General features: G+C 37.8%; 1 protein-coding gene across 1 annotated transcript; it reads left to right on the top strand.

The window, feature by feature from the left end:
- Nucleotides 1–44,411: 44,411 nt before the first annotated feature.
- On the top strand, nucleotides 44,412–66,282 carry LOC113782418. The gene is made up of 7 exons (XM_027328311.1): nucleotides 44,412–44,628; nucleotides 48,711–48,810; nucleotides 48,922–49,157; nucleotides 60,791–61,704; nucleotides 61,793–62,191; nucleotides 62,274–63,994; nucleotides 64,047–66,282. The coding sequence occupies exons 1-7, from the start codon at nucleotides 44,412–44,414 to the stop codon at nucleotides 66,280–66,282; spliced, it is 5,823 nt and encodes a 1,940-aa protein (XP_027184112.1).
- Nucleotides 66,283–72,089: the final 5,807 nt, after the last annotated feature.

The raw sequence follows: 72,089 nt of genomic DNA, 5'->3' as shown, positions 1-72,089 counted from the left end.
AAGGACGGCCCAGAAAAAAAAATTCCAGCAAAGCCAAAGGACCAACTTCCTTGTCGGTTAGAGTCTTGAGCGTCATTCTTAATTTTTTGTAGCTTTTGTGTCAAGTCTTTTCCCGATTCTTATTCTTGAATATATTCTACCACTCCATTCTTAGTGTCCTAATTTTGTTTTCCAAGAAAATCTCTACTCTTACGAACCTCAAATTCTAGCGTGAACTTGGTTTTTAAGCTAAATTTGAGCACTTAAGGAATTCTAACTTCTTCACGGTTTTGCAAGGGGCTGTGTGAAAATTTTTTTGGTCAGCAAATTAGAGTGAAAACACGAGTGACGAGCACATACACGTGAGCTTGTGTGTTGTGAGGAATTTCTTTTCTTGGCTAACCAATTTTGTTGGTCACTTAACCATGCCTCGTGGAGTCGCATCTCATTCATATCATCAAGAATTCTCAGAGAACGAGCCTCTTAAGAGGAGGGGTTCCAAGCGAATTACTTCCAAGTACTCTAGTTCCACGCATTCAATCTCCGAGCATTCACAACATGATTTTCATTCACTTCGGGAGGAAATGGATCATTTTCGCGCTTTGTGTGTATATGAAAGACATAAGCATACTTGTAATGAGTATGAGGAGGAGCAAAGGAGTTTGCGTCGAGCATCGAAGCCGAGGTCTTCATCAAGCAAACGAGCTTCATCTAAGGAGTGTTGTGACAATCGAGTCATGGAGTCTAAGAATTCTCGAATTGAGTCAAAGCCTCGTGAATCAAAGGCTGATTTCCGAAGCCGGACTAAAGAATTGGTTGACTCTATGATGGGAGAAATTAGCCAAGTGCTGAAGTCATATTTTGAGCAACTTAATCATGTGTCAACCGATGGTAGTAAAAGAGATGTTCCTTCTAGTCCACCATTGATTGAAGAAGTATCTATGAATGTTAGTAACCTTGAAGTCCCACCTACACAAGTTAGTTGTCATGAGCAAGTTGAGAAGGAAGAAAAGGGAAAAAGTGTGCTGACCTTAGGCAAAAATGCGAGGACTTACTTTTCTAACGAACTTACCTTTGCTTTGTTTAGCTTTTCTTCTTTTATGCAGGTTAAGCAAGGAGAGATTGAGTTGATCATGGCATGTTCTATCCCTAAATCCATTGGTGAATATCAGAATTTTCATGGAGTTTGCATCTTAAGTGTAGTATCCCTTTACTATCCATTGATATTCAACTTCACCCATGAGTCTACTTTGCTTGTAGGGAGGAGTAATAAATTTCCAAAGGGAGTTCTTGCACTTGAATCTTATCCTATGCCTTGTTCCCATTTTGCAACAAATGTTCGAAGTGATGATCAATCTAATGAACTTGATCACGTTCAAAGTGCTCTTCATTTTGTCAGTTGCATTATAGAGGATCCAAGAAGATGTGACCTTGCTGCCAATGAACTATACATTTTACCTTGCATCATGGAACCAAAGCTATATGCGTTATCTTCGAGGAGTCATTGGAGTAAAGCCATGAGTTTTCCATGGCTAATTGTGAGCATTTTCAAGCTGACCGAGAGACATGTGCACCGAATTATAATAATCATGACGTATGCAAGTATCATTCATTCTAAGAGAGCCAATATGCGGAGATTTGAGGTTTCATACTGCCAACTCTTGTTAGTACCATTCATTTCCAACCACGATTTGAGGACAAATCTTTTTCAAGAGGAGGGGAATGATACGAAATATGGGCTGCTTATGGCCCATGTTTCGGGCTGCAAGAGAATGAATCTTTTAGTAATAGTTTAGTAGTTTATTTTTCAGATTTCTATTTTATTTGGTAGGAATAAGTTCGGTCCAAGGCCTCATGTTGAGTTGGATCCGATTTGTGGAGTCTAGGCTTACTATTACTTAAGTTGGTTCATTAGCTTTTATTGGGTTATGTTGGGCCAGCTTAAAGCCTTCATTGGGTCGATTATAAGCTGTCCATTAGTTAGAATTAAGTCATTAGTTTAGTTGTCAAGTCGAATAAGGAAACTTGCATTGTTTCCAACTTAGATTAGGTTTGCTTCTTTGTAAGGCTATAAATAGCCAGGTTTATGATAATTTGAGGAGAGACACTTTTATGATAAAAATATTGAGAGAGTTTTCTCCATAGCTTTCGAGCAAACCTTGAACAACTTAGAGTTATACTCTAGTGTTCTTGTTCGGCTTATCAATTCAAGAATCGCACTTGAATTGTGGCGCCTTCTACTCTTGCCTGAGGTTCACTAATTCGTTTGATTACGGGTTGAGATAGTATCAACAAGTTCGTAGTCACGGGGATTAGAGGGGTCGTAGGGTTTTCGCTGCCACTGTTTCTTGCATCCGACGTCAAATCCAACAAGCGATCTTGGGTCACGAATCTCCTCACCAACGAGATTCATATCAGATTGTTTTATTGGACTTGTGTTGTAACTGGATGATTGTGAAGCCTAATTGAAGGGCTATGTTGGTAACATTGCTTGTGAGTGTTTTGGGACTGAATTGAGAAAATAATGAAGCCATAAATGGCTGAAAAATAGGTAAACATAAAGGGCGTGTTGCCCAAATTTACACTCGAGGGTTAGGTAGAGATACTCGCGACTTGAGTAGGGATTTGAGAACGAGTCTCACTTGAATCATCTAGGGTATTCAAGTCTTCTTTCATAGAGGTATATAAGTTAAAATTCGGCCGAAACTTGTATCCTTGGAAAACATGAAAGTAACGACTAATAGAAATACATTTTTCTCGTCACTTCGATTCAAACGGAGATTTCAAAGTTTAATCACTTCAAAGTTTCAATGTTTTAAGAGCGAGCATGAGTTTACAAATATTCTCCAAATAAGTTTCAATTACGTGATTCTCGTTAAACGAAACGTTTAAGTTTTGGTCAATTTTCAAAGCTCTTGAACAATGTTTTATCGCAGATTTGGACTCCAAACCAGGAGTACAACCTGAGCGTGATCTGTAAACACACTACATCTTTGGTGAGTGCTTTCAAATACCTGATTGAACTTGACACTTGTGTTTAATACTTGACCAATGTGATTACATGATATATGAGTGGATTGATAGGGCAAGAGTGTACTTTATCGCACTTGCCATAATGTGATTTATTCTTGTTTATTGATTTCAATTGAATTGATATACATGCATATGAGTTGTATCTTGTCTGGAATTCCAAAAATCCCGTGGCTAGTTAATCGAGTCGAGCTGACAAGAGCTTGGTCGATTAGATAATGAACCCTGGGTAGTTAGTTTGTCGAGTAGAGTGTTATCTCCTCGACGAATCGGTATACTCGAGTATTACCACCAGTGTTTATTGAGGATTTTGGGCCCAGTAGAGGGTTTGGATGGTGGTCGAAGACTGTAGCTAAGCGGTGTTCTACTGAATTGGTTACTTTACTTGAAAGTTGACGGAGTGTCAACTACTACTTGAGCAAGCTCTGGTAAAGCAATGGGAACATGGCTCTTGAGAGCCACCTGTATCCTTATACGTTGATTGTTATTCATAGTGTTACTGTTTCTTTTAGAAAAGACTTTTACACTCGCTCATTTTGAGATTTGCTAATCGAAGTGTTAATGCTTTTTTTCTTGTTTTGTTATGCTCGCTATTTTCCTATTCTAATACTTTCATTTTTTAAATAATGGTCAACTTGCTATTTGGAACCTCACTGGGCTTTTAACTCATTCCACGCTATTTGTTTTCCTTACAGGGGGTACGAACGAGGCGTGAGTCTTGTACAGAGTAGTCTAGTTTTGAAATTTTGAATTGTACTCGCGCTAGCACCGGGTTAAGGTTGATTTTATTTGGCTTGTTATTTGGCCATGTATAAGTCTTGTAGCTGGATCTAAACATCAATGTATATATTAAGAGTGAATTTATTGTATTATTTATTTTCTATGGATATAAGTTATTGTCTTGAGTTACAAGTGAGTGAGTCCTGGTGAGAGCTGGGCAGGCAACTCACTAAACCCTAGGGTACGCTCTAGGGGGAGGTGGGGTCGTTATAGTTTTAGATATGGCCAACTTGGATATCAAGTGAGGAACTGCCCAAGACAAATGAATTTCGGGATGGTGAAGCTGCTATAATAGTTAAATTTAGCAATTAGTGAGGTTTGCCTGAAATAGTTGTAATTATTGTAAGGAAATTTTTTGTAATAAGTTGTATCCCTGTTAGAAACAGTGTACTTGGTAATTGATGTTTTAATGAATGATATTAAATATTAGTGGTTAGGCAGCATTGGATTGTCATTCATGAATCTATTACTATAATTTAGTCTTGAATTTAAGCGAGAATTCTTCATTTGTGGTTCGAAAGGAAGAAATTTTGATTAGGAAGGGTGATTCGGATCTAGCGGTACAATTGTAAAAATAAGAGATGCCGTATGTTGTAGATGATTTGTCAACGTACAATGTATAAGTTTAAGAATTAGCAACAGTAGTAACCAAGTTTCAACCCTTCTTTTCACCGAGTTTGAAGTTTGTGTCACTTTTCACCTTTTGATAACTTCATTGATCTTAGCATGTTAATTTAGCCATGCGTTGTTAAGATTTTCTCTCTGGGTAAGATTGTAGTAGCAACATAACTGAGGGGATGCCATTGAAAAGTGGAAGAAAACACTGTAGAATCGAGTTTTGTGAGCAAAGGAGAGAATTTCGAGGACGAAATTCTATTAAGAGGGTGAGGACCCGAAAATTATCTGTATTTTATTTGATTTCTTTGAGCACATTTTCTTTACTTTATTTTATTGCCTTAATTTCCTAGATATTTTTATAAGTGAGTTAAGTTTTTAAATCATTTTTCCTGTGTAAGTTGGTTCATGTTAAGTTCGCAGCACATTATGGACGTGGGACCCGTTAATGCGGTAAGTACGATAAATTTTTGAAGATTAGCAGGAGTTTTGCATAAAGGGATGTTAGTTTATAAGGTGCTAAGGAATAATTAGGAATTAGCTGCATAGATTAACCTTTGGAAGACAAAGGGATGAGAATAAACCCAAGAAAGCCAAGTGTCGCGAAATCCTTGGAAGTTGAACTTTGACCCAACCTTTCTTCACCTTTACTACAATCAAAATTTCCTCATTTCTTTACCTTGCTTGGCCGAACCATGGAGAGGGAAAAAGGGAGAGAAAATTTCATCTTCAACCTCAATTTCTTACTTGAATCTTGAGTTTTAACCAACCATCTTGCAAACTACTCCATAGAAAGTGCTAACTAAGGAAGATTAAGGGATTGAGTGGAGAAACTTTGGAGGGAGAAGCACTAAACTTCCATCTTTCTTGGAGGTACAAGGTAATTTGGTAAGAAACTTTCCTCTACTTCAAATATTTACAAACTAGTGGTTTAAGGTTGTAATTTTGGTAGTTTTATGAGAAATTTCATGGTTTGAAGTAATGATATGGAAAAATCCAGCTTTTATGGTGGAATTTCTGCCCTTAGTTGAAGCTTGAGCTTAGCCATGATTGAATTGCTTTGCCATGTCAAATATCTAGCTTTTATATGTTTGTTTGGCTTGCTTAAGTAAAATTCCAGCTTGTATGTAAAAATTTCAGCTTAGTGTTTCCAAAATTTAGCTTGATTGTGGTTGGCTTTTCAGTTATAAATTGGCGAGGAAAAGTAAAGAAAACAAGGGGAGGTGCTGCTGAAAATTTTCCGTAGGGAACCTTAAGCAGTCTTGGGAAATCAGTTATATCTTGGTGTAGAAAAGTCGGAATTGAGTTCCATTTACTGCGTTTGAAACTAGATTCAGAGTATTTTGTCCCATGAAATTTTTAAAATTTTTCTCAATTCCTATGAATATCTGTGATTTTCCAAAGTTGACTGAATTTTCATTCCTGTTCTGTCTTTCTACAGGATAAAGCAGCCGCTTGAGGTTGGAATTTGACTAACTTGTGGACAGAATCTTACAATGGTGTCTTCTGGAAAATTGTAACCCTTTGAGTCTATTTTCTAACTAAAGTTTATAAATTTTGGATTTAGGAAGCTTGAGTTATGATTTTTCAAATAACGCCGAGCAAAACTGGAAAAAATTCTGTTTTCCTAGAACTGTTCTTACTTTCATTTCCAACTCTAAGATTGGAGTTGGTAAACTATCTTGAGTTTGGTTTATGGGTGGAATTGAGGTTTAAATGAAAGGAAGTGAAGTTTTGGAACCTTAATTTCTTCATGTATTTTGGTTTGTATTGCTAGTCTTTTAATATAGTATGTGACCACAGGACTCAAGAGAATCCAAGAGGACAAACCAGGGTTAAAGTAAAGGGTTGCAATTGATTGGTGAGTGTTCTAAGTGCATGAAAATAGTTACATGGAATGTCTCCTTGTTTGAATGACATGCTTGCTTACTTAAAGTAATTACTTTTGAATTGATGACCTTTGGGATGAGAATGTACTTTATCATACTCGATCCTTTGTAGTTAACTTCTTGATATTGATATGAAATGAATTGCTTTACTTGCACTTGACTTGTTGGTCACTCGAGTGGTTATTCCACCGACTTTCTTGTGTGCTTGAGGCGCGTGTTACATGCTCACAGTTGCTAGAAATTGCTAGGTACTTGATTTATCGTCCTGTAGGCAATTGTGTACTTTATTGCACTTGATCTAGCTCGACTAAACTTTTGATATTTTTTTAAAATATGTAATGGCCATTTTGTTATAATAGAAATGTGGCCAGAATCCGGCCATTTTCTAGCCGGATTTCCGACCAGATTGTCGGCCGGATTTGAGGCAGTGAGCATCAAATATTTTTAAGTTCTCCCTGTCAACCCGGCCTTGAATCCGGCCAATGTCTGGCCAGATTTGCTGCCAAAATATCTGATTTCTGTAGTCCTCCTTCAGTTTTCTTGTTTGATCAGGTTTTCGCAACCACTTGATTTTCAACTGTTTGGATTTGAAATACTTGAAATGCTTGAAACGTGTTATGCTGAGCGTTAAGTGTCAACTAACGTCTCCAATTATTACTGCATGAGTGTTGGCTGTTAGCCAACGACTCCACTACTGAATACTGAATACTTGAGGCTATAAGCCAGATCCTGAATCACTGAATATCTGGGACTATAAGTCCAACCCAGGGCTAGTTGGTCGAATCAAGCCGGCAAGGGGTTGGTCGAGAAGATCAACGAACCTTGGATACTTCTTTGGTGTTCAAGCCCGGTAAGGAGTATGTTTGATGGACGAAAATTGGTGTAAAATGGTGATCCACAGATGTTATACTTTCGTGGTTGACGGAGAGTCAACGGACCTTGTTCAAGCTGCAGTGGAACTTGCTCCTGAGAGCAACCTATATCCCTTGCCATGAATGTGTTCTTTACTGTACACTTTTGTATGATCTATTTGGCTACTTGCTTAACTATATACTGGGTTATGATCTATTTGAATTTAACTTGTTTCTTGATGTCTGGTGTATGGTCTTGCCTGTTATATTACCTGCCTATTTTCTTGGAACCTCACTGGACTTTTAGCTCATTCCATGCAAATTTGTTTTCCTTATAGGGATGAGATCATGAGAGGTTGAATTGAGAAAGGCCTAGATTTCATCTAAGTTCATCAGTCGCTCACGCGAGCACTTCATAGATGTGTAGCCAGTTTGTTTGGTTTGAATTTTTTTCCAAGTTTGACTCCTTGGTTGTATTATAGATTGTGGGATATTGGAGGTCCATGAGTATATATATTGAAGGTTGTTCTTAATATCGTTTTTATTTTGAGATTATCATTTGTAAATTTCATGATGCGTGACTGAGTCCTGGCGAGAATTGGGCAGGCGGTCCACCAAACCCTTGGGTACGCCCTAGGGGAAGGTGGGGCTGTCACATACAACCTTTAATATATAACTGTGGACATCAAATATCCAAACAATCTCTTAATACACCCAAGGAGTCAAGGTTACAAAATGAAACCAAGCAAGCCCGCTAGAGAGCTAAAGAGTGCTCACGCGAGCCGCTAACAAAAACCTAGACAAAGTCTATGTCTTCTCCACTCCCACTCTCACATTCTCATTCCTGTAAGGAAAACAAATTACATGGAATGAGCTAGAAATCCAATGAGGTTCCAAGTAACCAGGCAGGTAAAATAGCAGGCAAGATACCATACAACGGATATCAAGAAACAAGTCAAACTCAAATAGATCATGACCTACTGTATAGTTAAGCAAGTAGCCAGATAGATCATGCAATAGTGTATGGTAAAGAACACATTCATGGCAAAGGATATAGGCTACTCTCAGGAGCATGTTCCACCGCAGCTTGTTCAAGGTCCATTGACTCTCCGTCAACCATGAAATTATAATGTTCGTAGATCATCACTAAACGTCAATCTCGGTCCACCGATCATCCCCCTACCGGACGCGAACATCAAAGAAGTTCTCAAGGTTCATCGATTTTTTCGACCAAGCCCTTGCCGACTTGATTCGACCAACTGTTCCTGGGTTGGGCTTATAGTCCCAGATATTCAGTTATTCATGATCTGGCTTAAAGCCTCAAGTTTTCAGGTATTCAAGAGTGGAGTCGTTGGCTGTCATCCAACGCTCACGCAGGTAATGATTGGAGACGTTAGTTGTCACTAAACGCTCCGTATTTAGAAATGTCAAAAGTTTAAAGTAGGAATTCCAGTCAGGAGTAAACAGGTTAGGCACTTCGTCCTTTACCCAAGGTTGCCTAGCTTACCCAACCGCTCTGAGGCTGGTCTCAAGCAAGAGGTCCAACGAGGGCTTAGTTCAGCTGTTACTGACCTACATTCAAGTATACGTATGAGTAACCCAAATTTCCACTTACCCGACATCTCGGATAAGGGTTCAATCGTTGGAAGAGGAATGCAACCGGTTTACAACCATGCACATAAACATGCAAGTCCGCACACAGGATCAATTATTTCAAGTTCATGGAGGTCGAGTGCGAATCAGGACACACTCGCCTAACCATGACCAAGTCACAAGTAATGCCCAACAAGTCATATTTTCAAGCATTTCAAGTATTTCAAGTCAATATACAGGTCACATGCAAATCAAGTTACTTGTACATGCATGAATGAGATATCAAGTGTTTAGTCAAGATAGGTCAAGTACGATAAAGTACACACTCGCCTATGAAATGTCAAATCAAGTGTCTAGCAAATATCTAGCAATAATGAGCATGGAACATGCAGTTGGAATACTCACCGCGATCAGAAAAATTAACTTTCCTCGGTGAAAGGATCCGAGGGTTTACTTTCAAAACCTGTGATCAAATATATAGGGAAGTGAACTAAAGAAGTTCACCATTTTAAAACATTTGAATAAAGCAGTCGAACCCCCAAGTGCAAGCTTTTAGTCAAAAGTATCACATATCCTTGCTCAAACCATAAGGAAAAACTTTTGACTCTAAAGTAAAAAATACAAATTTAAATGGGACAAAAATAAGGTTTCAAATGAGGCAAGGAATGTTTTAAGTCACTTGTATAAAACATTCAACAAGCGACTTGGAAAGAAAAGTCACTCGTTCTTTAAAACGCCCTAGTTTTAAGTGAAAACCCACGTATAAGTAGTGATCTAGGGGTTAACAAGGCGTAGTGGTCTAAAAGCCACAAATTTTCCATCCAAGTACCAAGTTATAGTTAGAATTCTTCTTCATAAGTCCTACCATCCTATTCTAAACCTTTAGCACCATCAAATAAGGATTTCATGCTATGCGCTATTCGAATAAAAACTAAGGGCTAGTAGGGAAACTCGACCTCGAACAATCAGCAATCACTATTCAACTCAAAGGCATTAAGTTGTGAGAAAACCTCAATTCCAATCATAAAACAAGCTCAAAATAGTTTAACAACTCCAACTTAAAGTTCGAAATGGAAGCAAGAACAACTTTAGAAAACAGAATTTTCTCCAATTTTATGCGACACTATTTGAAAAATCATATCGCAAGCTGCTTAAGTCCAAAATTTATAAAATTTTATACCATTGGAAAATAGACTCAAAGAGCTACAATTTTCCAGAATACACATTTGTCAGATTCTGTCCATCAATAAGTCAAATTCCAGTCTCAAGTTGTTGTTTCATCAAGTAGAAAAACAAAGCAGGTGTGAAAATTTAGGCAAATTTGGAAAATCATAGATATTCATAGGAATTGAGAAAAATTCTGAAATTTTCACGATAGAATGTACTCTGAATCTAGTTTCAAACACAACAAGCAGAACTCAATTTAGAGTTTTCTACACCAAGATATAATAGACTTCACAAGACTGCTCAGAGTCTCCTGCAGGAAAAATTTTTCAGCAACATTGCCCCTTATTTTCTAACTTTTCCATCCAAACTCAACCCAATATTCATCTCAATCCAACCTCAATCACAACCACAGTTTATAAGCTATAAAGTACACTTGTTTAAGGCCATAAAGCCACCCAAAATAGCCAATTATCTAGCTCCAGAACTACCATAATAAAGCTGGAAAATGGAAACCCTAGGCTGAAATTTTCCTCTACAAGCTGAAATTTTTTATAATCAAGCCAAAATAACATATAAAAGCTAGAAAATTCACATGGCAAAGCTACTAGATCATAGCCAAACTCAACTCATCATATCAAGGCTAAAATTTATTACTCCAAGTTGAAATTTTCCAACCACCACTTAACCCATGAAATTTTCCATGAAAACTACCAAAATCAAGCCCTAAATCTACTCATATGCAAGTAATAAAAGAGAAGATGATTTCTTGATATAGTTACCTTAATACCCTAAGAAGAAATGGAAACCAAGTGCTTCTTTCTCCCAAATCACTCCACCAAAGCCCTTAATCTTCCTTAGATATCACCTTTTATGGAGTAGTTTGTAAGATTAACGGTTAAAACTCAAGATTCAAGCAAGATTGGAAATTGGAAGTTGAAGTTTTTCTCTCTTTTCCACACTCAAAATTTCAGCCAAAGGAAGATGAAAGGTGATAGGATTTTTGGCCAATTTTTTTGTTAATTAAAGGGTTAAGAAAGTCTTATTCAAAGTCAAAGGACCATGACTTTTGTGACAAGTGATTTGCTATCATTAATTCTCATCTCTTTGTCTTCCAAAGGCTAAAATATCTAGCCAACCTCTAATTATCCTTTAACACCTTATAAAATAATCTCCGTTTGCACAAAACTCCTTTTAATCTTCAAAAATTTATTGCACACACCTCACTAGTGAGTCCTACTTCCATAATGCATTACAAGCTTAACATGTACTAACTTATACAAGGAAAACGATTTAAAAACTTGACTCACTTATAAAAATATCTAGGAAATTAAGGCAATAATTTAAAGTAAAGAAAACGCATTCAAAGAAATAAAATAAAATATAAAATATAAAATAATTTTTTTCCGGTCCTCACACCTTGTTCTTAGGGTTTAATGGTTTTGTTTCATTTAAAAGGCCAAGAGAGAGTCTTTAGGGTCAAGGGAGGGAGTTAGGAAAGCGACAACAACAACAAAAACCCAGAAAACAGAGAAAAAAGCTGGTGAACCAGCCTAGTTCGGTGGGGTTTTCTCCTTTGATATAGATCCGTTTCGAATGATTTTTCTTTCTACATTTTCGTGAGATAGAGGGAAATAATTTTCATGTTGAAGAGTTTTGCTGAAAACCATCAGAAATCTCTCAAATCGCAGCCTAAACTTTGCTTCTCGAAATTTTTTTCTGCAGAAATTTGACCCAGGGTTGATCGGATGGCCATCTTTGTTTGAGTTTTTTGACTCCATCTAAACTCCAATTGATGAGATCTTTGTTTCTTCACCATCTCTGGTTGTAGAGGAGCGAATCTCATGTTGAGAGATTTTAGAAATGACGGCTAGAAGACTTCCAAATTCAGGCTCAAAATTTCCTGTTTCACAACCCTTGACACAACTGTAACAAGTTGTTCTTTCTTCTTCACGAGGATTTGTATATTTTCCTAGAGATCTCCACTCTGTTTCAGCCTCAACAAGCATCAGAGGTAATCCATGTTCCTTTCTCTTTGGAGATTCGAAGTTTATATGCGATCTAAATAAGTTATATGAAAGGTCCAAATTTATGAACTTCAAGTCTCATTTTGCATGATTTATGATATTTGGAATCTTGTTTGGTGGTTTGGGTAATCCCTAATGAGGTATGGATCGTGTTCATGAAAATATTTGGCCTTAAAAGCTCTTGGAAAATTTTTCTGGCAAAATTTTGGCCATTTTTATACCCATTGGAAAATGTTTGATATTTTCTTTCTATTTCTTTTCTTATTATTTTGGTTTTCTTTGTTATGATTAGATCCATTTTGGGTTCTAAATGGTTAATGAAACCTATTTTTGGACTAAAGAGTGGGCCAAGAATTTATTTTTGTTTGGGTTTTTATATGGGTTTTGAAGCTTAAACCCAACGTTTTTGTTGGGTTTGGTTTAGCAAAAACAAGTGGGCTAATCCATTTTTTTAATAAAATTATTCATTTGTTTTGCTTGGGTCGAAAGGTTTATGGCCCAAGATATGATAGAGAATTGGCCCAAAGCTTGTTTTCTGGTTAAATCATAAACGAAATTTTATAATTAGGCCCCTCAGCTTTCGTATAATTTTAGTGTGGTTCTAAAATTTTGGATTTCTTTCAATTAGGTACTTAATTTAGTTATATTTTGGTCCCTAAACTTTATTTTTCTTTTGATTTTGACCCCTAATCTCTTTTAAAATTATAATTTGATCCCTAAAACTTTTCAATTTTTGCAATTGGATCACTAATAGTTTTGATTTCTTAATTATAATTGTTTAATTGTCAGCCATGCTTCCTTTTAATGCATTTAATTAGTAAATTTTAGGGATTTTATGTTTATTCATATTTTTTAAAATAATAAAGTGAATTTGCTAGACGTTTACAATTTCTTTTAAATTGTTAATTAAATTGGTGTCTTGACTATTTTGTTGATTTTGGAGTATAAATAGGGCAAACTCTACCTTATTTAACCACTACTTCAAGGGAGGTACCCTCTATTATTTTTAAGTTTCTTTTTATGTGCTCCTATATGTTTATATGTGTGATTGCATGTTTTAAATACTTTTTTCTTTTATTTATTCATTTTAAACTTTCATTTATTTAATTTTGATGTTTATTTGAAAGGCATTTAAATGCCACATTGTAATAGATAGGTCCTCCCCTTTTACTCAAGAAAATGTATTTAGATAGACAAATGTAATAGATAAATTTATTATTTCTAAAACTTCCCCTCTTAGATTGTAGTTAGGGCCCCTAATGTAATAGTTAATTTTTATTTCCTTGCATGCTTGTGTACTTGTGTGCCTATGCGTTTATTCGCTTTCTCTAGGATTTTGCATCTAGATATTATGCCTATGTGTTATGTGCTCTACATGCCCTATATGTTTTATGTGTTTATTTGCTTTAGTTATGTGTATATGTTTTATTTATTTATTTATAATAAATGCATAACGTCACCACACTAGTCCAAAGCTAGTTGTGATCTTTCTTTCCGATTTCTCATTAGTCCAACGCTAGTGAGAACTTGTAAAAATGGGTTAGTCCAATGTTAGATCGTTTAGGCCGTTTTTGTGCTAGATTCATACCTTGTGTGATATTTATTGTGTCTCATGCATTTTTTCCTATTTTTTGGTTATTTTTAATTACATGATATTTTCCCTACTATTATTCTGTTACCCTCTATATGTTTGAATCATATCATTTAAAATTACATCTCATTTTAGGAAACTAGAAGTAAGTTAGTTCATTTGCTTGCTTAGATTAAAGGAATCATCCTTCAAATATGGAAAATGAGCGAGTATGGCCTTTTAGTTTTAGCACGCTATTACCCCTCTATAAAAAGGAAAGTTGAGTCACGAAACTTAATCTCCCGTACCCATTATGTTGCATTCCCCTCTTTTAGGTCATGTATATTTACTATATATTATAATTTCATTTTTTTTTTAGTCTCATCTTTTGCATTTTTCACGACCTCTTCAAAAAATCATTCTTGAGCATTACAATTAATGTGATTGGCACTAATTAAACTTTGAAGAGATATTTTGAGCCTCCTGATATCTTTTAGGCCTAGATTTGCATCCAAAATGTGATAAGTTATATAGGTTAAAGTAGAAAAATTTTCGACTAAATCTCGCAACTAGTTTTGGCTAGATTAAAAGGGTGCTTTAGATCAAATCTTTGCCTTCCCTTTTTCAAACGTGACTTCAGAACTCTTTTCTCTTATTTTCAAAGACCTGGAGTTGTTTAAAAGAGTTTTATTTATTTTTATTTAAAATATATTTTAGGTGACTTGGTACATGTGAGGACCCGAAAAATTTTTTTATTTTATTTTATTTTATTTTTTCAAATATATTTTCTTTACTTTACTTTATTACTTTAATTTCCAAGATATTTTTATACGTGAGTCAAGTTTTTAAATCATTTTTCTTGTATAAATTAGTTCATGTTAAGTTCGTAACGCATTATGGAAGTGGGACCCGCTAATGCTGTAAGTACGATAAATTTTTGAAGACTAGATGGATTTTGTATAAAGGAATATTACTTTATAAGGTGCTAAGGCATAATTAGAGGTTAGTTAGATAGTTTAACCTTTGGAAGGCAAAGAGATGAGAATAAACATAGGAAGGCCAAGTGTCGCGAAACCTTTGGAAGTTGGATTTCGACCAAGACTTTCTTAACTATACTAAAACCAAAATTTGACCAAATTTCTTCCAGTTTTTCTTAGCCTTGGCTAAAATATTTGAGAGGAAAAACGGAAGGTGTGAGGACCCAAAAAATTTCTTATATTTATCGAATATTATTGGTTTATTTAAATATTTATTCACCTGTTTTCTCCAAATAATTTATTTCAACCATTTTAAGTCCATTCATATGGAACAATGTCTTCCTTATGTTTTTAAAACGTCCCGTTAGCAAATTTAATTTTCGTAAGTTCGTTTAAGTGAGAAATAATGAGTACATGTGTTTCGAGGTGATATTCTATTCGAGAATATAATTATCTTGGGAAAATTAAGAATGATCAATAGTAGATTAAGAAAAGTTAATTGAGAAATTAAAGGCGAATGAGTTCTAATTAAGTGCATACCGCTCGCGCGTCATTAGTTTTCCGAAAGACGCGTTGATACAAATTTATTGGAGATTTAAGGAAGTAATACTAGATTCATGTGAGGACCTGCAAATTTACTTATTTTAAACTCCTATTACTGGCTTATTTAAATATTTAATTGGCCGATTGCTCCGAATATTTTATTCCAACCTTTTTAGACCCAATTACATAAAACTATGGCTTACATGTATTTTTAAAATGACTTGTTACAAAAATTTATTTCTGGAAAGCTCGTTTAGTGAGAATAGTGAATTCGCGTTTGGAGGCAATATACGATTTAAGGGTACAATGAGCTTGGAAATTAAAGACTTATACATTAGTCTTAAAATAGGTATTTTTATGTTTAAGTACTCAAGTAATGGTTAGTTATACTATCGTTATAAGAATTCCTTAGAAATTTCGCCGTATCGCACGCGAATTGAAAGTTCGCGTATATCGAGCCAGAGCGGTTAATTGGAGATTTGAGGAATTTATTCTAGACTGTTAAGAGTGAATAATTATAATGTTTAAGAAAGTGGATTGGAGGTTTAGTGCACAAGTGAAACGAACCCGAGAGGAATCGGACACAAAACGCGCGCGAACGCGCACTATTCCTAGTTGACTTTTGGAGCAATTTTAGCCACACACTTAAGCTTCTCAAGGAAGGTTCATTTTCAGCAAAACACACTCTCTCTCACACCCTCAAGCAGCTGGCCACCCAAGTAGGAAGAAGAAACCAATACCTCTTCAACAACTCACTCATTTCTTGCTCAAATCACTCCAAAATTTCACTACACCTTGCAAATAACTTGGAGATCAATTTAAGCTAGAAAAGGAGCTTGTTTCTCACGATTTTCTTGAGCTTCAAAGGACCAAAAATTTCTGGTTTAATCATCTAAGGAGGTAACTAACGATCAAACCCTTGAATCTTAGTTTATGTAAGTTATATTGCACTTGTAAGCTTATAGATTCATGTGGATACCTCTATATTGTTGGAAATCTTATGAGTGGGCTCTATGAGATCCCACAATGGGCTTGATGAACTGATGTGATGTTATTGGGTGTTGTTTATGTTGAATTAAGTGGTTAAACAAGTGAGTATAAGTTGAAATGTGGAAAGAAAACTCAAAGGAAACAAAAGGGAGAAAAGTGCCGATTCTGCCCCTGCTTTGCCGCACCTGTTGGTGCAAGTTTTTGTGGTAAAATTGACTTGGTTTTTATGTATATATGTTGTATAGGTTGTGTGGAAAGTTTCCACCAAAAATCACTTGATTTGGATGGGTAAAAGTTTAGATTTCGAAATGGTTTCAAAACTGGAAATTGTGTCCCGAATTGCTCTGGCAGTGAATTTCAAATGACCATAACTCTTTACTCCGATATCAAAATTGAGTGCCGTTTGTGGCATTAGAAACTAGACACTTCCTTTTTTACAACGGTATAAGAAAGTACTCCTGATTCCACTTGAGTCAACAGTACCAGCCTTTCAAAGTCACCTACCCTGTTTCTTGACTGTATTGAAAAACCTGTTATGAGTTGCAACTCGTTGCTCGATTATGAGCTGGTTGGGGACAGAATCTCAAAATGATTTCTTCTGTAAAATTATAGTTTTATGAATGTAGTTTCCAACACCACCAACCATGCTCAATTCCAAGTTGAATTGAGTGAGTTATGGCCGCATTACGAAACTGCTTCAGTAATGAAAAACCCTCTTTTGGCTAGTTGAATGCCTTAATTTGAATTAAGACGTGTGATCTTGAAATTCTTGGTATTAATGACCTATCAAACATATTTTGGATGTTTCTTAGACATTGTCTTCATAAATGGACCGTGTTTGAAAAGATTTCATTGGCCAAATGTTTGAGAAAAGGAAAACAAAAATGCAAGGCAGATTTGCCTTAGAAATTCTTGGAAATTTAGTGGCTTTGTTAACTGACTTTCCGTATGAATTTTTTGATGAGATTTGACAGATGAATAGCCCTTATAAGATAGTGTAATACTGCCAAATATGGTGTCATTCCAAATTCATTTCAATGCTCAACCAAAGTCTCAAAGTTCACCTTTTAAATATGGAAAATCTTGTTTAGTAAGGAAATTTTAGTAACTTTGAGCCGCTATATTTTGGTGCTCAAAACTTCGATTCTTGTTCCGCTTATTGTGTTGAAAACTTCGATTGTAACTCTAATTGAATTTCAAATTTGAGAGGCTAGTTCCCATTGTGTGAATTTTGCCGAATTTTCAAAAACCAACCCAAATCTGTCCTGATAGCTCAAATCAACAACTTCAAGCCAAAATTTGAATGTCTTCCATTTGAAATCATGGAAAAGTGTCTTCTAGGAACTTTTAGTACTTTGGAAGTATTTTCCAATGGTACTAAGTTTTCCAATTTTGTATTTTCAGAGAGTGAGTTATGATTTTTCAAAGAATGCCCCTAAATTCGATAATTCTTGGCCATTTTGTAAAATTTTTGCGCGGGAACATTTTCAAAGAATCCGGAGGTATATCCGACTAGTTCTTAGCCAGATAGTTGGCTGGATTGGTGGTAGAAATTGAAAAAAATTTTGGATACCTCACTGCCTCGAATCCGGCCAGAAATCCGGTCGGATATCCGGCCAATTCTTGGTCGGATTGTGACGTGTAACACTTCAGTTCGTCTTCGATCGATCGTTTGGAAATTGATTTACATGATTTCATACTTACTTGTTTCCATCCAATGATTTTAATGATGAAGATTAGATTTTTCTTATGATTGTTGAACCCCACTTTTGAGCCTCGATTTACAAGAAAATTTAAGCTCGTCCTCGCGATATTTTCTAGATTGTACATGTGTGCAATCTTTCGTAATAATTGGGGTTTATAAGTGATAGTTCATTATTAATTGCTCAGGCACACAAGTGGACCTTCAAGAGGATCCTACGGCGGACGCTTAAACCCTCAAGAGGGCATTACTTCTTTGTTTACTTGGTGAGTGTCAAGTGTATGCGAACTTAATACATGTTTAACTGTTGTTAATGATTGGAGATTTTGAAAATGGAGTCGAGTGTGTGCTTTACCACACTCGTTCTCATTTGAATGAATCATGATTGAATTAATTGAAATGAAATGAATGATTGAATGAAGGAAATGTTATGCTATGGCTGCATACGTCGTTGGAGTGAATCTCCTCGACTCACAAATGTACATGGGGGACGCCCAATTCTCACTGGCCAACCTTGGACTCGAGTCGGCATGGGCTTGGTCGGGCTCCTTGGTGAACCATGAGAAAATATAAGCTTGACCTATTGAGAGGTCTTGCTTGGCATACTCGAGCAGTATCGCCACAAACAAATGACAGGCGGGCCCGGTGCAGGGGTATGTAATGGTGAACGGGGATATGATAAGTGAGGTTCTACGGACTATAACCTACCCGATTGACGGAGTGTCAACTCGTGGAGGTTCTTGATCGTGCAAGTGGAAAATAGCTCCTGAGAGCTCCTATATCCTTGAATTGTTTCCGTTTACTCTTCTTGCTCGAATTGTCATTTACTTGAATATTATTGTTTTACTCGTTAATTGGGATTGTTACTTGGACAATGTGCTTGCATGTGTGTTCTTGGCCTCACGAGCAATCGCTCACCCCGTAGATTTGTTTTCCTTAGCAGGAAAGGACCTGGAGTGAATCTCGGAGAAACCCTCTGGATGTATTTGTGTATTAGGGTTTCGAATACAATTGGCTAGATATTTTGGCTGTTGTACATTTTGGGATTTTATGTGTATTTTGGAAAATTCGATGTAAGATTTGGATAATCGCTGTCTTTTGAACTGGTGGTGTAAGACTTGGACAGTCGGTTATGGAAGCAACTTCTCTTTAGTTGGCTTGTATTAATTGTTATATATTGTTAAGTTTGAAAATTTCCGCACTTTCTTACTTTATCTTGTCGTGATAGCTAGTATGGTATTAAGATTGAATCGAATTGTCTTGATTCCTAGCGAGAGCTGGGCAGGCATTCCGCGGATACCCTTTCGTTCGCCTTAGGGAGAAGTAGGGGCGTCACAGTTGGTATCAGAGCTTAGGTTTCAGATCTTTGTAGTGTATCCTAAGTTTAAAAGTTTAGGATGCTGGACTGTGGAACTGGTTGGAAAGTTAAATGACCTCTTGTGGGAATAAAAATTAGAACCTAGGTTTGAATTAATGGACGATTGGGGTTCTCGATCCTGTAAGGGACATGTGGGATAGTATGAGATGATCAAATCCAGTTTATTTAGTATATTTGGTCCCATTTAAGCTTTTAATTTTAATTGTAAGTTACGGAAGGTAACGGTGGCATTGAACCGTCTCGGGGACACATTACGGTGACCATGGCCGTGAAGGGCCTAGGGGGGCTCGTTGGAGGTATAACCCAACTCGCCGAAGTAGGATTTTATGTGATTTTCAAAGGACTTACTCGTGCCTAAATAATGGGGTGTTAATAGTGGCCGATCATCGGAAATGGCAATCCGAGGAAACTAGGGTAGTTCAAGAGGATAATCGAGGACCGAGGGCAATTGTCGATGCCCAGACTATTAGAATTTCTGAAGTGGAGACTGAGGTACTTAAGGAGCGAGGAAGAGACAAAGGCTCCTAGTGAGCAGCTTCAAAAAGTTGAGAACCGACTTGCAAGGGTAGTATAGGGAATTAGAGACCGGACGGATAAGTCGATGGTTGGGTGTGTTATCTTGGTTGAACAAGTGGAGAATGACAAGATACTCGATAAGGAGCATGCGATTAAAACTCCTTGTGCTAGAAATGAAATTTATCCTACGGAGGTAGTAGAGACTTTTGGCTCTGCCAATCACTAAACTAGTGATTTAAACTACTTTAATAGTTTTGCCAAAGATAGAAGGGGTGGTGCTCGCCTAAAGGCCATTGCATTTTGTATTTTGTTTCACTATGTTTCCTACCCCTTTGAAGCAATTAAACGTTACTCATGAGATGCTTGACTTTATTGCTTTATGACTTTACACATCTGTGACTATTCCCATGTCTTCCTTTTTATTTTCATTTTGCATGATCAAAGTGTCGCTTTTCAAGTTTTGTTTATAAACACTCATTTTATGTCATGCCTTTGTGAATGTTAAATTCATGAGCGGCCGAACAAGTGAAAAAGGACTGAGGGCGAGGGGTTAAACAACCCCAAGCTCAAGGGGATGATTAGGGAGCGACTACTGGACCGAACCGAAACCCTAGAGATGAAGGAAAACAATTGCGCAGCTACTGCTATTGATCATACGATTGATGTCCTAGCACGGTTGGTTGAGCACCATAGCTCTAAACCAATCAACCAACCTAAGAACCAAGAAAGATGTGAGGAATTGAGCAATTCTTGAAGTTCGTCCATCTAAGCTCACGGAAAATCTAACCTCAAAATAGTGAGATTGATTTGAGAAGATACAATAAGGCACTAGTGAGAACAAGAGGTTATGATTTCTTCTCGAATGACCTTGTAGATAAGTATTGAAGAGTGAACTAAGACATGAAATTTTTATATTAAGGAATAAGGTCCCCTTACCTTGTTGCGTTTGTAATTACTGATAGTAATGTCGTGGAGACTTAAGATGTCGCCCATATTAAGTAGAGAATAGTTAAGATTTGTATTTCGAGGTAACCTATAAGCAAAAGAATGAAAGAGTATTATGGCTTGAGCTTCCATTATGAATAGCTACTTATTTGATCCTTTGATTTACTTGACAGGCTAGCATTTGACTTGAACCAACCGGTAAGATGACAAATTTGGGAGAGATGCGTAAGGAAGTGGACCTTCTTCGAAAAGAGGTAGAGTTTCAAAAGAAGTTGGCTGACTACTGGGAAGGACGGTGGAAACAAGAATATGCTGAGAAAATTGAGTTGCTGTATAAGAACGTAGAACTGGAAACAAAATACAAAGAAACTTCTCAAGCTGGTCAGGCCATGACTTCTCGTGTGACTTGTGGATACTGTGGTAAGCCCAACCACACAGAGAATGAATGTTTGAAGAAATCGGGAAAGTGCTTGTATTGTGGTAGCACCGAACATCAAATTTCAAATTGCCCCAGTGCCCCTAACAAAAGGAAGAAATACTCAGTAGTCAATTAGGTTCACTTCAAAACAATCGAATGCCATATGAGAGTAATTAATACTAATAGCTGTGAAGAGGACCCAAGTAGTGGAGGTTTCACAAGTCGAGATGGTTTGACTTCACTCGAGGGATAGAGGTTATAGTTTTACCCTAGACTAGACTGGCACTTCTGGAGACTCAATCTTTTACATAAGGGAAAGTCTTTTGTTATTTTGTATCTTGGCAACTTGGTACGTTTTGCTATAATCTTGTTGTTTCCCCTTTTTCTTTTGAAATGATTTGATAAATCTCTTCCAACTGGATGTAATTATTATGATCTTTATGACATATGAAAATTGATTTTATAACTTACATGTATATTTAAACCTTACCCCACACTTTTAGATTTATAATGAAACACGAACGATAGTAGACGTGATCGAGATCATACTTGAGAATATAAGCAACCCTGAGGCCTTGGAGGTGACCAGGGATCGGGACCAAAAATCGAGAACTTAGGGTTGAAGTTGGGATCCAATGTTTGATTGCCAATTTGATATATTAAAATTTTGAGATTTGGGTTAGTGAAAGGAAACATTTAATAGATTTAATGAGCCTAATGATTAAGGGACCGGATCTAATAATTGGGATGGGAGTTTGAGACTATACATAGACTATCGAGACTGGAACAATGTAACCATTAAGAACAACTATCTTTTGTTTTACATGGATATGAATTCGATCAACTGTAAGGAACCGAGATACTATCCAAGTTGGATTTAAAGTAGAGCTATTATTAGATGAGGATCCTAGAAACTGATGTGGTTAAGACTGCTTTCAATTTAAGACATGGACACTTTGAATTTTCAGTACGCCCTTCGGGTTGACTAATGCACTAGTAGCATTTGTGGACCTAATGCATTGGAGTTTAAACCGTATTTGGATTAATCTGTGATGGCATTTATTGATGATATATCGGTATACACTAATGTTTGAGAAGAGCATGAAATATACCTGATGATAGTTTTATAAATTTCGAGAGGGCGCCAGCTTTATTAAGTTCAATAACTGTGAGTTTGACTGGGAGAAATAGCCTTTCTAGGTTGTACAATATCTAAGGAAGGAATTGTTACTGACTCAGCTAAAATGGAAGCTGTTTAAGAGGAAATGACCAAAAAGTCCTACTGAAATTTGGAGTTCTTAAAGGTAGCCGAATATTACCGTTGGTTTGATCAAGGATTTTTCTAAGAATGCAAAACGTGGCAAGTTATTTGGGATTCTAAATGTGAGGAAGAATTTTGAAAGTGAAAAATGTTTAACCGATGCACCTGTGTTAGCCTTACCGAGCGGAGGAGGTAACTTTGTGATTTATATAGATGCTTCAAAGGATGGTTTAGAATGTATATTAATCAATACATTGATGAGGTGATTGTATATGGCCTCTAGGAAGTTAAAATACCTTGAGAGAAAGTAGCCACTCATTGATTGGGAGTTAGTGGCAACAATATTTGCATTAAAGAAGTGAAACATTACCTATATTGAGGTAGACATGAGGCCGATTTAAGTTACCCTATGACTCGAAAGTTAAAATGCCTATTGGAGAAAATCAAGGTTTGATTGCTAGTTGAATGAATAGAAATTGTGAAGTATAAGTTGGAAAACGTAAGTTAGTGATTGATCTGATAGGCTTAACCATGAAGGGATTGATCTGTAAGTGAATTTCGAAGGCAAAATTCTTTTTAAGGAGGGAAGGATGTGAGGACCCGAAAAATTTCTTATTTTTATCGAATATTATTGGTTTATTTAAATATTTATTCACTTGTTTTCTCCAAATAATTTATTTCAAACATTTTAAGTCTATTCATATGGAACAATGTCTTCCATATGATTTTTTAAAACGTCCCGTTAGCAAATTTAATTTTCAGAAGTTCATTTATGTAAGAAATAATGAGTACATGTATTTCGAGGTGATATTCTATTCGAGAGTGTAATTATCTTGGAAAATTAAGAATAATCAATAGTAGATTAAGAAAAAGTTAATTTAGGAAATTAAAGGCGAATGAGTTCTAATTAAGTGCATACCGCTCACGCGTCGTTAGTTTTCCCAAAGACGCGCTGATACAAATTTATTGGAGATTTGAGGAAGTAATACTGGACTCATGTGAGGACCCGCAAATTTACTTATTTTAAACTCCTATTACTGGTTTATTTAAATATTTAATTGGCTGTTTGCTCCGAATATTTTATTCCAACATTTTTAGACCCAATTACATAAAACTATGGCTTACATGTATTTTTAAAATGACTTGTTACAAAAATTTATTTTTGGAAACCTCATTTAGTGAGAATAGTGAATTCGCGTTTGGAGGCAATATACGATTTAAGGGTACAATGAGTTTGGAAATTGAAGACTTATACATTTGTTTTAAATTAGCTATTTTTATGTTTAAGTACTCGAGTAATGGTTAGTTATACTATCGTTACAAGAATTCCATAGAAATTTCGCCTAACTGTTGTTAATGATTGGAGATTTTGAAAATGGAGTCGAGTGTGTACTTTACCGTACTCGTTCTCATTCAAATGAATCATGATTGAATTAATTGAAATGAAATGAATGATATTGAATGATTGAATGAATGAAATGTTATGCTATGGCTGCATACGTCGTTGGAGTGAATCTCCTCGACTCACAAATATACATGGGGGACGTCCAATTCTCACTGGCCAACCTTGGACTCGAGCTGGCATGGGTTTGGTTGGGTTCCTTGGTGAACCATGTGAAAATATAAGTTTGACCTATTGAGAGGTCTTGCTTGGCATACTCGAGCAGTATCGCCTCAAACAAATGACAGACGGGCCCGGTGCAGGGGTATGTAATGGGGAACGGGAAAATGATAAGTGAGGTTCTACGGACTATAACCTACCCGATTGACGGAGTGTCAACTCGTGGAGGTTCTTAATCGCGCAAGTGGAAAATAGCCAGGTGAGTATAAGTTGAAATGTTGAAAGAAAACTCAAAGGAAACAAAAGGGAGAAAGTGCCGATTCTGCCCCTACTTGCCACACCTGTTGGTGCAAGTTTTTGTGGTTAAATTGACTTGGTTTTGATGTATATATGTTGTATAGGTTGTGTGGAAAGTTTCCACCAAAAATCACTTGATTTGGATGGGTAAAAGTTTAGATTTCGAAATGGTTTCGAAACTGGAAATTGTGTCCCGAATTGCTCTAGCAGTGAATTTCAAATGACCATAACTCTTTGCTCTGACGTCGAAATTGAGTGCCGTTTATGGCATTAGAAACTAGACACTTTCAGTTTTCCAACGGTATAAAATGCACCCCCTGATTCCACTTGAGTGAACCGTACCAGCCTTTCAAATTCACCTGCCCTGTTTCTTGACTGTATTGAAAACCCTGTTCTGAGTTGCAACTTTTTGCTCGATTATGAGCTGGTTGGGGATAGAATCTCAAAATGATTTCTGCTGTGAAATTATATTGTTATGAATGTAGTTTCCAACGCCATTAACCATGCTCAATTCCAAGTTGAATTGAGTGAGTTATGGCCGCATTACGAAACTGCTTCAGTAATGAAAAACCCTCTTTTGGCCAGTTGAATGCCTTAATTTGAACTGAGACTTGTGATCTTGAAATTCTTGGTATTAATCACCTATCAAACACATTTTAGATGTTTCTTAAACATTGTCTTCGTAAATGGACCATGTTTGAAAAGATTTCATTGCCAAATGTTTGAGAAAAGGAAAACAAAAGTGCAAGGCAGATTTGCCTAAGAAATTCTTGAAATTTTAGTGGCTTTGTTAACTGACTTCCCGTACGAATTTTTGGATGAGATTTGACACAGGAATAGCCCTTATAAGGTAGTGTAATACTACCAAATTTGGTGCCATTCCAATTCATTTCGATGCTCAACCAAAGTCTCAAAGTTCTCCTTTTAAATCTGGAAAATCTTGTTCAGTGGGGAAATTTTAGTAATTTTGAGCCGCTATATCTTGGTGCTCAAAACTTCGATTCTTGTTCCACTTATTGTGTTGAAAACTTCGATTGTAACTCTAATTGAATTTCAAATTTGAGAGGCTAGTTCCCATTGTGTGAATTTTGCCGAATTTTCAAAAACCAACCCAAATCTGTCCTGATAGCTCAAATCAACAACTTCAAGCCAAAATTTGAATGTCTTCCATTTGAAATCATGGAAAAGTGTCTTCTAGGAACTTTTAGTACTTTGGAATTATTTTCCAATGGTACTAAGTTTTCCAATTTTGGATTTTCAGAGAGTGAGTTATGATTTTTCAAAGAATGCCCCTAAATTCGATAATTCTTGGCCATTTTGTGAAATTTTTGCGCGGGAACATTTTCAAAGAATCCGGCGGTATATCCATCTAGTTCTTAGCCAGATAGTTGGCTGGATTGGTGGTAGAAATTGAAAAAAATTTTGGATTCCTCACTGCCTCGAATCCGGCCAGAAATCCGGTCGGATATCCGGCCAATTCTTGGCCGGATTGTGACGTGTAACACTTCAGTTCGTCTTCGATCGATCGTTTGGAAATTGATTTACATGATTTCATACTTACTTGTTTCCATCCAATGATTTTAACGATGAAGATTAGATTTTTCTTATGATTGTTGAACCCCACTTTTGACCCTCGATTTACAAGAAAATTTAAGCTCGTCCTCGCGATATTTTCTAGATTGTACATGTGTGCAATCTTTCGTAATAATTGGGGTTTATAAGTGATAGTTCATTATTAATTGCTCAGGCACACAAGAGGACCTTCAAGAGGATCCTACGGCGGACGCTTAAACCCTCAAGAGGGCATTACTTCTTTGTTTACTTGGTGAGTGTCAAGTGTATGCGAACTTAATACATGTTTAACTGTTGTTAATGATTGGAGATTTTGAAAATGGAGTCGAGTGTGTGCTTTACCACACTCGTTCTCATTTGAATGAATCATGATTGAATTAATTGAAATGAAATGAATGATTGAATGAATGAAATGTTATGCTATGGCTGCATACGTCGTTGGAGTGAATCTCCTCGATTCACAAATGTACATGGGGGACGCCCAATTCTCACTGGCCAACCTTGGACTCGAGTCGGCATGGGCTTGGTCGGGCTCCTTGGTGAACCATGAGAAAATATAAGCTTGACCTATTGAGAGGTCTTGCTTGGCATACTCGAGCAGTATCGCCACAAACAAATGACAGGCGGGCCCGGTGCAGGGGTATGTAATGGTGAACTGGGACATGATAAGTGAGGTTCTACGAACTATAACCTACCCGATTGACGGAGTGTCAACTCATGGAGGTTCTTGATCGTGCAATTGGAAAATAACTCCTGAGAGCTCCTATATCCTTGAATTGTTTCTGTTTACTCTTCTTGCTCGAATTGTCATTTACTTGAATATTATTATTTTACTCATTAATGGGGATTGTTACTTGGACAATGTACTTGTGTAATGATCGAAGACAACGTAAGAGGGAGGTGAATTAGGTGGTTTAAAAACTAGCCAAAATATGTGTCACTTTTTCTCGAACTTGCCCTCTTTTTCTAAAAGACCTCACAAAGAAACAATTAATGAATAAGCAGAAGTGATTGTAAGTAGAAGAAATAAGCAGTTTATATTGCAGGACAGTAAGTAAAGAGATGGAATAGCAAATCAAGTTTCAAACTCGACTTGAGTTTGAATATCACTTTATATAGCCAGCTTCTTCAAGTTGATCAATTTACAATCAATCTCTTGTGTACAAAGGAAGGATCACTTCCTCCTTGCCTCAAGTCTCACTTGATCAAGCAAGGAAGTTTTATAATCACTCGGATAACCCTCACAAAGCTACACTATTGAATAAATTGAAACACACTTGAAAAGCTTATAGAAAATTACACAACTAAGAGTACAAATCTTCTTTTTAGAGTATTCTCACACTAGAATCACTCAAGATCTGATGTAGTCTCAATGTGCAAAAGTGGTTCTGAAGTGGTTGACTATTTCTATTTATAAGAGACCAAAAAGTACTCCAATAAATGCTATCAACGGATAGAAGGCAGCTGAAAAGTCAACTAGCCGTTGGTGGTGTCGGACGTCCGGTAGACAGATTTTTCGCGTCCGATCGCAGGTAGTGAGTTGAAGAAGTTTTTCTTGAAATGTTTAGGACGTCCGGTGCTTCAATACTTTGCGTCTGAAGTATCGCATTGTTTATCGGACGTCCGGTACTCAGGTATTGTTCGTCCGAACGAAGTCAGTGAATTTAGAGAGTTAGGTTCATTTGCTTCGGACGTCCGAGAGCGAGTTCCTTATGTGTCCGAAGTTGCTCGAAGATTGTCGGACGGCCGATGTAGACTTTTTGTGCGTCCGACACATGCGTCAACATTTGTTAGCCAGTTTTGCTCCAAATCTGAAAATATCCATTTGTTTTGTCATCATCAAAAGATACGGACTGAGATGAACAATCTCTCCTTTTTTGATGATGACAAAACAATGGATGGAGCAAAAGAAATTTTAAGTATAACTCCCCCTTACACGTACTCCCCCTTACATAATGCATCTCCTTCTTTGCATCTCCCTTTAGCTCAGAAGAGGTTGACTCCCCCTCATATAGAGAGTTCATATTCAGTCCATTTCTCTCCCTTTTTGTCATCATTAAATCAAGCATGGCCATATTAAATCAACCATGCTCAGTATTCATGCAACAAATCATAGGAATACTAAATTCATTACGGACCAACAGACATTCATCCAAAAAATATAGGAATAACAAGTCACGAGTTCAAAGCACACAAAAATATCCAAATATTCTTACAGACCAGCAGTGAAAGAGAAAGTAGAAGTCTTAATACAAAACACATAAATTTTAAAACGCAAAGGATGTCAAGAACTAATTATGAACTACCATGAGGTGCATGTGCCTAGGAGTGCCTAAAATGTGTTCTTGGAGGATCCAGGCCTTCTTCTAGCCAGACAAAACTGAGCAGGGTCTTCTTTCTCAGTGTCCTCATCCTCATCATCGTCATCCTCTTCTTCAGTTTCTTCTTCAATTACTGGAGCTTTTCCCTTGTCTTGTGGTTGAGAGTTGGAGGCACGGTACTCTGGGGTGGCCTCAGTGGTTGACTCAGTTCTAGGCTCCTTTCGGTGAGCATTTTCATTTTCAGGAGGAATGGGAGGTACGAGCAGATTTCTTTTGGCAATAAGGGTAGCTTGTTGATCAGAAGTCATGGTCATCATCAAGCCATCTTCAAGAAGCAAGATATGTTGTTTGAGATCCTCAAGCAGAGTGATGACCTCAAGGTTGGATGAAGGAAATTTAGAGGCTAATTTTCTGGGATGAATGGTGAAGGGTGTCACATACATTGACTGGTCACGAGGAGTTCTAGGGGTGACAGGGGTTTCATGAAGATTTTTCCTCCTGGACTCAGAGACAGTTTCTTTGTAGCACCAGTGACCCTCAAAAATTTCAGATTCTTTCTCTCAAAATAAGGCTTTGAAAACACAGTTGATGCACTCTCTTTTGGGGATTTGCCAGAAAAAGGAATTTTAAAATGATTGAAAATAAGAGTCAAAAATTTTCCATAGGACAGTTTCCTATGGCTGTCAGAACTTATCTTGAGCAGAAACTTACACATTACAAAACCAAAATCGATTCGAATTTTTTCCAGAAAACAGTATGACAAGTAAAGTTTCATTTTATTTGCGTCAGTTCAGTGGCCATCAGTGAGCACCAACAAGTTTGAAACTATGGTGAAAATAATCAGATTATGAGGGCTCAGATCCTCCAATCTAGCCTCAGCAGGAGTATTAAAATGAGATTGAAAGTAGGTCATTAATTTTGCAACATGAAAGTGATGGTATGCAGAGGGAAATTCCTCGTATGAAAAAAAGTTTACAATTTTACCTTTAAAACCACTTTCAATTTTGATTTCCAAAACAGAATTAACAATGTCAGGATTCAGTTCAATGTTAACAGAGTTGACACGAGAAATGAGATCAGTATGTGATCTGCCTTTCCTAAGATTAGCAAAAAACTGATGGAGCATGTCAGGATAGTATGTGTTTGGAATGGTTAACAGATGGGTCCATTTTTGGAATTCAAACAGGTTGAGAACGGATTCAAGATCAAACTTACGGAATTCGTAGGGAATAATGGTCCTCTGGGTGATAAAGCCCTTCTGCGAAATCCATTCGAACCTGTCTCTGGCTTCATCGTCGATGAACTTGGGTAGAGGAGTGGGTTCAGTAGCAGTTTGAGTCTCAGGCTACTCAGGCCGCTTTCTTTTTTCACTGCACTGAGCAGATTTTGTAGCACTTTGGATACTAGACCTTGTCCTTGGTGATTTCCTGGTAGATGGTTCCTCATTTTGCTGATCCTCAGCAGTTTTTTTTGCATTCTGCTGATCCCCAAAAGAATCAACAGTTTGCTTTTCCTTGGGCTAAGTAATGTTCTTCCTTTTTACAGTCCTTTTACCCTTCCTAGGTGATTTGGTGACAGTTACATCTGTATTGGTGGGCTGCGCTAGTTCCTCCTCGTTGTCACTCACTGAATGCTCCTCAGATTGCTGTTCCTCCATCTGCTCAATAGATGGTTCAGCAGATGACTCTCTGGTCTGCACATTCTATTTTTTTCTTGCTGACTTTTTCGTTTTTCCACCGTGATTTCCAGTTTTCTTCTTGGGTGATTTGATGGAGGGTTCAATAACTTGAACATCTTCATCCTCTTCATCACGCAGCTTGAAAGAGCGTCTGGCAGTTACGGATCCCCCTCTGATCCTCACCATGATTGAAATGTAGTGGTGTTTGTGTTGTGTGATGTAATGCAAATGAGTATCAAATGGTGAAAGAGTTCAGTATTAACTATAGTGGATGCACAAATTGTCCACAGAAAGTGAGTTTTAGCGATTTAGGGTTTTGGGTAGAAATTGGGATTTATAGTGTAGTTGGCGGTTGGGGGGAAGATATGAAGTGCAATAAACACACAATAGGTGTGAGAAGGTGTCGGTCAGAGTAATTTGTTGGAACTTGTTCCAAAGAGAGACGAATTTTGAATTTTGAAATGAGAAAGAATGTGAAGAGTTGCGTCCGAGATGAATGGTAAGAATGAACTGAATGACACTGAGAATTTCTTTATAAGACTCAATTTTTGAGTGTCGAACGGCCAACGAAGTGAAGCGTCCGACACAATCGTCCGAATCAAAATTTTTCTGGAAAAGGAATGAAGAACACTGTCGGACGTCCGTTCTAACTCATTGGACGTCCGATAGAGAAAGACCAGAAAAAAGACTTAGAAACTTTTTTCTGAAATGCCCAGTTTTGTTCTCAGATACACAAATTGATCCAGTGGGAGGGCTTTTGTGAGGATATCAGCAATTTGATCTTTAGAACAAACATATTGAACACAGATTGTACCCTTGTGGACAAGTTCATGAATGAAATGATACTTTATGTCTATGTGCTTAGTCCTAGAATACTGAATGAAATTTTTTGTCAAATTGATGGCACAGTGTTATCACAATACATAGGCACACAATCATACACCAAACCAAAGTCATTCAATGTATTTTTCATCTACAACAGTTGAGCACAACAAGCACCAGCAGCAACATATTTAGCCTCAGTTGTAGACAATGAAATAGCATTCTATTTTTTGCTAAACCAAGACACTAAGCAATTTCCAAGAAAGTTACATATACTGATTGTACTTTTTCTATTTACCCTACAGCCACCAAAGTCAGCATCAGAGAATCCACATAGAGGAAGTTCATGACACTCAGGATATCAAAGGCCAAAATTCAAGGTTCCTTTTAGATATCTAAGAATCTTTTTTACCGCATTCAAATGTGATTCCTTTGGACAAAACTGAAAACGAGCACATAGGCACACAGCAAACATAATATCAGGTCTACTAGCAGTTAAGTAAAGCAAACTACCAATCATACCTCTATATTTCTTTTCATCAACTTTTGTACCTTCTTCATCCTTGTTAAACTTGGTAGATGTGCACATAGGTGTTCCAACTTGCTTTGAACCCTCCATTCCAATTCTTTTTAGCAGCTTCTTGGTGTATTTGGTTTGGTTAATGAATATTCCATCTTGGTTTTGAACCACTTAGAGTCCAAAGAAGAAATTTAATTCTCCCATCCATGCTCATTTCAAACTCTTTTTTGCATGATATTGGAAAATCCTTGCACAACCTCTCATTAGTAGCACCAAATATGATATCGTCCACATATATTTGCGCAATTAAAAGATCACGTGAATTTTATTTAGTGAAAAGGGTAGTATCCACAATTCCTCTTTTAAAGCCATTTTCAATCAAGAAACCACTTAAACGTTCATACCATGCTCTTGGAGCTTGTTTCAATCCATACAAGGCTTTTGAAAGTTTAAAAACATGATTTGGGTAAAATTCATTTTCAAAACCAGGAGGTTGATCAACGTAGACTTCTTGATCAATAAATCCATTTAAGAAGGCACTTTTAACATCCATTTGAAATAATTTAAAGTTCTTGAAGCATGTGAAGGCCAAAAACATTCTAATTGATTCTAACCTAGCTACGGGTGCAAATGATTCATCAAAATCTATTCCTTCTTCTTAAGTGTATCCCTTAACTACCAATCTGGCCTTATTTCTTACTACCTCACCTTTGTCATTCATTTTGTTTCTAAAAACCCACTTGGTGTCAACGATGGGATGATCTTGTGGTCTAACAACTAATGTCCAAACTTTGTTTCTTTCAAATTGATTTAACTCCTCTTCCATAGCTAAAATCCAGTTCTCATCTTTCAATGCATCAACAATATTTTTGGGCTCAAAATGTGAGACCAATGCAAAATTATCTATTAGTTGTCTGGAGGAGGAATGTGTTCTGACCTTTTCGGATGGATCACCAATGATGAGTTCCTTAGGATGGTTTTGGACAAATTTCCAAGCTCTTGGAAGATCATCAGGAGTGGTAGAGTCTCTGTCGTTGTCTTCTCTAGTTGGACTGTCTTAAGTTTCATTTTCCTTTGAATCATTTTCTGGTGAAACAGTGTCTTGGTCACTGATTGTTAGCCTTTTTAGTTCTTCTTGAACACCTGCATCATCATCTTCACCACAACTCATGGAAATGTCACCATTAGATTTATCAAAAGTAATGTGTATAGTTTCCTCTATAACCAGAGTCCTACGATTGTAGACTCTAAAACCTCTCTTATTCTCACAGTATTTCAAGAAGATTCCCTCATCAGATTTTTTATCAAATTTTCCAAGGTGTTCCTTGATATTTAGAATGAAGTATCTACAACCAAAGACTTTAAAATATCCAACAACATGTTTTTTATCAAAAGTCAGCTCATAGGAAGTTTTGTTCAAAATTGATTCTAAAAGAACTCTGTTCATGGTATAGCAGGCTGTGTTAACAGCTTCAACCCAAAAATACTTTGGTAAATTACATTCACTAAATATGGTTCTAGCAGCCTCTTGGAGAGTTCTATTTTTTCTTTCAACAACCCCATTTTGTTGGGGGACTCTTGCAATAGAAAATTCATGTGTAATACCATTATTATCACAAAATTCTGAAAAATCACAGAAACGAAATTCTGAGCCATTGTCACTCCTTATTTTGATGATTTTCAAACCAATCAGATTCTGAACTTTTGCAAATAGTGAAATAAAGTTTTTGAAAACATCATCTTTGTGTGCAAGGAACATCACCTAAGTGTATCTAGAATAATCATCAACAACAACAAGACAAAATCTTTTGCCACCTAAGCTTGTGGTTTGAGTGGGACCAAATAGATTAAAATGTAAAAGTTCTAGAGGCTTTGAAGTAGAAACACATTTCTTGGGTTTAAAAGATACCTTAACTTGTTTTTCAAATTGGCAAGCATCACAGATTCGGTCTTTTTCAAATTTGATTTTTGGAAGCCCTCTAACAAGTTCCTTTTTGGAAATTTCTTTTAGCAAATCCATATTGAAATGACAGAGCCTTCTATGCCACAGCCAGGGATCCTCATTTGCTGCTTTGAGACAACTAAGGCTAGAAGAATCAACTTTTTCAAGGATAACAACATAGATGTCATTTACTCTTTTTTCTTTGAAAACAGTGTTGAACTTTGAGTCAAGAATAAGGCATTCATGCTTTTTAAATAACACAAAAAAATTCCTATCACACAATTGACTAACACTTAGCAAGTTGTAGCTCAAATTTTCAACTAAAAGAACATTGTGAACAAAGGTTTGACCATTCTTACCCACATCACCAATACCAACAGTTTTGGCTTTGTTGTCATCTCCAAAAGTCACTTTTTCGCTTGCTTTTGGTTTGAGCTTCATGAACTGTGATGCATCACCAGTCATATGTCTTGAGCATCCACTATTTATGAACCACTTTGATTCCTTAACAGTATTCACCAGGTTCACCTCTTCATCACTAATGGCCATGAAAGTTACTTGGACAGATTCCTCTTCTTCTTCGACTTCACCTTCTGAATTGCAGTCATTCCAGGTGATCTGAAAATTGTTGAACTTTGATTTTCGTTCAATCTTGCTCTCCTTTTTTTTCTTCATTGGACACTCATTTGCATAGTGTCCAGGTTAGCCGCATTCAAAGCACTTATCAGTTTGCTTTTTGTTGAACTCTGACTTTCCTTTGTTTCTTAAGTTGTTGAACTGATTCAAAAAGGAATTGCTAGGTCCACATTTTCTGAATCTTCTCTTGTTGAGTATTCTTTTGAAACCTTGTGTGATAAGTACAATATCACTGTCATCACCTTACATGGCATCTCCATCCAGGGAGGCTGTATCATCTTTATCTTGCGAGGCTTTCAGAGCAATACTCTTTCTCATCTTTGTGTCTTCTTCTTCCTGTACCTTGGACTTGAGTTTTAGCTCATAAGAAGTCAGTGAATTAATAAGAGATTCAATAGATAATGTATTTAGATCTTTGGCTTCCTCAATGGCAGTCAGTTTACTCTCTCAATCCTTTGATAAGGCATTTAGAATTTTTTTTATTTTTCTTACCTAGAGAGTAATCTTTCTCAAGCACTTCTAGATCCTTAATAAGATCATTGAATCTGCAATACATCTTATCAATATTTTCATGAGGTTCTATCTTAAAATATTCATACTTAGTTACCAGAATAGACTTCTTCTGTTCTCTCACATTCTCACTTCCTTCATGGATTTCTCTAAATTTATCCCAAATCTCTTTTGCAGATTTGCAGCCCTTGACTATAATAGATTCATTTGAATTTAAAGCACTATATAGTACATTCATCGCCTTGGCATTTAGAGTGAGATGGGTTCTATCTTCAGCAGTCAACTCATTTCTTATTTTTGGTCTCGGCCTGTTTGTATCTTCATCAGTAATAGAGGCATCATATGGACCTTCATTGACAATAAACCACAACTCAATATCAATAGATTGTAAGAAAATAATCATCCTTTCCTTCCAACTCACATAATTTCATCCATTGAACATTGGAGGTCTAGTGACTGATTGTCCCTCAAAGAACATGGCATTGTTGGTTGTTATTTTTACTCCAAAGCCGATTGAACTTAATCTCTAGGAGACCAAGTTCTGATACCAATTGTAAGGATCGAAGACAACCTAAGAGGGAGGCTGAATTAGGTGGTTTAAAAACTAGCCAAGATGTGAGTCACTTTTTCTCGAACTTGCCCTCTTTTTCTAAAAGACCTCACAAAGGAACAATTAATGAATAACCAGAAGTGATTGTGAGTAGAAGAAATAAGCAGTTTATATTGTAGGACAGTAAGTAAAGAGATGGAATAGCAAATCAAGTTTCAAACTTGACTTGAGTTTGAATATCACTTTATATAGCCAGTTTCTTCAAGTTGATCAATTTACAACCAATCTCTTGTGTACAAAGGAATGATCACTTCCTCCTTGCCTCAAGTCTCACTTGATCAAGAAAGGAAGTTTTATAATCACTCGGATAACCCTCACAAAGCTACACTATTGAAGAAATTGAAACACACTTGAAAAGCTTATAGAAAATTACACAACTAAGAGTACAAATCTTCTTTTTAGAGTATTCTCACACTAGAATCACTCAAGATCTGATGTAGTCTCAATGTGCAAAAGTGGTTCTGAAGTGGTTGACTATTTCTATTTATAAGAGACCAAAAAGTACTCCAATAAATGCTATCAACGGATAGAAGGCAGCTGAAAAGTCAACTAGCCGTTGGTGGTGTCGGACGTCCGGTAGACAGATTTTTCGCGTCCGATCGCAGGTAGTGAGTTGAAGAAGTTTTTCTTGAAATGTTTAGGACGTCCAGTGCTTCAATACTTTGCGTCCGAAGTGTCGCATCGTTTATCGGACGTCCAGTACTCAGGTATTGTTTGTGCGAATGAAGTCAGTGAGTTTAGAGAGCTAGGTTCATTTGCTTCGGACGTCTGAGAGCGAGTTCCTTGAGCGTCCGGAGTTGCTCGAAGATTGTCGGACGGCCGATGTAGACTTTTTGTGCGTCCGACACATGCTTCAACATTTGTTAGCCAGTTTTGCTCCAAATCTGAAATATCTATTTTGGGGAATATTAGTGTCATCCATTTGTTTTGACATCATCAAAAGATACGGACTGCGATGAATAGCTTGCATGTGTGTTCTTGGCCTCACGAGCAATCGCGCACCCCATAATTTGTTTTTCTTAACAGGAAAGAACCTGGAGTGAATCTCGGAGAAACCTTATGGATGTACTTGTGTATTAGGATTTTGAATGCAATTAGCTAGATATTTTGGCTGTTGTATATTTTGGAATTTGATGTGTATTTTGGGAAATCCAATGTAAGAATTGGATAATCGCTGTATTTTGAACTGGTGGTGCAAGACTTGGACAATCGGGTATGGAAGCGACTTCCCTTTAGTAGGCTTGTATTAATTGTTATATATTGTTAAGCTTGAAAGTTTCCGGACTTTCTTACTTTATCTTGTCGTGATGACTAGTATGGTATTAACATTGAATCGAATTGTCTTGGCTAGTATGGCTTTTATTTTCATTTTGCATGATCAAAGTGTCGCTTTTCAAGTTCGTTTATACACACTCATTTTATGTCATGCCTTTGTGAATGTTAAATTCATGAGCGGCCGAAGAAGTGAAAAAGAACTGAGGGCGAGGGGTTAAACAACCCCAAACTCAAGGGGATGATTAGGGAGCGACTACTAGACCAAACCGAAACCCTAGAGAAGAAGGGAAACAATCGCGTAGCTACTGCTATTGATCATACGATTGATGTCCTAGCACTGTTGGTTGAGCACCAAAGCTCTAAACCAATCAACTAACCTAAGAACCAAGAAATGTGTGAGGAATTGAGCAATTCTTGAAGTTCGTCCATCTAGGCTCACGAAAAATCTAATTTCGAAATAGTGAGATTGATTTGAGAAGATACAATATGGCACTAGTGAGAACAAAAGGTTATGATTTCTTCTCGAATGACCTTGTAGATAAGTATAGAAGAGTGAACTAAGACATGAAATTTTTATATTAAGGAATAAGGTCACCTTACCTTGTTGCATTTGTAATTACTGATAGTAATCTCGTGGAGACTTAAAAGGTCGTCCATATTATGCAGAGAATAGTTAAGATTTGTATTTCGAGATAACCTATAAGCAAAAGAATGAAAGAGTATTATGGCTCGAGCTTCCATTATGAATAGCTACGTATTTGATCCTTTGATTTACCTGGCAGGCTAGCATTTGACTTGAACCAACCGGTAAGATGATAAATTTGGGAGAGATGCGTAAGGAAGTGGACCTTCTTTGAAAGGAGGTAGAGTTTTAAAAGAAGTTGGCTTACTACTGGAAGGACGGTGGAAACAACAATACGCTGAAAAAATTGATTGTTGTATAAGAACAAAGAACTGGAAATGAAATACAAAGAAACTTTTCAAGCTGGTCAGGTCATGACTTCTCGTGCGACTTGTGGATACTGTGGTAAACCCAACCACACTGAGAATGAATGTTGGAAGAAATCGGGAAAGTACTTGTATTGTGGTAGCAACAAACATCAGATTTCAAGTTGCCCCAGTGCCCCTAACAAAAGGAAGAAATACTCAGCAGCCAATTAGGTGCGCTTCAAAACAATCGAATGCCAGATGAGAGTAATTAATACTAATAACTGTGAAGATGACCCAAGTAGTGGAGGTTTCACAAGTCGAGATGGTTTGACTTCACTCGAGGGATAGAGGGTACAGTTTTACCCTAGACTAGACTGGCACTTCTGGAGACTCAATCTTTTGCATAAGGGAAAGTCTTTTGTTATTTTGTATCTTGGGAACTTGGCACGTTTGGCTATAATCTTGTTGTTTCTCCTTTTTCTTTTGAAATGATTTGATAAATCTCTTCCAACTGGATGTAATTATTATGATCTTTATGACATATGAAAATTAATTTTATGACTTACATGTATATTTAAACCTTGCCCCACACTTTTAGATTTATAATGAAACATGAATGATAGTAGATGCGATCGAAATCATACTTGGGAATATAAGCAACACTGAGGCGTTGGAGGTGACCAGGGATCGGGACCAAAAATCGAGAACTTAGGGTTGAAGTTAGGAACCAATGTTTGATTGCCAATTTGACATATTAAAATTTTGAGATTTGGGTTAGTGAAAGGAAACATTTAATAGATTTAATGAGACTAACGATTAAGGGACCGGATCTAATAATTGGGATGGGAGTTTGAGGCTATACATAGACTATCAAGACTGGAACAATGTGACCATTAAAAACAACTATCTTTTGTTTTATATGGATAAGAATTCGATCAACTGTAAGGAATCGAGATACTATCCAAGTTGGATTTAAAGTAGAACTATTACCAGATGAGTATCCTAGAAACTGATGTAGTTAACACTACTTTCAATTTAAGACATGGACACTTTGAATTTCAGTACGCCCTTCGGGTTGACTAATGCATAAGTAGCATTTGTGGACCTAATGCATTGGAGTTTAAACCGTATTTGGATTAATCTGTGGTAACATTTATTGATGATATATCGGTATACTCGAATGTTTGAGAAGAGCATGAAAAATACCTGATGATAGTTTTACAAACTTCGAGAGGACACCAGCTTTCGTTAAGTTCAATAACTGTGAGTTCGACTGGGAGAAATAGCCTTTCTAGGTTATACAATATCTAAGGAAGGAATTGTTACTGACTCAACTAAAGTGGAAGCTGTTTAAGAGGAAACGACCAGAAAGTCCTACCGAAATTTGGAGTTTTTAGAGGCAGTCGAATATTACCGTTGGTTTGATCAAGGATTTTTCTAAGAATGCAAAATGTGGCAAGTTATTTGGGATTCTAAATGTGAGGAAGAATTTTGAAAGTGAAAAATGTTTAACCGATGCACCTGTGTTAGCCTTACCGAGCGGATAAGGTAACTTTGTGATTTATACAGATGCTTCAAAGGATGGTTTAGAATGTATATTAATAATACATGATGAGGTGATTGTATATGCCTCTAGGAAGTTAAAATACCACGAGAGAAAGTAGCCAACTCATGATTGGGAGTTAGTGGCAACAATATTTGCATTAAAGAAGTGAAGACATTACCTATATGAGGTAGACATGAGGCCGATTAAGTTGCCCTATGACTCGGAAGTTCAAATGCCTATTGGGGAAAATCAAGGTTTGATTGCTAGTTGAATGAATAGAAATTGTGAAGTATAAGTTGGAAAACGTAAGTTAGTGATTGATCTGATGGGCTTAACCATGAAGGGATTGACATGTAAGTGAATTTCGAGGGCGAAATTCTTTTTAAGGAGGGGAGGATGTGAGGACCCGAAAAATTTTTTATTTTTATCGAATATTATTGGTTTATTTAAATATTTATTCACCTGTTTTCTCCAAATAATTTATTTCAACCATTTTAAGTCCATTCATATGGAACAATGTCTTCCTTATGTTTTTAAAACGTCCCATTAGCAAATTTAATTTTTGAAAGTTCGTTTAAATGAGAAATAATGAGTACATGTGTTTCGAGGTGATATTCTATTCGAGAGTGTAATTATTTTGGGGAAATTAAGAATGTTCAATAGTAGATTAAGAAAAGTTAATTGAGAAATTAAAGGCGAGAGTTTTTCGAAAGACACGCTGATACAAATTTATTGGAGATTTGAGGAAGTAAGACTAGACTCATGTGAGGACCCGCAAATTTACTTATTTTAAACTCCTACTACTAGCTTATTTAAATATTTAATTGGCTGTTTCCTCCGAATTTTTTATTCCAACCTTTTTAGACCCAATTACATGAAACTATGGCTTACATGTATTTTTAAAATGACTTGTTACAAAAATTTATTTTTGGAAAGCTCGTTTAGTGAGAATAGTGAATTCGCGTTTGGAGACAATATACGATTTAAGGGTACAATGAGCTTGGAAATTGAAAACTTATGCATTAGTCTTAAAATAGGTATTTTTATATTTAAGTACTCAAGTAATTGTTAGTTATACTATCGTTATAAGAATTCCTTAGAAATTTCGCCGTATCGCACGCGAATCGAAAGTTCGCGTATAGCGAGCCGGAGCGGTTAATTGGATATTTAAGGAATTTATTCTAGACTATTAAAAATGAATAATTATAATGTTTAAGAAAGTGCATTGGAGGTTTAGTGCACAAGCGAAACAAACCCGAGAGGAATCGGGCACAAAATGGGCGCGAACGCGCACTATTCCTTGTTGACTATTATAGCACTTTTAGCCACACACTTAAGCTTCTCAAGGAAGCTTCATTTTCAGCAAAACACTCTCTCTCTCACACCCTCAAGCAGCCAGCCACCCAAGGAGGAAAAAGAAACCAAAACCTCTTCAGCAACTCACTCATTTCTTGCTCAAATCATTCCAAAATTTCACTACACCTTGCAAATAACTTGGAGATCAATTTAAGCTAGGAAAGGAGCTTGTTTCTCACGGTTTTCTTGAGCTTCAAAGGACCGAAAATTTCTGGTTTAATTATCTAAGGAGGTAACTAATGATCAAACCCTTGAATCTTAGTTTATGTAAGTTATATTGCACTTGTAAACTTACAGATTCATGTGGGTACCTCTATATTGTTGGAAATCTTGTGAGTGGGCTCTATGAAATCCCACAATGGACTTGATGAACTGATGTGATGTTATTGGGTGTTGTTTATGTTGAATTAAGTGGTTAAACAAGTGAGTATAAGTTGAAATGTGGAAAGAAAACTAAAAGGAAACAAAAGGGAGAAAAGTGCTGATTCTGCCCCTGATTTGCCGCACCTATTGGTGCAAGTTTTTGTGGTTAAATTGACTTGGTTTTGATGTATAAATGTTGTATAGGTTGTGTTGAAAGTTACCTCCAAAAATCACTTGATTTGGATGGGTAAAAGTTTAGATTTCGAAATGGTTTCAAAACTGGAAATTGTGTCCCGAATTGCTCTGGCAGTGAATTTCAAATGACCATAACTCTTTGCTCCGATGTCAAAATCAAGTGCCATTTCTGGCATTAGAAACTAGACACTTCCAGTTTTCCAACAGTATAAAATTCACCCTCTGATTCCACTTGAGTGAACCGTACCATCCTTTCAAAGTCACCTGCCTTGTTTCTTGATTGTATTGAAAAACCTGTTATGAGTTGCAACTTGTTGCTTGATTATGAGCTGGTTGGTGACAGAATCTCATAATGATTTCTTCTGTGAAATTATAGTGTTATGAATGTAGTTTCCAACGCCACCAACCACACTCAATTCCAAGTTGAATTGAGTGAGTTATGGCCGTATTACGGAACTGCTTCAGTAATGGAAAACCCTCTTTTGGCTAGTTGAATGCCTTAATTTGAATTGAGACTTGTGATCTTGAAATTCTTGGTATTAATCACCTATCAAACATATTTTGGATGTTTCTTAGACGTTGTCTTCATAAATGAACCGTGTTTGAAAAGATTTCATTGGCCAAATGTTTGAGAAAAGGAAAACAAAAGTACAAGGCAGATTTGCCTTAGAAATTATTGGAATTTTAGTGGCTTTGTTAACTGACTTCCCGTATGAATTTTTGGATGAGATTTGACAGAGGAATAGCCCTTATAAGGTAGTGTAATACTACCAAATTTGGTGCCATTCTAAAATCATTTCGATGCTCAACCAATGTCTCAAAGTTCACCTTTTAAATCTGGAAAATCTTGTTTAGTGAGGAAATTTTAGTAACTTTGGTGGTGGAAATTGAAAAATTTTTTGGATCCCTCACTGCCTCGAATCCGGCCAGAAATCCAGCCAATTCGTGGTCGGATTGTGACGTGTCACGCTTCAGTTCATCTTCGATTGATCGTTTGGAAATTGATTTACATGATTTCATACTTACTTGTTTCCATTCAATGATTTTAAAGATTAAGATTAGATTTTTCTTATGATTGTTGAACCCCACTTTTGAGCCTCGATTTACAAGAAACTTTAGGCTCGTCCTCGCGATATTTTCTAGATTGTACATATGTGCAATCGTCCGTGATAATTGGGGTTTATAAGTGATAGTTCATTATTAATTGCTCAGGCACCCAAAAGGACCTTCAAGAGGACCCTACGGTGGACGCTTAAACCCTCAAGAGGGCATTACTTCTTTGTTTATTTGGTGAGTGTCAAGTGTATGCGAACTTGATACATGCTTAACTGTTGTTAATGATTGGAGATTTTGAAAATGGAGTCGAGTGTGTACTTTACCACACTCGTTCTCATTCGAATGAATCATGATTGAATTATTTGAAATGAAATGAATGATTGAATGATATTGAATGATTGAATGAATGAAATGTTATGCTATGGCTGCATACGTCGTTGGAGTGAATCTCCTCGACTCACAAATGTACATGGGGGACGCCCAATTCTCACTGGCCAACCTTCGACTCGAGCAGGCATGGGCTTGGTCGGGCTCCTTGGTGAACCATGAGAAAATATAAGCTTGACCTATTGAGAGGTTTTGCTTGGCATACTCGAGCAGTATCGCCTCAAACAAATGACAGGCGGGTCCGGTGCAGGGGTATGAAATGGTGAACGGGGCCATGATAAGTGAGGTTCTACGGACTATAACCTACCCGATTGACGGAGTGTTAACTCGTGGAGGTTCTTGATCGTGCAAGTGGAAAATATCTCCTGAGAGCTCCTATATCCTTGAATTATTTCTGTTTACTCTTCTTGCTCGAATTGTCATTTACTTGAATATTATTATTTTACTCGTTAATTGGGATTTTTACTTGGACAATGTGCTTGCATGTGTGTTCTTGGCCTCACGAACAATCGCTCACACAGTAGATTTGTTTTGCTTAACAGGAAAGGACCTGGAGTAAATCTCGGAGAAACCCTCGGGATGTACTTGTGTATTAGGGTTTCGAATGCAATTGGTTAGATATTTTGGCAGTTGTATATATTGGAATTTGATGTGTATTTTAGGAAATCCGATGTAAGAATTGGATAATCGCTGTATTTTGAACTGGTGGTTTAAGACTTGGACAGTCGGTTATGGAAGCGACTTCTCTTTAGTAGACTTGTATTAATTGTTATATATTGTTAAGTTTGAAAGTTTCCGCACTTTCTTACTTTATCTTGTCGTGATGGCTAGTATGGTATTAAGATTGAATCGAATTGTCTTGAGTCCTGGCGAGAACTGGGCAGGCGTTTCGCGGATACCCTTTGGTTCACCTTCTGGAGAAGTGGGGGTGTCGCAGTTGGTATCAGAGTTTAGATTTCAGAACTGGTTGGAAAGTTAAGTGACCACTTGTGGGAATAAAAATTAGAACCTAGGTTTGAATTAATGGACGATTGGGGTTCTCGATCTTGTAAGGGACATGTGGGATAGTATAACCTAATCAAATCCAGTTTATTTAGTACATTTGGTCCCATTTAAGCTTTTAATTTTAATTGTAAGTTACGGAAGGTAACGGTGGCATTGAACCGTCTCGGGGACGCATTACGGTGACCATGGCCGTGAAGGGCCTAGGGGGCTCGTTGGAGGTATAACCCAACTCGCCGAACTAGGACTTTATGTGATTTCCAAAGGACTTACTCGTGACCAAATAATGGGGTGTTAATAATGGCCGATCATCGGAAATGGCTATCCGAGGAAACTAAGGTAGTTCAAGAGGATAATCGAGGACCGAGGGCAATTGTCTATGCCTAGACTATTAGAATTTCTGAAGTGGAGACTGAGGTACTTAAGGAGCGAGAAAGAGACAAAGGCTCCTAGTGAGCAGTTTCAAAAATCTGAGAACCGACTTGCAAGGGTAGTATACAGAATTAGAGACCGGACGGATAAGTCGATGGTTGGGTGTGTTATCTTGGTTGAACAAGTGGAGAATGACAAGATACTCGATAAGGGATATGCGATTAAAACTCCTAGCGCTGGAAATGAAATTGATCCTACGGAGGTAGTAGAGACTTTTGGCTCCGCCAATCACTAAGCTAGTGATTTAAACTATTTTAATAGTTTTGCCAAAGATAGACGGGGTGGTGCTCGTTTAAAGGCCATTGCATTTTGTATTTTGTTTCACTATGTTTCCTACCCCTTTGAAGCAATTAAACGTTACTCATGAGATGCTCGACTTTATTGCTTTATGACTTCAAATCTATGATCGGGTTGTACACATCTGCGACTATTCCGGTGTTTTCCCTTTTATTTTCATTTTGCATCATCAAAGTGTCGCTTTTCAAGCTTCGTTTATACACATTCATTTTATGTCATGCCTTTGTGAATGTTAAATTTATGAGTGGCCGAAGAAGTGAAAAAGGACTGAGGGCGAGAGGTTAAACAACCCCAAACTCAAGGGGATGATTAAGGAGCGACTACTGGACCAAACCGAAACCCTAGAGATGAAGGGAAACAATCATGTAGCTACTGCTATTGATCATACGATTGATGTCCTAGCACTGTTGGTTGAGCACCAAAGCTCTAAACTAATCAACTAACCTAAGAACCAAGAAATGTGTGAGGAATTGAGCAATTCTTGAATTTCGTCCATCTAAGCTCACGGAAAATCTAATTTCGAAATAGTGAGATTGGTTTGAGAAGATACAATAAGGCACTAGTGAGAACCAAAGGTTATGATTTCTTCTCGAATGACCTTGTAGATAAGTATAGAAGAGTGAACTAAGACATGGAATTTTTATATTAAGGAATAAGGTCCCCTTACCTTGTTGCGTTTGTAATTACTGATAGTAATATCGTGGAGACATAAGAGGTCGCTCATATTAAGCAGAGAATAGTTAAGATTTGTATTCCGAGATAACCTATAAGCAAAAGAATGAAAGAGTATTATGGCTCGAGCTTCCATTATGAATAGCTACTTATTTGATCCTTTGATTTACCTGGCAGGTATTTGACTTAAACCAACCAGTAAGATGACAAATTTGGGAGAGATGCGTAAGGAAGTGGACCTTCTTCGAAAGGAGGTAGAGTTTCAAAAGAAGTTGGCTGACTACTGGGAAGGACGGTGGAAACAAGAATATGTTGAGAAAATTGAGTTGTTGTTTAAGAACGTAGAACTGGAAACGAAATACAAAGAAACTTCTCAAGTTGGTCAGGCCATGACTTCTCATACGACTTGTGGATATTGTGGTAAGCCCAACTGTGATAGCCCCACCTCCCCCTAAGGCGAACCAGAGGGTTCAGCGGGCCGTCTGCCCAGCTCTCGCCGAGACTCAGTCGTTCACTACATTCCTCAAACAGATTACAAGATAAAACTCAAATATTACATCAAATTCTCCAATAAATAATTACATATCAAAAGCGAAGCGTCCGATTTAACAATAGTTCATTTCAATGATGTCATAAATCAATGATGGAGTATTTTAACTGATAAGTCCAGAAACAATTACAACATTTACAAAACATTAAATATGGAGTATCAGTAATTCAAGAAATATTTACAATGGAAAGCAATAGTAACATTCATTAACGGATACGTTCGTTCTCCTGTCATTTCCCCTTATTCCTCCAATCTTTTGAAAATGCGTTTTTTCTTTCTTTGTGTATATAAAACCCGCGCTCGTTTAGTCATTCATTTCATTCACCCCCTTCCCAGCCATTGGCCGGGCTCCACCAGACTTCAAGGTAATACTCGAGTATACCAAACGTTCACCCAGGTCCCTAATCGCCCGATGTGAGGACCCAGACCGTTCGTAAGTTGACATTAGGGTTAGGGCTAAGAAGAAAACCCTAATTTCCGGTTAAGATTGAAAACCCGCATTTTCTACATTTTCTTTATTAGAAAAGTTTCCCAGATAAGTTTTATGAGTAAATATAGTTTTTAGATGATTTTTTCTAGTATTAGTTAGTTTTTGAGAAATTAAGAACGTATATCGGATGTGGGACCCACTAGTGTGGGAAGGTATAGGATTTAATCCATTTGGTATAGGTTAATTAATTTTAAGAAGGTTAGAAACCCTAAGTGAGCATAATCCCTAATGTTATGATTTATTAGAAACTTTAAGTTGGGTTTAAACCCTAATTTTGCCCTTGACAAAAAGGTTATTGTTTCATTACTTTTATGTGGGATAAAGCATGCTTAAGTGTAAGTGATTAAGATGAGAAAGTGATTAGTGAGGTAATTAAGTGTGATTACATGATTTAAAAGAGATTAAGTTATGACTTATGGAGTAAATTGAAAGATTATCAAATGTGTGAGGGAAATTGTATATGAAAGAGAAAGTTGAAGTGCAAGGGTGAAAACAACAAATAAAGCATTTTTGTGATTGGTTAGCTATAAGAAATATCTCCCAAAGCTTTGACTATATGTTGTCTTACAACTTATAAGAAACAAGAGAAAACAAAACTAAGAAAAAAAGAAAGGAAGAGCCGAGAGAGAGAGTGAGAGCCGTGAGAAGAGAAGAAAAAAGAAAGCTTGCTTTGGTGCATCATTTTTGTTCTTCAATCTTGAGTTTGGACCTTGGAGAAACAACTTGAGCACTTGATTGTTGTGGGTGATCATCTACAAAGCTTGAATCAAAGGTAAGAAAGTCTATTTGAAGACTTAAGTTGATTATTGTTTGATGAACTAGTGGTTATTTTGGCATAGGACCCTAGTTGTGCTTGATTGTGGTACCTCTTATGCCTATCACATGTTTTTATGGAGTACTTTGGTTAATTTTAGTGTTATTTGGTTGCTGAAAATTCGGCCAAGAAGAGGAAAGAATTTGGGTTTCTTGCTAATGCTTTCCTTACTTGTTTTAGTTGAGAAATGGACTTGTAGTGGTTATGTTTGATGAATTGCCTCACTTGATTTGGTTGGTTACTTGCAAAAAGCTGATTTGGGTAAGAAACCCTAGACTCTATGAGGCTAATTTAGCTTAGCTTATGGTTAGTGAGATAGAGTTTGGTTAGTGAGAGGTTGGATTAAGTTCATTAGTGCAAATGAAATTTGGTTAGGGATTGTGGTTGATGATTGTTAAATTTGGTATTGACTTGGGAGGGGAATTTCGGACCATTTGTAGGCCAGTTAGATGTTAGTATATGTGTGTTTATTTGGTACAAAAGTGGTTGAAAAACCTGCATAAGAACCATGAAAACGAACCATATGTTTGCGACATTTGAAACCGGCAAAATGGGTAAACAGGGCAACCCAGAACCTGAACTTGAGCTCCATTTTTCTTAATGTTCCGTGCTGATTCAGAAGTTTCGTAAAACATGAAAGTCGTAGCCCCTTGAGTCCTGAGTATGCCTGCAAAATTTCAGGTCAATCGGATTAGCGTAGCCTGAGTTATCGACGAAATGCTCAAGCCTGTTTTGACCCTCTGGTTCTACGCGTTTTCTGATTTTGTTTCTGCCCATGACTTTTCGATTTTTATAGAGTTCGATCTGGGTGCCGATTCCTTCATAAGAAGTTTAGATCTTGATCTCAGCTTCGAAACGGTATAAAGTACGTCGAAAATCGAGTTCCGTAGCTCCGGTTATGATCAAAACAATATCGCTCGTCAGAACTGCCTTGTATTTGGACAGTTCTGACGGGTATTTTGGCACTCGAATTTTGTTTTGTTCTGAATAGATTCAGGTCTTGGCCAAAACATGAAAGTTTTAGACTTATGTCTCAGCTTTCTAATGCCTTTGGAATTTCGTAATTTCGATTTCTGAGCCGTGAGTTACGGCCTTGCAAACAGGGCCTGTTTGGTAACTCGCAATGAAACAGCTGGAACTGTTTCACGCAATTTTCACCTATACCCATTGAGATCTGGGTTGCGATGTCTTCATGAACATTGTAGCCCTTCCTCTTAGCTTCGTAACGGTACCTCATGTACCTTGATCTGATATTCCTAGCCTAAATTTTGACCAAAACGGTTTGAGATGGCCGACTTGGCCATTTCCGTTTGCCGTTCTGCGCGGACGTGTGCGGCCGTTTTGCCGTTTCCGCACTTGCACGTGCCAATTTTGCCGTTTGGCTTATTTCAAGTACGTTAGTTGCCGTTTGTGATATATTGTGACATAATCTTCGATTTCAGACAGTGGTGAGCTAGGCGGTGCCGGTGGGGCCCACTACTAGCCAACACACAAAGTGAATTCTGCCTTTATACTACTTTTGGTATTTTGAGTAAGTATTCAGGCCGCTCTTATGTGTTAGTTGTTTATGTGTTTCGTTATGTGTAAAAAGGGTACCTAGGCGAGGGTGTACTTTATCGCACTCGATCTAGACCCTAATTTACGCACCAATTTGTACATGACATATGTATGTGAGAAATTTTGGAACAAAAACCCTTGAGCTTGTGGCTCGGGGTGACTTTTGAATACTTTTGTGAATTTTGTGAGTTTGCGGTTGAACTCAATACCTAGATGGACTATTCGAGCCGGTTAGGGCTTGGTCGAAGTCAGTCCAACTTGGTTTGAGGTCACCAAGTTTGTGACCCGAGCTTATGATTAAAGCTCAAGTTTGTGATTTCGTTCGCCTGGGCAAGTTTGTGAGGTGACTGGCCAGTGAGGGTGATAAGGTGTCGGTGGGTGTACAAGTGAAGTTCTACGGACCTTATTTATGGTCGACGGAGTGTCGACAGGAGATCAAGCATGGCAAATGAATTGGCTTTGGAGCCACCCGTATCCTTATTATGTGATGTTACTTTTCTGCTTTTGCTTTACTCTTACTGTGTAAATGTTGCTACGTGAAATTTACGCTTTTACCCCTGTTTACTTACTAAGCTTTTAGCTTACCCCATTCCGTTTGTTTTCCTTAGCAGGGGCCGACGCGGGTACGTTTGGGGCTCATACACTAGTTTAGTAGATTGGCTTGTAATAGTTGAACTTTTAGGATGTTTGTTTTTATTCTGGTGGTTTGTATTAGGACCCTTCTTAGGGTCTCCCTTTTGGTTTTGGTTGTAAGTATACGGATGTAATAGTAAGAGCAGGTACTTTTGGAGAATGTAATTATAACTCTTTTGGGATTGTATATAGTATGTATAGTACTCTTTTGGATTTTCTGGCTTTTATTGCTTTAAGTTTTGAGTCCTGGCGCGAGCTAGGCAGGCGGCCCGCCGATACCCTTGGGTTCGCCCTTGGGAGAAGTGGGGTCGTCACAGTTGGTATCAGAGCGCCCAGGTTTGAGGACTTGGGCAATTGTGGGACATACGCGATAGGCATTAGGCATATTGGATTCTTTTAAGTTGAATGATATCTTTTAAGTTGAAATGCCGGTTGACTGACGACTTAATGTTTTGTAGGTATGGACCCAGGCAGTTCGAGTAGGAGGGGCCATGAGGATCGACCGCTGCGTAAGCGGGTTATCCGTTATCGACAGAGGCTGGGAGAGCCTTACACTTTGTACTCCCCCTTCGGCCAGGTGTCGCGCCGACCCTGCGCGTGTTGGTATACTTACGGCTATCCCGACGAGATAGTCTTAGCATTGGATGATGAGCGTTATCACCTCGACAGGACGGTCGAGACTCTGAGGGAGCAGCTTGAGGAGGCTAGACAGTTTAGCCGCTGGCAGGCGTTACGCGTTAGGGACCTGGAGCAGGACCTCCGGGACACACACCAGCACCTCTTCTCTTTGAAGAGGCAGCTTAGGGAGAGGGCCCGGAGTATCACGTTTGACTGCGGGGTTTTGCTAGATATGGCCGCGGAGGCACCCCCGCGAGCTACTGGGCCGGAGCAGATAGGCGAGATTGGTACTTTAGGTTCCGTTGGGGACCAGGGCCCTAGGGGAGGCGTTTAGGGTCGCTTTCGTCTTTTGCTTAGCTGGTAGATTCCTTTTGTTAAAACTGGCATGACCACTTTCTTTCTTTATTTGGTTGGCCGACTAGATCTTGGAGCCGGAGTGCTCATGTGTACATTGGGTTTTGTACCGACTGGAGGTCGGTAATCTGTAAATCTTTTGGTGTGATTTTGTATATCTATGTATATATTTGAGTAGCATTTTGAATTTATCCTTTGTGTGTCTTTTGTTCGTACGCTTTACGTCCGTACTTTTGCTCATAGTCCGGATAATAAGTTTATGTGGAATGTTACGATCTATAGACGTTTGCACTTAAATGGCCTCCGGTACTCGAGGTGGAGGTAGAGGGCGAGCACGAAGCCCTGAAAGGGAACAAGGACCAGAGCAAGATCAAGTCGCTACAGCCATCCAGCGGATGGCCGATTTACTAGAGCAAATGACAAATCCTTCGGTGGACTTTGAAGGTACGCTTTGACCAACGAATTAATTTCGAGGACGAAATTGTCCTAAGTGGGGGAGATTGTGAGGACCCAGACCGTTCGTAAGTTGATATTAGGGTTAGGGCTAAGAAGAAAACCCTAATTTCCGGTTAAGATTGAAAACCCGCATTTTCTACATTTTCTTTATTAGAAAAGTTTCCCAGATAAGTTTTATGAGTAAATATAGTTTTTAGATGATTTTTTCTAGTATTAGTTAGTTTTTGAGAAATTAAGAACGTATATCGGATGTGGGACCCACTAGTGTGGGAAGGTATAGGATTTAATCCATTTGGTATAGGTTAATTAATTTTAAGAAGGTTAGAAACCCTAAGTGAGCATAATCCCTAATGTTATGATTTATTAGAAACTTTAAGTTGGGTTTAAACCCTAATTTTGCCCTTGACAAAAAGGTTATTGTTTCATTACTTTTATGTGGGATAAAGCATGCTTAAGTGTAAGTGATTAAGATGAGAAAGTGATTAGTGAGGTAATTAAGTGTGATTACATGATTTAAAAGAGATTAAGTTATGACTTATGGAGTAAATTGAAAGATTATCAAATGTGTGAGGGAAATTGTATATGAAAGAGAAAGTTGAAGTGCAAGGGTGAAAACAACAAATAAAGCATTTTTGTGATTGGTTAGCTATAAGAAATATCTCCCAAAGCTTTGACTATATGTTGTCTTACAACTTATAAGAAACAAGAGAAAACAAAACTAAGAAAAAAAGAAAGGAAGAGCCGAGAGAGAGAGTGAGAGCCGTGAGAAGAGAAGAAAAAAGAAAGCTTGCTTTGGTGCATCATTTTTGTTCTTCAATCTTGAGTTTGGACCTTGGAGAAACAACTTGAGCACTTGATTGTTGTGGGTGATCATCTACAAAGCTTGAATCAAAGGTAAGAAAGTCTATTTGAAGACTTAAGTTGATTATTGTTTGATGAACTAGTGGTTATTTTGGCATAGGACCCTAGTTGTGCTTGATTGTGGTACCTCTTATGCCTATCACATGTTTTTATGGAGTACTTTGGTTAATTTTAGTGTTATTTGGTTGCTGAAAATTCGGCCAAGAAGAGGAAAGAATTTGGGTTTCTTGCTAATGCTTTCCTTACTTGTTTTAGTTGAGAAATGGACTTGTAGTGGTTATGTTTGATGAATTGCCTCACTTGATTTGGTTGGTTACTTGCAAAAAGCTGATTTGGGTAAGAAACCCTAGACTCTATGAGGCTAATTTAGCTTAGCTTATGGTTAGTGAGATAGAGTTTGGTTAGTGAGAGGTTGGATTAAGTTCATTAGTGCAAATGAAATTTGGTTAGGGATTGTGGTTGATGATTGTTAAATTTGGTATTGACTTGGGAGGGGAATTTCGGACCATTTGTAGGCCAGTTAGATGTTAGTATATGTGTGTTTATTTGGTACAAAAGTGGTTGAAAAACCTGCATAAGAACCATGAAAACGAACCATATGTTTGCGACATTTGAAACCGGCAAAATGGGTAAACAGGGCAACCCAGAACCTGAACTTGAGCTCCATTTTTCTTAATGTTCCGTGCTGATTCAGAAGTTTCGTAAAACATGAAAGTCGTAGCCCCTTGAGTCCTGAGTATGCCTGCAAAATTTCAGGTCAATCGGATTAGCGTAGCCTGAGTTATCGACGAAATGCTCAAGCCTGTTTTGACCCTCTGGTTCTAATATTTATTGTGTTGAAAACTTAGATTATAACTCTAATTGATTTTCAAATTTGAGAGACTAGTTCCCATTGTGTGAATTTTACCAAATTTTCAAAATTGGCCAAAAACCAACCCAAATCTGTCTTGATAGCTCAAATCAACAACTTCAAGCCAAAATTTGAATGTCTTCCATTTGAAATCATGGAAAAGTGCCTTCTAGGAAATTTTAGTACTTTGGACATAGTTTCCAACGGTACCAAGTTTTCCAATTTTGGACTTTCAGAGAGTGAGTTATGATTTTTCAAAGAATGCCCCTAAATTCGATAATTCTTGGCCATTTTGTGAAATTTTCGCGCGGGAACATTTTCAAAAAATCAGGCCGTATATCCGGCCAAGAACATCTTGGCCGGATAGTTGGCCGGATTGATGGTGGAAATTGAAAAAAAAATTTGGATCCCTCACTGCCTCGAATCCGGCCAATTCTTGGCCAGATTGTGACGTGTCACGCTTCAATTCGTCTTCGATCGATCGTTTGGAAATTGATTTACATGATTTCATACTTACTTGTTTCCATCCAATGATTTTAACGATGACGATTAGATTTTTCTTATGATTGTTGAACCCCACTTTTGAGCCTCGATTTACAAGAAAATTTAGGCTCGTCCTCGCGATATTTTCTAGATTGTACATGTGTGCAATCTTCCGTGATAATTGGGGTTTATAAGTGATAGTTCATTATTAATTGCTCAGGCACACAAGAGAACCTTCAAGAGGATCCTACGGTGGACGTTTAAACCCTCAAGAGGGCATTACTTCATTGTTTACTTGGTGAGTGTAAAATGTATGCGAACTTGATGCATGCTTAACTGTTGTTAATGATTGGAGATTTTGAAAATGGAGTCGAGTGTGTATTTTACCACACTCGTTCTCATTCGAATGAATCATGATTGAATTATTTGAAATGAAATGAATGATTGAATGATATTGAATGATTGAATGAATGAAATGTTATGCTATGGCTGCATACGTCGTTGGAGTGAATCTCCTCGACTCACAAATGTACATGGCAGACGCCCAATTCTCACTGGCCAACCTTGGACTCGAGCCGGCATGGGTTTGGTCGGGCTCCTTGGTGAATCATGAGAAAATATAAGCTTAACCTATTGAGAGGTTTTACTTGGCATACTCGAGTAGTATCGCCTGATGAGGAACCACCAAGATCTCAAGTCGTCACTTCACAAGGCTCAAGTAAGAATGATCTACACGCACCATCAATAAACCCTGGACCAAAGACTCGAGCAAGAGCAAGAAAGATGCGTGAGAACCTCCAAACATTTCTCCAAATTGTTCATACACGCATTGGAAGGATTCAAGGGGCTAAACACACGATGGTGAGCCTACTCCAAGTCCATGAAGAAGCCTCAGATTACTAGAGAAAGGATGAACTGCATAATGGGCTTCACTATCGAGTTAAGCGGCTAATATAGGCTTGAGAATAAAGGTTGGACAGCCCATGTGGGCCCTAGCCGACCAGCCCATGTTGGGCTTCGTTTGTTAGCTTCCTTAGTAAGCTAGGTTTAGGGTTATTTGGAGTTAATATGGTTTTCCATTGCTAGTTAGGATTAGGAGTACCAAAGCCTATAAATACAAGGCTTGGCCAAGCTTGTTATTCATTCATTCATCAATAAACAAATTTTCAGTTTTAAGAGTGTTCTCTTAAGCTTTGGTTAACTTTGAATATCTTAGATTTTGTTCTAAGTGTTCTTCTTGGCTTATCAAGCAAGAATCACACTTGCTCGTGGCACCGTTCTACCATTGACTATAAGTTCCTTTAATCTTTTCTTGAGGGTTAAGAATCAATCTTAGTTCTCATCCAAGGGATTCTAAGGGGGTTTAGGGTTCCGCACGTACAAACCTTGGAGTCGCTTGTCTAGATCCTGTTTTGTTGGAATACGAGTTCTTCCAATCGCGGTTTGGGGTTCGTATCATTACCTCAAACAAATAATAGGCGGGCCCGGTGCAGGGGTATGTAATGGTGAACGGGGACATGATAAGTGAGGTTCTACGGACTATAACCTACCCGATTGACGGAGTGTCAACTCGTGGAGGTTCTTGATCGTGCAAGTGGAAAATAGCTTCTGAGAGCTCCTATATCCTTGAATTGTTTCTGTTTACTCTTCTTGCTCGAATTGTCATTTACTTGAATATTATTGTTTTACTCGTTAATTGGGATTGTTACTTGAACAATGTGCTTGCATGTGTGTTCTTGGCCTCACGAGCAATCGCTCACCCCATAGATTTGTTTTCCTTAACAAGAAAGGACCTGGAGTGAATCTCGGAGAAGCCCTCTGGATGTACTTGTGTATTAGGGTTTCGAATGCAATTGGCTAGATATTTTGGCTATTGTATATTTTGGGATTTGATGTATATTTTGGGAAATCTGATGTAAGAATTGGATAATCGTTGTATTTTGAACTGGTGGTGTAAGACTTGGACAGTCGGTTATGGAAGCGACTTCTCTTTAGTAGGCTTGTATTAATTGTTATATATTGTTAAGCTTGAAAGTTTCTGCACTTTCTTACTTTATCTTGTCGTGATGGCTAGTATGGTATTAAGATTGAATCGAATTGTCTTGAGTCATGGCGAGAGCTGGGCAAGCGTTCCGCGGATACCCTTTGGTTCGCCTTAGGGAGAAGTGGGGGCGTGATGTGAAACCCCGATCTAGACAACCAAAACACCATGGCTTAGGCAGCGGAAATTTGACCCAACTAATCCCTAGAAGTCACGAACAATTTTGATATTATCTCAACCCATAACTACTCGAATTAACGAACCAAATTGGAGGTAGTAGAACGCCACAATCAAGGAGATACTCGATTGATAAGTTCGGGTGAATAACTTGAGAAGATTCTCAAGTATTCAAAGGCAACTCTCTTGCCAAAGAGAAAGTGAAAACTCACTAATTGTATTTAATAGTCAAAAACTGGTCCCCAAATAAAGAGGAAGTGGGGCTATTTATAGCCCTTACAAGCATTAACCCTAATCCAAAAGTTGACCAAACTACCCTACATACTTAAGAAAGATTTTGGGCCTTACTTACTAACAAATGGGCCGCAATTAAACTATCTTAATTACCTAGACTTTTTAAAACGAGAAATAATCAAAATCAACGAGGAAAATCAAATAATCCTACTAAACTCAAGCATTCGTGCAATCAACTAGTCTTCACTTGAATCTTCCAATTCCCCATGTGCTTGAATGGGCCTTGGTCTTTATATTCTCATCATTCCCCTCCTCTTAAAAGCAATTTGCCCACAAATTGAAGCACGAATGGTGACAAGACGAGTTACATGCCTTCGACTCAATCTTGTTATGAAAGCTACAGATGGCATCCAATGCAAAGCCCATGTGCTAAGTTGGAAAATAACCCTCGTCGAACCTTGAATCTCACAAACCATCTTCAATGTATGCTCAACTTTATTGTTTGTGGTCATGAGGTAAGGGTCCTGAAAGTGGTATGAAGTGTATCCCGTGAAATCGAACTCCGGCTCGAACACACTTGCAAGGCACCAAGGCGGATTTGGTGATGGTGGAGCTTCATGTGGACTAAGAACAAGACGAAAATCATAATGGTCATTGAAGTACTTGTTCTTTAAATGAACCCTTGGTACACAACCATCCCTAAACTATGGAGTGTTCCCTTCAAGATGAGCTCGAATCAGATCCCCTTTGGTGTGGACTGATTTGAGTTGACATTGTTCCATGAATGGATACCAACGGGGTTTAACTCTTGGAGTACCAACTCCATGGAGGCTTGCAACGTCTACAATTGATTTTGGAATGGAACACACCAAGATCAGTTCAACTTGCCTTTGCTTGATCTGTATAAAAGAAGAAACACTAAACAAAGCAAAGGTAAGTTTGTTAAGAAAATAATAGGCCTTCACCGGGTTGCTCAAGATCAGCCCACTTTCTCTTTTTTCTTCCTTTTTACCACCCATCTCATTAGATTTGTCCATCTCTTTTTCTAGTTCAACAGCTGACCTTTTATCTCATTACTTTCAACTTCCTCGGGTTTTACCTCTGCTGGCACAATTCCCTCATCTAGCTTTTTCTCCATTCTATAACGCTCAAGCTCACTTTTCATGCATGCTAGATCAATACAAAGTTGGTCATAAGTAAGTGATACAAGTGCAAGACGACGACTATTAAATAAGAAGGAATACTTATTAGTATGTCCGTCAATTTTAACTTCTCGCCTCGACATCCATGCTTTGCCCAACAACACATGTGTCACTTGAATTGGGACTACATCACACAACACCTCATCCACATATTTGCCGATTTGAATAGGTACCAGTGTGTGCTTAGTAACCCAAACATCCCCATGAGTGCTCGTCAACTTGTACGGTTGAAGATGATCAATGGTTGGAAGATTTAATTTCTCAACCATGATAGCACTTGCAAGATTGACTTCACAACTACCATCAATGGCCAAGCTACAAATTTTATCTTTGACACCGCAACGAGTATAAAACCAACCAAGCAACTGAGATTTGACGAGGTCCAATTGCTCATCTACACCACGTAATGCCACTTCTTTGACTCCCTTAGGATCAGGAAGACAATGTTGTGGGCTAGCTTTTATGCGTCTTATACTTGCCATGACGTATGAGGGAACCTGCAAAAAGTTAGCAACGAAACCGAAGATATTGCCTTTCACGCTCCCTTACGTGTATCCACTCGCACTCGTGTATATGGATGTCACTCTAATGGACTTACCAAATACCTTTACCTGTTGGGTTAGGTAGTTGAGAAATGCTGCTCAAGTCCAACAACCGTTACCAACCTTTCCACAAGTGTAATCACAAGAATGTAGGAGAAAATGTAGGAAAGTGTTCCTAGAATCTAGGAGAAAATATAGGAGCAAATGTAGGAGAAAATGTAGGAAAGTTTCTTAAAATCAAGGAAGAGAATATAGGAGAGTTTCCTAAAGTGGATGAGAGAATATAGGAAAGGTCCTAAAAATGGATGAGAGAATTTTAGGAGAGTTTCCTAAAAAAATGGATAAGAGAATTTAGGAAAGTTTCCTAAAAAGGTAGGAGAGAGAGTGTCCAAGTGAGTACAAAGAGTTATCCAAGTGCTTTACTTAGTTTCCTAATTGATTTTGGAAACAAGTTAGTTTTTGGAAACCTTTTGAAAATCCTCTTCCTCTTGAACAACTTTTGGTAACCTTCTTGAAACAAACAATGGTAATCTTCTTGAAACAAACTTTGGTAACCTTCTTGAAACAACCTTTGGTAATCTTCTTGAAACAACTTTTGGTAACTTCCAAATTCTACTCCAAGAAAGATTGCACAAATCAGATTTGGTTCCCTATTCAAAACAATTCGGTTGCCCCTTTCTTTCCTTTCCTTTTTTTTTTCTCTTGCCAACCAATTCATCTTTTCTTTCTCTTTTCTTTCATTTTTTTTTGACTACAACTATCAACCACGACACAAAACAAGGAAGTCCACAAATAATAACAACCAAGAACTCCAAGATCTTTCAAGAACGTTCAAGGAAGTTGTCAGGAACTTCAGAAATTTCAAGATTGTGGTCAAGAATTCAAGAAGTTCAAGATTATTGTAAGTTCTCTTCAAGATTCACAAAATTCCAACAAGTTTTGCCAAAATTCAGATTTGAAAACCAAGTAAACAAGTTGGATAACACAAACAACAAGGCTGGACAGATTTGTATTCGGATGAACAGTAACTATGAACAGTGTCGGTGAACAGTAATGGTGAACAGTACGATGAACAGTACGATGAACAGTTTTTTTTTTTTTTTGGTTCTAAACAAACGAACAGATTGGGATAAACATATATGACTCGAAATAAACGAAAAACAAAAAAAAGATATAACCTGGTGGTTGTCAACTAGCTCTGGTACCAACTGATGTGAAACCCCGATCTAGACAACCAAAACACCATGGCTTAGGCAGCGGAAATTTGACCCAACTAATCCCTAGAAGTCACGAACAATTTTGATATTATCTCAACCCGTAACTACTCGAATTAACGAACCAAATTGGAGGTAGTAGAACGCCACAATCAAGGAGATACTCGATTGATAAGTTCGGGTGAATAACTTGAGAAGATTCTCAAGTATTCAAAGGCAACTCTCTTGCCAAAGAGAAAGTGAAAACTCACTAATTGTATTTAATAGTCAAAAACTGGTCCCCAAACAAAGAGGAAGTGGGGCTATTTATAGCCCTTACAAGCATTAACCCTAATCCAAAAGTTGACCAAACTACCCTACATACTTAAGAAAGATTTTGGGCCTTACTTACTAACAAATGGGCCGCAATTAAACTATCTTAATTACCTAGACTTTTTAAAACGAGAAATAACCAAAATCAACGAGAAAAATCAAATAATCCTACTAAACTCAAGCATTCGTGCAATCAACTAGTCTTCACTTGAATCTTCCAATTCCCCATGTGCTTGAATGGGCCTTGGTCTTTATATTCTCATCAGGGCGTCACAGAAGGGATACTTCATCTTCAACCTAAAAAACTTGCTTGAATCTTGAGTTTCAACCATTGATTTTGCAAACTACTTCATAAAAGTTGATCACTAAGGAAGCTTATGGGTTTTGGTGGAGTGATTTGGGAGGAGAAAGGTCTTGGCAGCCTCTTTGCATAGGGTTCTAAGGTATTTATGGCAAGAAACTTTCCTCTACTTCTAATACTTGCATACTAGTGGTTTAAAGTTGAATTTCAGTAGCTTTATGAGAAATTTCATGGTTTGAAGTGGTGATTTGGAAATTTACAGCTTTTATGGTAAAATTTCTACCCTTATATGATGCTTAAGGTTGGTCATGATTTGATAGCTTTGCCATGTGAAATATCTAGCTTTTATATGTTAGTTTGGCTTGCTTAAGGAAAATTCCAGCTTGTATGTGAAAATTTCAGCTTAGGGTTCCCAAAAATCAGCTTGTTTATGGTTGGTTTTGAGCCATAAATTTGCTATATTGGAGGGTGTTGTGGCCTTAATTAAGTGTATTTGATAGCTTATGATTTGTGGTTGCGATTGAGGTAGAATTGAGATAAGATTTGGTGTTGATTTTAGGATGGAAAAGTAAAGAAAATAAGGGGAGGTGCTGTCCAACTCTTGGGACAGCTTGTTTCCTTCAAGTTTGGGTTGATTTTGTGATAAACTTGCTTAAGGTGCTTGGTAAACCTATAAGCTTTACTTATGTGTTGAATTTTGGTAGAAATGAAGGACTCTTTGGTTGTTCATGTCCTTTGGTCCAAACTTTCCTTTTCACTCCAAAATCACACTTTTGTATCCTTGCACTAGTAGTTAACATGGATAGGCATACGAATCGTTGTCGACCCTAAATTGTGAATTCCGTTCACTAGGTTTTGTATGTGGGGACCATAATTATTTTACCTTGGTTGTTCTTAGGACGTGCTGGTGACCAAGGGCATAATCCGGGAGGAAACTTTTGAAGTTATTTTTGCTTGAACTGGTGAGTGTACTACTCGCATGACTTGTTGCTTAACTGATTTACTTGTGCTTGAAATTTATGACTTGAATGCCTGTGACTTCCGTTTATTCTGGACGAGACGAGGGTGTACTTTATCACACTCGTTTCTCTTCACTATTTGACTGGTTTACTGTGCAAATTTGGATCTGTTACTTGTGCATGATTTGATGTCGTTTGGAGGCTTGTATCCAACGACCTTACTGTGAAATTTGAGCTCAACCTCATTGGTAGTTAATCGAATCGAGCCAATAAGGGGTTGGTCAAGATAGATTAACGAACCATGAGGAAACTGTTACTGATTCATTGAATACTGAAACCTCTTAATACTTGGTATACTTGAGTAGGTGTTCGGGTCCGATAAGGGGTATGTTTGGTAGACGGAAATTGGTGTAAAATGGGGATCTACGGTCATAGTTGTTTCTTTAAACGTTGACGGAGGGTCAACGGGTTTGGATCAAGAAATGAAAAAGGGAAAATTGGCACTTGAGAGCCATCTGTATCCTTTTATTTGAACTACTCTGTTTAACTGTGGTGATCATTCCTCTCTTTATTTGATTGATTAAAAGTGTACTTTCGTGATTCTTGACTGATTGACCTTTTGGTACCTCATTCGGTGAAAGCTCACCCCTGTTACTTTTCTTTTCCTTACAGGGGACAAAATTTTGGGACCGTGATTTTGGAGAAAAGAGTTGAGCTAGTTATAGTTGTTTTTTGTTTAAGCTCCTCTGTAATAGTAAACCCTAATTGTATTTGTATAAATATGGATATTCTGGCTTGTACCACAAGTTGACTTGTTGAAGACTCCAATGTATATATATATACAAGAGTATGATTATGTATATTAAGTGTGATTGGTTGAGAATGCACGTTTCTATGGGCTTAAGTGAACTTTTCTTGATCCGTTGAAAACCTGGTGAGTCTGGATCTTGAGCGGAAAACAAAAAAACTGGCGGAAAGTTTCTGCTGCAAATCCGGCTAAGTTGTGGCCGGATACCTGGCCGGATTGATAGGGGAGGCGAAAAAAAATTTGTGGGGCTCTCTGCCTTGAATCCGGCCAGAAAGTGGCCGGATTCTGACGTGGCTTCAGTTTCAATCAGTTTCCGTTGGAGTGTTTAATCGAAGTTTTATTGCATGTTTTGGTTTGGCAAAAGTGTATTTGGCTTAGTAGTCCTGACGAGAATTGGGCAGGTAGCTCGCCAACCTTTGGAGTACGTCGTAAGGGAAGGTGGGACTATCACAGTACACCTAAACTCAATACCAAGTGGCGACTCCAATTTTTCTTAAAATCCCAGTAATTGGAGTTCGAGTTAAAGACCAAAAAAAAAAAAAAAGGAAAACAGAAGTCCCTAGAAGCATAAAAGGAGCCAAAAACGTTATTTTGAGTGGGAAATTTTAGAGACATATAGACATAGATGTGTAGTGCGACAACAATATTAAAATGAAAAGTTTACTAAATGATTAGTGAAGGGTAATGCCCAATTACAAAGGAAGAGAATTTCAATTGCACTCTCGAAACTAGCAATGCCCAATTTGCACCCAACTAGACAGTTAAATATCTTTGTCAATGAGATTTAACTTTCTGGTGAGTTCATTACTATAGTTTCATCAAAATATCTTTGTTGCAAAAATTTTGCGGGCTGCTATCTTTACAATTCATGCAAAATAATAAAGGTTTTTTATAACCCATCAGCTGTTTGATAAATTGCCTCTTTCAAACTAAGTTCAAAATTCGTTCAACGCCTTGGCTGCTAGTTCATGCCTCCAAGTATAGTCATCAGCCCATCATCTCTACCTCGTTCAAACACTAGCAATCATCATCTTCATGATAATAATTTTTTTTTTCTAGCCAAAGGTGAAATCCATTCCGGTTCAATAGAAAAAAGTTCTACATTCTTTAAGGATTTTGTGCTAAGGTTTCCAAGGAACGGCTTGGGTAGTGGTGCGGCAGTCCATGGCTGCCATCTGCCCACCTGATGGAGGGCAGCCTGCCCCTCCTACCTTTCAACGCAAATCCTTTTCAGAGTTGTTCACGAAGAATTCACAGCAGCCGACGCTATCCTTTGCGGCACAGGAGGCTACACACAAAGGGGAACCTGCGTTGATTTTCCCACAGGCAGCGGTCGAAGCTCTAGCCAGTCCATTTCGTTTCGCATTGATTGGGAAATTCTCTAGACGTAGACCGAAGTTGGAGGAGGTGAGGAAGTTCATTGCATCGCTGGATTTACGTGAGAACCCGGTGGTGGGCTTGTTGGACGTAAGACATGTGTTAATTCAGTTGAACAATGAAGCTGATTTCCATCGTGTATGGTTTAGGAGGATCTGGTATGTGTCTTCCTTCCCCATGAGAGTATTCAAATGGACCACGGACTTCCATGTTGACAGGGAGTCGTCGGTGGTTCCGCTCTGGCTTCAATTACCAAAACTCCCGCTGCACTTTTTCAATAAGGAGGTGATTTTCCAGATTGCGTCTATGGTAGGTAACCCTTTGCTAGTTGATGCGGCTACCCTTGCAGTGTCACGGCCAAGTGTTGCACGGGTGTGTGTTGAGATGGATTTGTTGCGTTCGACACCGTCGCGGGTTTGGATTGGCAATGGAAATCATGCTGGTTTTTGGCAAGAGCTGGTGGTGGAGAACCTTCCAAGGTACTGCTCACATTGTTTCCGCCAAGGTCACGATGTGGAGACTTGTCATGTTTTAAAGCCCGAGTTGCGAGGAGCATCTGGTCACCATACCAAGACTACTGGAACAACACAACTACGGTTGGCAGAGACGTCGAATACAGACATGCCTGATGGCCCTTTGGAGGGTAATGGAGAAAGGCCATCGGTATTGATACAAGATGCGGCAGTAATTGATGGGGCAAAGGGAGAAGTTAGAGACTGTGACTGGCAAAGCGCTAGTTGCTCACGATCAGTTAATAGGTGGTACGCCTCACGAAGCTGAGCAAGGTGACCAGGTGCAGCAGTCCTGTGCTACTATACCAGCGCAGCAGGAGAGGAAAATGGAGGAGGATTATGGGACGGTGGCGGTAGAAGGTATCGAGGTGGTGCTGCCACATGACAAAGGAGAGGAACGTTCTGAAGATGTGGGGAGTGGGTTGCCCGCGAGGGTGGTCGTACGTTCTGCTGAGGGGCAAGTTGAAGACATACAAGATACTCAACGAAGGGTCGGTACCCTCTCCCCTAGGGGCAAGGATCTTATCCGACAAGAAGAGTCATCACTAGAGACCGGGCATATAGACACGGGGGGTACCCTGGAACTAGAAGAAGTTGTTCGTAAGGAGCGAATGGATGCAAGGTCGCGTGGTCTCCGGGTTGGTCTCCCGTCAGATAGAACACTACGCTCCATGGTTAGTTCTTCAACAAATTCTTTTTCTGTCCTTTCTGATGATTAAGTTACTTTTTTGGAATATAAGAGGGGTAGCTCGTGCTCCTAATTTAAGGCGGTTAAGGAAACTTATTAAATTGTATGATCTTCAATTGGTGGTTGTTGTTGAACCTAAGTTGAGGGTGGAGTCAATTACTGATATTAGAATTAAATTGGGGATGGATTGTTGCATGTTCAATCATTGGGGTTCTGTTTGGATTTTCTACCGGTCATTGTTTACGTGTCAGATTACAGGGGAGTCTCCCCAACATATAACTATTAGAGTACAATCTCATCTTTTCCAAGACTCCATTATTTTGTCTTGTATACACGCGAAGTGTACGCAGCAGGACAGAGAGGATTTGTGGAATGCACTTTTGCAGGATAAACCCGCCTTCAATCCTTGGTTTTTGGTGGGGGATTTCAATGTGGTCACAAATACAGAGGAGAAGAGGGGTGGATTGCCATTTAGACCGTCGGAGGGATCAGACTTTCTGAATTTTATGGCGCTAGCTGGTGTCAGTGATGCGGGATTCTCTGGGTCAAGGTTTACATGGTGTAATAATCGTTCGGGAACGGCGCGGATCTGGAAGCGTCTGGATCGCTTACTTCTGTGTGGGAGTGCAATGGAGCTACCGTACCAATTCATGGTGCAACATTTAGGCCGTGACCCGTCGGATCATGCTCCCTTGTTGCTATCGGTGGATACGAGGCTAGACAATAAACCCAAGCCGTTTCGTTTCTTAAACATCTGGACCACTCATCCTGATTTTCTGGGGGTTATCAAGGACTGTTGGGTTCATCCAGTCAATGGCTCTCCTTTGCAAGTATTGGCATCGAAGTTGAGGAATGTTAAAAATGCCCTCAAGCAGTGGTCTAGGACGACATTCGGGGATATTTTTGAAGGGGTACGTAGTGCAGAGCGTGTGGTAACCGAGTCTGAGACAGCATACGACCTCGATCCTACTGAGCAGCGACGGAGCGAGTTACATCATGCTCGGGCTCGATTGCGCCGAGCGCTTGTAGTTGAGGAGGGTTTTTGGAGACAAAAGGCGCGGGTTAAGTGGCTTTCGGACGGAGATAGGAACACCAAATATTTCCACTCCTTGGTTACGGAAAGGAGACGTAGGGCAGTAATTCATCGAGTCAGGGGTACTGCTGGAGAGTGGATCGAGGGGGAATGCCAAATTGGGGAGGCAGCGGTGGGTTTCTTTAAGGATCTTTTCACGGCAGAGGGGGATCTTCCCTCCCTTACCGGTCTGGAGATCATACCTAAACTGATAACAGACCAGGAAAACTCACGGTTAACGGACATTCCATCTCTTACAGAAGTTAAAGACATAGTCTTTGCTATGGATGGAGAGAGCGCAGCCGGCCCGGACGGGTTTACAGGGAAATTCTTTACCTTTGCTTGGGAGGTAGTGGCATCGGATTTATACCGGGCGGTTGTCAGCTTTTTCTGCGGTGCTGAACTACCTAGGAGTATCACGGCTACCTCAATTGTGTTGCTGCCAAAAGTGGAGAACCCCCAAGATTTTAAGCATTTTCGTCCAATCAGTCTGTGCAACTTTACTAACAAAATCATCTCCAAGCTGTTATCGGCAAGGTTGGCGATGATATTACCCCGGATTATATCTCCACAGCAAAGCGGGTTTGTCCAAGGGAGGCAGATTACAGATAATTTCTTGTTAGCTCAGGAGTTAGTAGCCGATATCGGGAAATCAAATCGGGGTGGCAATGTGGTCATCAAGTTAGACATGATGAAGGCTTATGATAAAGTCTCATGGCCCTTTCTCCTACAGATCTTCACGGGGTTTACGGCAAGGGGATCCAATTTCACCAGCCTTATTCGTTATCGGAGCTGAGGTGCTGTCTAGAACCCTCAACACGCTACCCACACAAAGAGGATTTACTCCGTTCAAAGTTCCTCCTCATTGTTCTATAATTACGCATTTGGCATTCGCCGATGACGTGATTATCTTTTCCAGTGGGGCCAAGTCATCCCTACGTCTGATTAAACGGGTTTTGGATGATTATAATGAGGCATCAGGTCAGCGAATCAACCCTCAGAAGAGTTGTTTCCTTACTCATCCACGGGCACCATCTCAGAGGGCAGCGGTTGTTAACCAGATACTAGGGTATAATAAACGCGACTTTCCAATACGGTACCTTGGTTGTCCCTTGTATACCGGAAGGAGCAAGAAGGTTTACTATACGGATATATACAATGCGGTGGCGAATCGGATTTTGAGTTGGAAAAACCAGATATTATCGCTAGGAGGCAGGGTGGTGTTGATTCAGAGCGTGTTATCCTCTATGCCAATTCACTTGCTGGCAGCCGCGTCCCCTCCAAAAGGGATGTTGATGGTCATAGAGAAATTGTTCGCCAAGTTCTTGTGGGGATCTTCGAATTTCGGGGATAAATTCCATTGGATACGTTGGGCAGATTTGTGTCGGCCGAAGGATGAAGGGGGTGTAGGCCTGTGGGGTTTGAAACAGGTCTACGACTCATTTTCCATTAAACTCTGGTGGAAATTTCGACAACAACAATCATTATGGGCAAAGTTTATGTCCCAGAAGTATTGTGCAGGTCATCACCCTTGTCTTGCTGATATTGGGCATCCGGGATCCCAAGTTTGGCAGAGGATGGTTACAATGCAGCGTTTTGGGGAGGATAATATTAGCTGGGTAGTTCAGGAGGGGGCTTTGGACTTTTGGCATGATAATTGGATGGGGTCAGGTGCGCTTTGTGACAAGGTTGAGGTCTTCCATGATCATTCGGTGGTTGATTTTGTAGATCGGCGGGCTTGGAATGTGGACATGCTCCATCAATTCTTGGATGGAGAATTGGTTACGCAGGTTTTGGAGATTGACCCTCCTACCGATAGGGGAAATGATACAATGGTATGGGCATTGACGAACTCGGGTGTTTTTTCCACTGCATCGGCTTACTCATTGATCCGTCAATCCAATGACAATTCTTGGCTTTTTGGTCGTATATGGCAGCAGGGTCTTCCAGTCAAGGTTTCTTTCTTTATGCTGCGACTACTACAGGGGAGGCTCCCTCTTATGGATCGCCTAAAGAGGTTTGGGGTTTGTGGCCCATCTAGATGCTTGTGTTGTCAGAATCCCCAGGAGGAGGATTTGAATCATGTGTTTTGCTCAGGAGAAGGGGCACGATTGGTCTGGCGACACTTCGAGAGTACTGCTGGTGAGTTTAGTGGGGTGCATACGGTGCGTCATATGGTGTGGTCTTGTTGGTTAAGGAGGGGGACTAATGATCGTGTAAAGTTTTTGCATAATATACTTCCTTCGGTGGTATGCTGGGTTTTATGGAAGGCTAGGAATGAAGGGGTGTTTGAAGGTCGGAAGATGAGGATCAGGCCTACGGTGAATCGGATTGTTCAGTTTCTGCATGATTTCCTTCAGTCACGGTTCCCGGGGGTGCAGCCTTCTGCCCCTACATGGGAAGGGTTGCTTCTCGAATTAGGTAGTCATCAAAGGCGGATGGTTATTAGGCCAGTTTACTGGGTAACTCCACGTAGAGGCTATAAGTTGAATTCAGATGGATGTTCTCGGGGGAACCCAGGAAGGAGTGGGGGGGGTGGGCTTGTGCGGGATAGTCGAGGAAATTTTGTATTCGGCTACGCGGAGCCCTTCGGGGTGATAACCAGCATGCAGGCGGAACTTCGAGCGTTGCTATGGGGCGTTAGACATTGTGTGATTCGAGGGTGCTTGGAGTTACACTTAGAGGCGGATTCTCTCACCCTGGTTCACATTGTTCAAGGGACTAGTGCTTGTCCTTGGCGTTTACAGAGAGATCTGGATGAGTTGATGATGTTCAAGCAATATTTCACATCGATCACACACTGCTACAGGGAAGCAAACGCACCTGCAGATCATTTGGCAAATTTTGGTGCTGATTCTAGTGCAGGTCATGTGTTTAATACATTCTCAGAATTGCCGCAATTGGTTAGGGGGGCTATTAGATTAGATCGATTAGGATTTCCTACGTTTCGTACACGGTGTCTGGCATGAATTGGAATAAGAAGCAGAAAAGGCCAATGAAGGTGAAAATGGCGGTTAGAAGGACATCAAGGGAGGAAGATTGACTGCTAAAATCTTCAAAGATCATCCTTCAGATTCACTGGAAGACATCCTGATATGGAAAAATGAAGATTTAATCTTAATTTCAGTTTTTAAATGCTTAAACTTTCACTAGCTTGTAAATTTATTGTCAAATTGTGGTTTGATGGCAGGGAGTTTCGTCCTTTTTTAAGGGGAAACTCTGCCGAAATTTTTATAAAATAATAAAATAAATAAATAAAAAAAATATATATCCTTATATTTGATCAATCATAAATTATAAAATTTTGATTATCTTCCATCCATTCTCTAGCATACAAAAAAAGCAAAAGATACATTCTGTTTTCATTTAATTAGAAAATTCAAAATCAGTTGTCTATTTTTCAGAATCATGATCACATGCTCTTTATGCGGACATCTTTTTGTTCTTTTTCCTTTGAAGATTATTTCTTATTAGTTGTTTTCTTTACATTATTTTTAAAAAAGTAATTAAATATTCATATACCTCTAATGTATTTATTGTTCTTACACGATACTTTATCACCATCAAGATGGGATTGTTGAGAACTAATTAGTGAATTGTGCATCAATAACAAATATTATATCATTTAGTTTCAATGTTTGTCTTATAGTTAGTGTTTCAAAATTTAATAAATTTGTTATTTTAGTTCTTTTGTGTCCATGTTCATTTAAAAACAAAATCTTGATGATAAAAAGAACCCGTGCAAATGCATAGGTAAATAGCTAGTTACTATATAATTCTGAAATATTTATAACGTTCTCATTTTTGCGTCTTACAAATGGTAAACATAGTACTCAATTCAATTGTTGCTCTACCAATGCATCTAAGCCTCAATTTGCATAAACTTTCTTAGGTAGTCAATATTCACATAATTAAGCTGGTCTAACACTAACAAACTTTGAGATTCAACAACTATGGTTAATCAATGTGTACAAGTTTACCATGTTAATGTAAAAGTGATTCATTCAAGATTAGGGGATTCATTTTAGTATTACTTACTGACTATTGCATATTTCCATTTTTTAGTACTCTTTAATGTTTCCCTTATTTCGTTTCCATTTGTTTACTGAATATATTCAATTTTATGTAATAACAAACACAAAATCTCAACGATGTTGTCTAAATTTTGGTACCTATGTGAATTGATTAAATTCACCTAGTTAATTTTGGAGACTTTCTTTGGGCGTCTACTTCAAAGGACTCTTGAAATTGCCCAATCAAGAAGAGGAGGAGGAGGAGGCGGCAGTGGGAGGAGAAATTTGAGAAATAATTCTTGAAACCTTATGTGAGCAATGCGAGAAATAGTCAATCATGAATAGAGAAAACAAAAGGAGAGAAGCAGAATTGCTAAATTACCCACCAAGAAAAGGGGACGATATCATAACTCAACTCTTGCTTTTGCATTGTTAAACTACCCAGGTTTTGGGTGATTTCTTTCTTAATTTTTCTTTCAATGAGAGCATTAACTATAAATTTAATAAGTTTAGTGAAGTGTTTTGATATGTATGATGAATGTACTTTAATAAATGTAGTTTTAAATGAAAGAACTAATAAACAATAATTTTATTTAATAATGTCATACTTGTTTTAGGAATTTGAATCGATGGATGTTGTTTAAATTTGACTTCTTACTGCAAATATGTAGTGTTACAAACTTTATTTGCCGATCGTTAAATTTGGTCTCATGGTGAAACTTGGCTCTCCACTTCTAATGTAGCCTCCACTACTAGTTGATCATGTACACTTTAGCATACTCTTAACACAGTTAAATGAATAATAATTGAACATTGACAATTGTTTTGACAATAAGCAACGATCGATAAAACCTTGGATAATTGATAAGGACCTGATAGGATTCGGTGTAAAAGTTACTTGTCAGATTTTGCATGTCAAACATTTCAATATAGTAATGATTCCAAAAAATAACAAGTCAATCCACAAGCATATAAACTATTGAACTTCGCTGCTCAACTCATCACAGATAGAAGGATCTACCCCAGAAAGTTTCTAGTAAAACTAAGTCATTAGATTTCAAATTCAATAACAAAGTCTAATTTGCAAGCATGCAGTTTTTGCAACCCTAAGGTTTTAGTTTCAGCCACACAAAAAAAAAAAAAAAAAAACATAGAAACAGGGGAAGCTTAAGAAAAAATGATTGCTACAAAGGGCATCCATAAAGCCTACATTTATGTATGTTCAGCATACAAAAAATTTTAAAAAAGGATTACATGAAAATTAGCTAATTGATGAATTTTTTTTTTTTTTACTTTTTTTTTGTAATTTTTCAGGCAGGGGAAGGACGAGATTTAAGAAGTGGCGAGGAGGAAAGGGAGATTTGAACCTAGAACCTTTAAGTTTTACGGGCCAACCTTAACCGTTAGACCAAAACCTCTTTTGCTAATTATTAGTGCACTCATCTTTTGCTTCAAATTTTTTAATGAGGTTTCGCCGAATCAAATTATTGGGCCTTCTATAGTCAGTGGTTTTGTTTTTCGCATCATTGACCTTTTTTTTTTTTAAGTTTTGGTGCTAATAGCGTTCTTCAAGAAAGGAACTCGAAATATTAAATATATCGAGAAATATGCCTTGGACTAAATATTTTGAACTCCAAATCAATCATGTTTCACTTCTTTTAGTATTATCAACAAACTAAAAAGTACACTCCATATATTAAAAAAAATCTATCTACTAAAAGAAAAGTTTAGTTGTATGCACATTCCCAAAGAGAAACTGACAATATCTTGATCATTTTTAGACTTTTAAAAATATTTTCACATTTTAATTTTTTTAATAACAATTTTTGTTTGTTTTTCACATTATTAAATCAAATTAGCAAGATATTCTCCTCAATCCAAAAAAAAGTACAATTATGGAATGAAATTTAACTAGGACCATATATATAAATATTATTTTTTATTATTATGTTAGGCATATTGATTTTTTAGACATTAGTTATCTTGGGTGTCATTATATATTGGACTTATTAATGATTTTAGTAAATTGTTAACAAATAATGTTACGGGATAAAATGCAAAACAATTTATATTTTAAGAGGATTTGCTGTAATTAACTCTTAGGCATACAAATGTCTTTTTGACATTACCATTACACAATGTTAGAGTTGACCAACGGTTTAAGGGATAAAGTGAAAAAAATATATATATATATATTAGGGGATAAAGTGCAAAAGCGGCTATAACCATAAAACTAAACCAATTCTTCTAGTTTATTGATTTTGGCCACCATAGTTATTAAACTTGGTCTAGTCTAGTGAACCAACCAACTAGGCTGGGCCAAAGTTCTTAATCTAATTGGCTCAAAATCCGGTCAAATCTATCCACTAGTTGGATCAGGAACCCACCTAGGTTTTAGCTAACCTTTTTTTTTCAAAGGATTAGGTCTTTGATTTTAGACCAAAATACATTTTTTTTGATGAGATTTGAACATTGATTCAACTTTTAGTTGTGTATAAGAATTTACCACTAAGGTAAGTCATTAGTTGATGTTTAAATGACACTATAAATAAATTTTTTTACATTTTTATTGTACAATTAATCCTTTTAATTTCCAGACTAAAAATGTTGTCATCATGTGAAAGTACTTGAGTATTTAGAAAGTAGTTGATTTTGTTTTATCTTTGACTGCATGAACTAGTTTGTAAAAGTACAATCAAATGAACTTAAATCTTTCATTAATATTTATATGCTTATAATATATCATTCTAAATACAATAATTAATATCTGAAAGCACTTTCTTATAAATTTTGTATATACTAAAATTACTTTGATGTATCAATAATTTTTAATATTAGTGACGCACTAACTCAATCACCTATCCACCAATTAAACTAAGGGAAAATGATCGGTTTCATCCTTCACATTTCACAAAAATATTCTTTTCATCCCTCACTTTTAAAATGAAGCAATTTCGTCCTTGACATTTAAAAACTAAAATTATTACATCCCTGAACCTAAATTTCAATCTGAATCAAACCACCAATCAACCTGATTACAAAATTTGGGGATGTAATTGGTAGATCACTTGGTTAACTCAACTTAATATTCATGTAAAATTTAATGAACCTAAAAAGAAAAAAGAAAAAATTATAATATAAAAAAGAAAGATTAATCTTTTCTACATTATCATTGTATATATTGACGGTTTTATGTACCACCATATCATTTTAATTTAAATTTAAACACCAAATTTTATATTTATGATACACATCTAGATTCGCAAGCGGATATACTAACGGTGCATGAAAAGATTTATAAAAAAAAAACTCTACTATTCCAAGACAAAGAATGGCCTTTTATGTTATAATTTTTGGTTTAATAAATGCCATGTGAATACGATGAAGTTGACCGAATGATCTATCAATTCTATTTTCGAAATTTATTACTAGGTTATTGGATGGTTTGATTCAGATTGAATATTAGGTTCAGGGATGTAATAGCTTTAATTTTTAAATGTCAAGGACGAATTTGCTTCATTTTAAAAGTGAGAGACAAAAAGAATATTTTTGCGAAATGTGAGGGATGAAACAGGTCATTTTCCCTTAAACTAATTATTTATCCACCTGATCCTTTTGTTTGGTTCCTTTATTGTGCCGAATTTAATAACTATGTAAGCCACACGATTATTTGTGGTTTCAAATCACATACTTAACTCACAAAAGGCCATTCATTGGATTGAAGCCGTTCTATTAGTTTTAAGATCCCTTATGTCAATACAAAAACTTTATATTAATATATCTTGACATGATCCGAGCTTCCCCAATTCTATGCTGTGTACTTTTCATTTTTGCCTTTTTGTTTTCCTTTTCCTTTTACTCTCCTTTGGTTCAATCCGTACCCCAATTCATATTTTCCTCCTATTTCTCCTTTGTATATATATAAATTATACGCCAAAATTTTTGTAAAACAACAGAAACTAGCATGAAACCAATGGAAAGTAGCAAATTTAACGGCAAAAGTTTGGAGACAACAAAGGAAATACACCTTCGTAAAATGGATCAGAGATAATAGGAACCACAACGCAAGCAAAATTCCTCCATTCTTCGCGTTCTTATGCAAATCAATCAAGCTTATTCATGAATCTGTTTGTATGTCAAAGGATCATGCCTTTTGTGTGATTAGTGGTTAAAAAAAAAACTTGCTCTCCATTATTCTAATCAACTCTTCTCCATAATATTTTTGTTGAAAAAGTTTACTTTATTAATCCAGTATCTCTCGTGAAATCAACAGCCATAAGAATTTTGGATAAAAGAAGGAAAAAAAAAAAACAACTCGGCCGTATATATGGCGGACTATGGATTAAGTGTTTTGAGTATTTTGGAGACCAAGCACAAGTTTTATATGGACTTGCTCTGTAATCTGTTTTTACGATAGATACTCAAACGTTATAGTACTATTCATATACCATTTAGAGTACAACTGGAATTACAATTTGGAGATGATGATGATTAAAATAGGTCACGTAATTGATTGACACAAGATGGCGACATGGTAGATAATTCTGTGGAGGACAGAGAAGGATTTGGAGATGCAGGATTTAAGGCGATATAGATTTGAAGCAATACTATACCGCTTCAAATCTTATATCCCCAAATTCCTCTATCCCTTTCTATCCCCTCAAGAATTTGCTGTAGAAACCCCAAATTTTCTTTTCCTTTCGGGACAACAAAGGAAGTTCACCTTCGTAAAATGGACCGTAGAACCAGAACCAAAGCAAAAT

This window comes from Coffea eugenioides, chromosome 9 (genome assembly GCF_003713205.1).
Source record: "Coffea eugenioides isolate CCC68of chromosome 9, Ceug_1.0, whole genome shotgun sequence".
NCBI classification, from domain to species: domain Eukaryota; kingdom Viridiplantae; phylum Streptophyta; class Magnoliopsida; order Gentianales; family Rubiaceae; genus Coffea; species Coffea eugenioides.
This window is presented reverse-complemented; position numbering and strand designations above follow the sequence as displayed.

What these genes read in the sequence shown, in the direction of transcription:
- LOC113782418 (XM_027328311.1), top strand. Translation starts at nt 44,412, where the DNA reads ATGACAAATTTGGGAGAGATGCGTAAGGAAGTGGACCTTCTTCGAAAG. An exon ending in TACGACTTGTGGATATTGTG is followed by an intron (nt 44,629 to 48,710) that starts GTAAGCCCAACT and finishes AATGTTTTGTAG; the next exon opens with GTATGGACCCAGGCAGTTCG. An exon ending in GGAGCAGATAGGCGAGATTG is followed by an intron (nt 49,158 to 60,790) that starts GTACTTTAGGTT and finishes TTTTGTGCTAAG; the next exon opens with GTTTCCAAGGAACGGCTTGG.